This window comes from Trematomus bernacchii, unplaced genomic scaffold (assembly GCF_902827165.1).
Source record: "Trematomus bernacchii unplaced genomic scaffold, fTreBer1.1, whole genome shotgun sequence".
Lineage (NCBI taxonomy): Eukaryota > Metazoa > Chordata > Actinopteri > Perciformes > Nototheniidae > Trematomus > Trematomus bernacchii.
The window spans coordinates 115457-180000 of NW_022987387.1; the positions used below are offsets into that span (position 1 = coordinate 115457).

Below are 64544 nucleotides of genomic sequence, written 5' to 3' on the forward strand. Positions count from 1 at the left end.
CAGCGTAACTTCAAATGAAGGGCAGCACTGATGGAGGTTTTCTAAACTGTTCGAGTCTGTTCACAGTCTCTTTCCCATGAACAAGTCTTTAAAAGTCATGTGAAGGTTATATCTTCAGAGGATAGAAACAATAGAACTTACGTAGGCCACCGAAGCAACCAAGGCTCCTCCACACAGCAGGCTGTACAATATATTCTCTGCGGAGCCCCCGGGCATGGAGGACATCTGACGCCGCTGCACAACTGAAAAGGGTTAAAAAAGTCAACGTTAGACCTTTCTCAAAAATGTCCTCAATTATGTGATAACGTGTTTGATTTCTCCAAATGGAGCCTGGAGCATTGGTATGTGTTCCCACTTTCACCTCCCTCCAGGATCCCAGAGGGACCGGTTTTATGAAAGGAATCGTGACCATGGAGCATTTCAGACAAGGATCCACCTTGCATCCCCATTTCACATCTGCCGCTCTGCCGCTCTGCAGCTCTGGAGGCTTTAAAGACCCCACACGGAGGAGTAATGTGCTGCAGGCCCAGCAGCATCGGGCTGTGTACAGAGGATCGGGGAGAAGCAGCCTAAGGCGCTCTGCTGGCTCATGGCTCTGATTGGATTTAGCACAATAGATTAAGATACAAATATGCATGTCAGGGCTTGCTTGAAGCCTCAAAGGTGATACTCTGTACACACCCTTGGAAAGAAGACAGAAAGTTGTTTCGTATGTCTATCTGTTGTTAAGCATACAGCAAGGAGCTTTACAATTCTGCACACAGTAAGATTAGGCACATTTGGTGCTGAACCATTGTTTTATTTAGTTTGCCATTATCTTGACTGTGGGAATATTTAACAATATTAAAAAGGAAAGGGAAAATCCAACGCTGTTCACAATGAAACATTTTGACCCCAGTCAGCATTACTTTCTGATACTGCTGACAGCCGCTTTTCTTAAACCCTTCGTCACCATGCCAACCCTCACAGCTGACCCTGCCATGCTAACGCACACCACCGGCTGAATTGAAGTGAAATCAATGTGGAGCACTTTAATAAAATGCTAGTTTTCTTGAGGGAAGACCCCTAAACACCCAACCAAATGTGAGCATGTTAAGGTTTTATATATTTTGATCATTATCTAAATTCAAACACAAATCTACAGTCCAAAAGCACCCATAATAATTTCATACATAAAAAGGGGACAAATGAATAGCTTCAAATTGTTTAAAAATGTCCTCCATGAGGCAACCATAGTCATATTATAATAAGCCGTTCTTGTGGAGGTTAAGGCCGATGGAGCTTTGTCCTGTCCACTGTTGAGGGTATTCATATGCTCAGGAACTAATCCACTATCCAGGGCTCTGACAAGACTTTATATACACTGGCTAATCGGCTCAAGAGCTGGGGGTTAAGGTGGGAGCGTTCATGAGCAGTGGAGGGGACGCAGGTCAACGACTCACTGGATTAGACCATGACACCATCCTCTGGTTAAGTGGGACCACTGGAGTGGAGAGGGGCTTCATGGGTCTCTTTACGGAGTGGACAGTGGACATCTCTTTCATGTAATGTCTTGAGAGGCCACCAGTCGTGCCTGGCAGTAAGACAACAGGTCAGCCTGTGTGGGCAGGCTTGCATGCTAGCATCTTTTTTTAGACATTTAGGACACAGAAACCTGAAGGAGTTGCCTGAAGCAGTCAGAGGCCAGTCAGTGGACATTAGAGAGGAAGGCCAAGCTCTTCAACAACATGTTTTTATTAAAGTGCAATTACTGCTACCTGACCATTCAGAAGCAACGTCAGCTGCAAGCAAAATGCCGTTATGGTGAAGCACTGAGTGACTGTTTTGTGCTTAAGTCTCATTTTGGTATCTTTAGTTACCTTAACTTAAGAGGTTCTCTTTGACAAACACATGCCCTAGCCTGAAAAAACCTGTGGAGGTTAGCTGGAATGAGGACTTGGATACAGTGTGTGAGAGAAACATGAGTCAGCTGGCAGACAGAATAGTGTGTTCTGCAGCTCTGCAGGCTGCATTAGCTCACAGCACACTGCCCAAACCTTCATTCTCCTCCATGCTTATGTAAGGTCATCACAGACACACTGCAGAGGCGTGCCTCTGCACTCTTTACATTGCAACTCCGTCACACCACGTGACTGACTGACAGCCATGTTCCACCACACAGTATAATATCTCCACGCTGCCTGCTGAAGGTCACACTCATGTATACATGCAGTGGCCTTCATCAATCTGGCAATATGTAAGGAACCTTCATTGACCTTTGCCTCACAAAGAACCTGCGTGGCTCGTTTTTTTAAGCATTAATGTTTCGGCTCAAGTGACATAGCAGTATAAAACAGAACAGGTATTACACAAGCTGTGAATGCATCCGACAGTGTGCAGCTCTGTTTAACGCTCAGCAGGGGGCACACAGCAAGTGTTCAGTGTCATTGTAATGCCTACAGCTTAAAGTACAACCATACCTCAACGAGAAACCCGCCGAACAGACCACATAATTATGAATAAGAGACTCTAATGCACAGATGTGTTGGAGGCCAGCTCCTGTCACAGTCCCGCTGACCTTCACATCTCAGGCAGCCATTGGCATTCCTGCGCTCGGGGATGCAGCTATGCAGTGTAATTCGCACGAGGACACGGTGTACTATTCCTGTGAATTCAGTCACAGGCTGCCTCAGACAAAGAGACCGCCTCCCGTTACACCACAGAGTGTCAGAACCACATTGTGTGAAAGGGAATCATTTTAAAAATGCTTTATTTTCTCTTCTGCTAATGAAACTCACCATCTCGGGGCAACCTGTAGGCTGCTTTCCGCGCCAGAGGCCCACACCTCTGCCAAGCTGCTCTGCAGGAAAACATCGCTGCTCTCCGGTTTGTCTCCGGTGTGTGTCCGGGCTGCTCTCACTGAGGCTGGCTGCTCGGCTCGGATCGGCGAAACGTGTGCTGTGGGGGGGCGGAGGACAGACTGCTCTCTGTTGCGTGTTGCCGGTGTATGAAGGGTGCTCACTGCCAGAGAGCGAGAGCAAGCGAAAGGACATGTATGAGAGGTCGTTAAGACCCCGGAAGAGAAGGCAGTACTAATCATCTGGCTTTAGTAATCAAGCCCAAGCCCCCAGGAAGTGTGTAGGTACCAGGGGTGTTTCTCAGGCCGTTTCTCAATGTCGAGTATACCTGCTGCAGAGCCACTATTTCAAGTATACTACGTCATTGAGTGGCGCAGAATGCTGGGCATTTAACATGCATTTAAACAGTCCTTCGGCGCCACTCGATGACGTAGTATACTTGAAATAGTGGCTCTGCAGGGATATGCTACATATTAACTTTCTATTTTATGCATTTCAGTTCTTCATTAACATTCCTTAATTAACACTTCACTTTCCTGACACAGTCCACTAACATACATTCACTGTCGATTGTTATTTTTTAATATTCTTTGCGGAATTTGGCCGTGTAAAATGTCCTCTTGGGTTGCCGTACAGCCAATGTGTGACGTCATTGGTAAGCGTAACGGACCCCAGGCTGATCTGGTAGGCCGTGCACATCTGGTACCTATCATTCGGTCCTTAAAGTTGTAAAATGCACTAAAAGCCGAATCTAGATTTATTTTCTCTCTCCATTCATTCTAGTGAGCCGAGAGTGGGAGCTTGGGGGGCGGGGCTTAAGGGGCGCATGCTCTGTGAGCGCACATACGGGTTCTTCTGCTCTGGCAGCCAGGCATGACGGGTAATCTGTGACGTTTCGCCCTCTCAAAAGTTGGGCCATTTTGTCCTCATGCGCCAATGAGCAGCTCTCATAGGAAAGAACGAGACCCCGCCTCCCACGCTGTATCCAGTTCTTATTATACATCCATGGTAGTAATAGGCGCTTTCACTCCGGAGTACTTTTCCCCCCCGAACTAGGCCGATAGGGGGGGGGGGGGGAGATTTGGTTTCACACCAAAAAGGATCTGGAACTAGTCCCTAGTTCGAGCGAACCTTTTCACCCTCAGATAGTCCCTGCTAGAGAGGTAGTACTTTCCTGAGGAGGAAAAGGTTCGTGGGTGTGTCGGCCACACTATCAATTTCTGATTGGGTGGGCGAATTGCAAAACCACGTCCCGTAAAACTCCGAAAAGTTTTGTGAAGCCGCCATTTTATTTGCTCGCATTAGCCATAGCATTAGCCCAGCGCACCAACGGAGAGAGTCTAATTTATAGCAACACAAAAGAAAACATGGGAGTGGTGGAGTGATGAGGAGGTGTCGGCGCTTCTGGCGATTTACTCGACACGACCCAGCAGCTTCATTTGTCAGAAGCATTTTGACGGGTGATTAATCGCCGCAGCGAGCGTCACCTGCCACTCTGATCCACTGACCCCCCCTTCACACACACACACAGGGCCGTCCCTCCCTACAGGCAGATCACGCAGACTGCGTGGGGCCTCACCTCGCGGAGGGGGCCTCATCTTGCGCAATTAGTGTGGCGCGGCACGGTTTCGCCGCGGCGAGGCTCCACTAGCGTTTTCAGGGAATGATCGTATAGGGCGTACACGCGGAGCCGCAAGCGTTTCGTCCTCAGACCTACCCACTTTGGGAGCCGTTATCAACGTGTATCGGATTCGGGCTCCGAATCCGCGTTTCCGTGTCGGCCTCGTGTGGACGAACCTTCTATACGATAGAGAACGTTAGCGGATTCAACTGATATCGTCTCCGTGTGGGCGGGGCCTTATTCCGGTGAGAACGCGATCTACTAGGACAGGGACTAAAGAGTTCGGGGGGAACAAGTACCGGGGACAAGTAACGGCTAAGTACTTGGTGTGAAAGCGGCTAATGCCACCAGTGGAGGAAGGTGCAGTAAACTGAAGTAGCCGATGCAATGTATGATAACTGTGCAAATTGTCCAACACATGCAAGTGAGCATCCAGCAGTTTATTTGTGCTTTGGACCTACAAGTCTATGCTTTGGACCCATACTATACATTTCTATCATAAAACTTCGGGGTGATTTCAGACAACTTTTAACTCCACTTTAACTATAACTTTTGTTTCTTTGCAGATTCACTAATCTCAAATGTAAACTGTTACCCTGAATTACAATATGCATAATATCATAAAATAAAATGTTTTAAGACTAGAATATGCCCCACCATCACCAGCTGCAGTATGAAGTCAGGAACACATTAATGCATCATTAATCTAACAATATAACCAGTGTGTTTAGTTGGTAGGCTACTTTGACTTAAAGTAGGTTTTGATAGTATGCATTTGTACAATTTTGAATGGAGGGCTTTAGCTGGTTACAGTGTATTTGTACTGTAGTATTACTTATTTTACTTAAGGAAAACTGAATACTACTTGTTCTACTCATGAATGTGACAGAAACTCAAGATGTTTAAAGAGAGGAGATCAAAACATGGAAAACATTTTTATGTGATATGATAGTTGGATACGCAATAGCCTTACAAAGTATATCAAGTTTCACACTTGCAATATCCACTTTTTCCCATTATAGATTATTGGATTATTTAATTAATACATAAGCATTTAAAATTAAATAATAATATTTATTCAGAATGTAATTAAATCAAATGTTCCTAATTTTCTTATTAGAGCCTAACCACTCTAGAGCCACTGTACACTTCCTCTGCTGCCTCTCCTCTGAGCAGTGAGCACTGATCACCCCTCATACACCATGGTGACTTTCATCGTGGTTTCACTTCAGGAACGCACGGAAGGTCGCAGACAGCACGTGAAATTATGCTGTTGCTGCTTGGAATTCTTCACATTTCACTCAGTCTGAAAACTGTTGTCCATGTTGTAGCTACTGCAGGTTTATTTTGACATCTTATCCCAGAAAACCCTGCGTGTCGTCGACATTCACACACTCACATATACACACATACTGTACACACATTAGGCAAGCCTTTACTATATACAGGGCCTTCACAAGACCTTCACTCTTTTGGTCTGTCCCTGTCATTTCAAAGGTTTACCAAATTCATGGTTACCAAAGAGCCACTCAAGGAATTTGGGCTTATTCAGCATTCAATCACCATGAAGAAAGGCTTTGGTTCTGAAGCCTAAAAAACCCAGAACCTGTCTGTTCCCCCTAACACTGACTTTGGCCCCCCTGAAAATGAAAAATAAATAAATAAATAGTTTATGATTAAACGATTTCTTGGCTGACGGAATAGGCGTAACTAACGCTATTTGTCATTCTAGTCGGACCCATTAGAGCGTAAAAACTGTAACTAGTATCTGAAATAAATATGTGTAATGAAACAAATACCAATAACTGTATTGCATTGTTTTCTTATGCGCAATTATTTCATACTGTCTTTGTCTTTTTCGTCCTGCATTTATTGTGCCCCCCTCAGAAAATAACTGGCCCCAGCCTGGCCCCCCCAGTCAAATTGGTCTAGAACCGCCACTGCCCATGGAGGCGAGGGTCTTCATGTGTTGGACATACCACAGCCCTCCCACATGGCGTTCTGAGTTACTGATGTTTATTGGTGGAAGCATAGGTGGCATTAACGCTGGGGACATGTTCCCAACAACTTTTAAAAGAGCACATTTTGTCGTGACTACTTTTTAAAAGTATAACTCGTTATAAGTGTTTTGAACAATTGTTACAAATGTAATAAACAAGAACACCGGTTTCTTCTGCACGAGAGAACACGTTGGGAACAGTTCGTAAGTCCACACTTGATGGATGTATTCCTGGGGACCCAAGATGTGCAATTTGGACATGTCAGTAAACTTTAAATAGGAAATGTAAAAACAAACATTGCCCCCTCTTTGCAGCAGCAGGAAGCAGGCACTTTCAAATGAACTCATTTAAACTCAATATAATTCCTCCTTACTCTACTGACTCTAAAGTTGAGTTTGCAGGTGTGTGGGTCGGCATGGAGAACAGGTGTGTGGGTCGGCATGGAGAACAGGTGTGTGGGTCGGCATGGAGAACAGGTGTGTGGATCGGCATGGAGAACAGGTGTGTGTCTCCTAAAAAAAGAGCAGATTATTGGCTTCCTCAATCATTTCCCCGCACCACACATACTGTATGGTGGTTCCTACGACAATAGTCTGTAGCCTGACAAATAGTAGGGGAACTAGTATACAAAAAAAGGCTGGGTCGCAAAACAGATGTATTTTTATATGAAAAAAGTGTCCACAGCACTTTTCAAAGTGGGTGGAAGTGCAGTAAACTGTTAGCAATTTAACTAGGGCCGGAAAACGAGGGGTATTCATGTTATTTGCTGGAAATATACTGACAGTGAGTGATCCCCCTGATTCATCAGATTAATTTAAAGGGGACCTATCATGCAAAATGCACTTTTGTACGTCTTTTATACATGAATATGTGTCCCCGGTGTTCCAGGGAACTCACCAAGTGTCAGAAAACACAACCCTCTCTATTTTCCTCCATACCCAAATCTCTAAAAAAGGGGCTGCAAAAAACTGATAAAAACTGATCCAGATTTGAACACGTTACTGACGTCAGGACGGTGGCGCTACGGCTATTGGGCCAACTCCACCAATCAGGAGGAGACCGCCACGGCCATTGCCGTTCGAAAGTGCTGGAGACGCTGTAGTACATATGCCAGGCCAGTAGATGGTGCTGTTCTCACTGAATCTGCCCCTGCACAAACAGAGCTATAAATTGTCAAATTGAGCAAAATGAGGCATGGCTAAAATGCATGACCTGTTTGGTATTTTGAAAAAAAAGAAGTATAAATATGCCTACACTATATTATTCAAATATAGCATGATAGGTCCACTTTAAACAAGCGAACAAATGTACGGTACCGCACTGTATGCACATTTAAATGTATATATATTTAACCTTGTTCTATATTTACATGTACATTCACCTCCTCAGAGTTTAATGCACGTCATTTGTATTCATACTGATACAGATACATGTTTATTCTTATTCTCCTTGTATTCTTCTTATCCCCGTATATATCGCATGTGTGCTATCTGTTTCTCTCTAACACCTGGATGTGCCTACTGGGATCAATAAAGGCCCATCTGGTCTTAGATGTGCTCTCACTAAAGTGTATACACTGATGTTTGGAACACACATATACTGCTTATCTCTGTTTGGCACATGAAATAAAGAAGTATCAATACATAAATAAACTATACTGATCAACCACCACAGCAACAGCCAATACATTTCACATGATACGTTTTTATTTGACACAAAGTGAGAGTGAAGAATCAGGGAGAGTGGGAATACAAAGACGTGGACGATCAGCTGCATCCTAAAGACAGAGAGCAGAGCATCGGGTTTTAGGGTTAGATTTGACATCTTCACAGAATGTTGCAGAATACCAAAACAGCTATATTGGCAATATAGATATCCAATTACAAAAATCATGTTATACTGTATATATTTCATTCTAGTATGATCAAAACAAACAAACACTCACATACCATTGTGGGGGGGTTATTCCAGGCCATTCCTCACTCTGTACTCATGTAGATCTGCACTGTTCTGCTTAAAGAGCTGGGGGGGGGGACGGGGGGGACAGTAACAACAAGCCATTTATTAGTATTAGCTAATGTTTTGATTGGATACTTCTTCATATTCTAATACATCATCTCTACTTCTTCAATAACTGAGTGTGTATCCTCAATGGCTTCAGATGATATGAATCACTTTGTTAGCTTCTTATTGCCACCTGAGGCCTGTACTACGAAGCCGGATTTTCGCTTAGCCGGCTGACTTCAGGGAAAACTTGGGCTTTCCGGTCCTACGACGCTGGTTCTCTTTTTAGCGGGCTAGATCTCCATGGTAACTTATGCTGAGCGGCTAACCTCCTCGGGAGGAGGTTAGGTTGCAGGCTAAGAGATCAACTCAGTGAAAGCACCGCCTGCTGACCAATCAGAGCTCCGTGTGCGGAGTTTAAAGCTATCAAGTCATATTACAGGATAGAGGAAATACAGAAAAACTGCCGTTGCAGGAAAGACGGCCGGCAAAAATCAACTGACTGTGTGAACGTGAAAATTAATAGAATATCCCCTCCCATCTCAGAGCAATCTGACTATTATAACATTAGCGTTAAGAAAGCTTACTTAAATATCTGCCACAACATAAGTAACCGGATCAGAGTAACATTAAGTACAGTCCGCGGCACTGTGAGTGCAGACGTCGATGTGTCACATTATCATTCATATCATATCACATCATAATGTATCATATATTTCCTTATCTGAGTCAGCTTCTTGAGCCGTATCTGGCCGTGCAACACTCACAGTGTCACATACTGTATGCAGAAGTATTATTTTAAGCAACACATTAAGTTGACGAAACACTCGAGTCAAATTCTCCTAATTAAAGTCAGATCCACTCGTGTCTTGGACAGGGCAGTGATATCATAAACCTGTTAATGTACGCATTCAAACACTTTTTCTGTTACCAGCTGTATTCACCTTGCAGGTGCAGCTATGTGGCTTTTATCCTGGATAAAGTGTTTAAGTCATGGATGTTTAAAGTTTAACTTCTTCATATTTGACTAATATTAAAGTTCACTTTTCATTCAGGAAGTATGACGCTGCGCTGTCAGTACGCTTGTCCATGTTTGTGATTGGTTGATTGCTCCAAATACCACCCCTTTCATGTGAACGCGCACCTAACTAGATAGGACACGGCTGGCTTAAGCGATCCACTTGATAACCAGCGTGCGAGCGCGTATGTTTTGGATTGGGCCAACCGGCTAACTCAAACATATCCAGGTTAGGAAAATCCGGCTTCTTAGTACAGGCCTCTGGAATCAAATCAAATAACATCAATACCAACATAAGGGGGATACTGGGAACCCGAGAACCCCACAGACCAAATGCCACTTGAAAAGGCTTTGCCTCATGAAGATAATTGTATAGAATACATAAATGAATAGATACATTGAAAAATCAAACATTGAAAATAAAGAAATAATAAACATTAAAAAAATCGTCCCACTGTCTGCTGCCCTTTCCTGGGCAAAGCAAACAGAGGAAATACTTTGAGATCCAGTAAATGCTGAATGGTGCTCAAATGTTTCCCTCAGCTACAGGATTCAGAAAACTATTTGGCTGAAAGACAAACCTATCTTGGCCGATGACATGCATTGCGTGCTTGGTGTATGAACAGAGTTTGGTATTCATACAATAAGACGGAGATAAGCTCATAAGGGTCAAACAAACGGTGTGAGTTTACTGTAGCACTATGCCAACTAATGATGGTCTTTATAAAAGTGTATCTGTAAACTGGTGTGGTTCTTTACCAGGCCCCAAATGAAAGCAGCTGATCCAAAGGCAAGGCCCACTCTGATCCAGTTAGGGTTAGTCATGTCTGCTTTGGAGCCTTGGAAAAAAGACCTGGATCCAACTGCAAAACACATGAAAATAACAAGAAGAACGGGGCCGTTAATCATTTCAAATGAACATGGACCGGCACTGGCAGTCAGCACTTCAAAGTGTTATAAAGTGACATAATTGTGAGAAGAAGGAAGTCTTGCAGACGTATAAGAGATGACTTTACAACATTAATGAAACCATGCCCTTCAACTGGCCATATTCCATTTGAATCACATTGAAAAACAGCAACTTGTTAGATGTATGTTACGGTCTGCTTTAGTGGAGGCACACTGTGGACTGTCCAGTTATTGGATCATGTCGAACTGGAGAATGGCCACTACGCACACCTAATGTTGTGATAGAGGTGATAGAAATATATTTCTGCTCAAAAGTTAGCAATGATTGAGAGTCAGACCTAAACATTTCAGATGTGTGTATCTCACACTGCACTGTCACTTTAATTCATGTATCTTTGCTTCTAAATGAGTGTTTTTAAATGTCAATTCTTAATGCTCTTAATGTCTTTCATTTTTGTAAAGCACTTTGAATTGCCTTGTGTTGAAATGTGCTATATAAATAAACTTGCCTTGCCTTGCCTAATGTTGGAATGAAGTCTTCTTTCAGATGTGTTTATTGCGTTAATATTAATAATAAGAAGAAGCGGGTTAGCATTACATTGCACAAGCCTCTTAAAGAAATGTGTCGTGAGAACACATTTCATTCTTACTGTTACACTATATAAACATTTAAAGAAAATATTAGCAAATAGTTGTAAACAAATTCACTGTAGGGAATAGTAGAGCGCCTGTGTGACTACAGTGTTACATGAATGCTAAGCTAAGGTCAGGCTTCATAACAAATACAGCGTTAACGTTATACAAAACAAGACAAAACCCGGCTCTTTCAAAATCATAACCTTTTTTTTATTACCGCGATGTGACAATCTTACCTTTGCTAACAAGAGCAGCTCTAGATAATAACTGGGTGAAAGTCATTTTAGCTTAACAACAGTTCCCTTCAACCGATCTGTGATCCTGACACTCTGCGGTTGATTACATTTCCTGGAAGGATGAGTGGAATGGATGATTCAAGATCACCGATAAATCGATCTAACCTTCTTATGTTTGCTGTCACTTAAAATAGTTGGTGTTTTAAACTAAAATCACTGTTTTAGCGCAATTCGCTTAAAAAAAATAAAAAGGGATATGGAATTTGGTTGGCAACTGTCGACAAAACCATAGACTGGACATAGGAGCGTAATGATGCACTCTACATTTAACATAATAATATATGTAGGCCTACTATTTTGGAACATAACCAGATACATTTGTTATGTGTGTATTTATTCGTATAAATATTATTTATTCACATTACGTGTTGACCCTGCTCGCTTGGTGCTCCTCACGCAGACTCAGACAGCAGCCCTGCGGTGACCCGGAGGAGAAGCACATCGGCCATTTTGCTCGGAAGGGGGCCTGGGCTTCAACACGTGAGAAAGAGGAGCCTGAACAGTCCAGGATCTCTGACTCCAAGAGGATATTATTCATGTGTGAACCGACAGATGCATAGGAAGCCACCACAATGCCCACAATCACCCTGCCGCCGAAGGAGAATGCTCTCTTCAAGAGAATATTGGTAGGCTAATGCCTGAGTTAGCGTTAGCTCGCTGGCTAATGCTAGTTTACCAAGTAGCCGTCAGTTATAGCAGTAGCTAGGAAGCCGCTAGTCAATAACAAAACTGTTCCGAACACCAAACGTACTTTCACTGTCTCTGTTATTAACACTTAGAAGTAACATTGCAAGGAAGAAAGCAGCCGTGTAGGGTCCTAGCTATGCGTTAGCCTTCCAACACACCAAAGTATATGAATGGAAGCTCCACACATGACAGCTTTAGAAGTGAGGGACAGTGGAGTGAGCTGTGCAGTTACAGGCTGCTCTGCACTGTGCATAAAGTGTTTATGTGGCCAAAATAGTTCAGTTTAGTTCAGATTTCACCGCAAGCCAACTTTCACTTAGCAATGAAACTGTTCACCTAGCCTTTTTACCAGATTACATTTAAGCACAAGTCTATAACCCAATGATTTGATGCCACATTTAAATTGGGCATATCTTTTGAACACACACAAGACTGAAATAGTTAAGTGGTAATCACAATATTGAGTCGTTGACGGTATACATGACGTTTACATTAAAGTTATAGTACTAGTAATTAATTAGTAGAATATAGCATCAATTAACTAATATTTATTTGGGAGTGTGTTCTTTACTTTGTCAGTCAGGAAAGTGAGGGTCAGCTTGTCTTATGACATTTCATACACAGCCTCCATCTTCAGTTCTATTTCCTCTTCTTCTTTGCTTTAATGGCGAGTGTTCTCTTTCCTCAGTTTTACACTATCATGCTAAATGCACTGCCAGGAAGGCTGTGTCCACTCTAGGGTTAGGTATTGGTCCCTGGAACACAGTGTCAGCACTTGGCATATTATTACATTTAGCATATTATTACATTTAGCACCTGAACTGGCTGTCTGGGATCAGGCAGGCTGTTGTCCTCACATGTGAAGTCTGCTTTGTCTGTTGTTGCAGAGATGCTACGAACACAAGCAGTACAGAAACGGCCTGAAGTTTTGCAAACAGATCCTGGGGAACCCAAAGTTTGCTGAACATGGAGGTAAGACACCAGCTGCGTCATTCAACAGGACTTGTTAATGTGCTGTACTCAGTCCTTTCAGGTGGATAAACTATGCAACAGAAGTACTGCTTCTAAACTACTTCAAACATATATCTTGGGTGTTTCCCAGCTGTAATGTATTGTGTTACAGGAGCAGCAGTGTGTTCAGGCATTACAATATTATAAACATTTAATAAAGTATAGACAATAATAAATCAAATCAAAAAATAAGCAGCAAATATAAACATATCAGTAAACAGTAAAAAGACATTCATTACAAATAAAACACTATACAATATTCTGGATAAATTAAAATGATCTATAAAAGACCAAAAAAACTGCAGTAACAGAAATATAGATTTATACTCCAGAGCAGAGACATATATATACATGAGATAGTTTATACATTGCAGAAGTACAAGGTGGCTGTTGTGTGAATTGTTGTTGGTTAGAGAGCGGGAGAAACTATAACTGTAGGGCAGCGACTTCTCTGCCATCCAGAGGTGAGGTGTTGTCAACTGTTATGGCAGGAATGACTTCCTGTATCTGTCCTGGAGCTGGAGCCTGGTCTGTTGGATACCATGCCATGTTTAACATGTTGGTTATTAATGGTACAGGGAGGAATTGCAATAACCGTCATGTCTATGTATTTGATGTCAGCAGTGCTTTATTCTTTAGAACTCAAACTTCTTCTATTAACCTAGCAAGCAAACTAAAGCCATCATTTTAAATAATAAGAAATAAAGAGCAATGTTCACCCTCTTTACAACTGTTGTTGCTGAATGTGTTTCCCCCCCCCCCGCTCTGTGCTGCAGAAACGCAGGCCATGAAGGGTTTAACCCTCAACTGTCTGGGCAAGAAGGAGGATGCGTACGAGCTGGTGAGACGAGGCCTGCGCAACGACCTGAAGAGCCACGTCTGTATCCTTCCTGCAGCAACACAGCTGCCCCCAATTCAGCTTAATTTATATTTGTTTGTTACAAGTAAACACCTGGATAGTGCACTTGCTGTTTTTCTTTGCTTCCTGAACTTGCTCTTCCTCCAGGCTGGCACGTGTACGGCTTGCTGCAGCGCTCAGATAAAAAGTACGACGAGGCCATTAAATGTTACCGCAACGCTCTGAAGTGGGACAAGGACAACCTGCAGATCCTGAGAGACCTCTCTCTGCTGCAGATCCAGATGAGAGACCTGGAGGGCTACAGGGTGAGGGTCGCCAGTGAGAGGGGATGTGTGTGAAAACGGTAGCTTCCAGATGAGAAGTTGGGGGAGGGGTTAGGCAGGGGCAGACGATTACCCATCCTCCTGTACAGGGGGTACAGTTATTTGGTGAAGAAAAGACAGAGGAGCAGTGAACTCACTGGTGGACAGTATAATGAGATGCATTTTGATGCATGTTGGTACTGACATGTGCTGCTTGTCTCCTCTGCAGGAGACCCGGTACCAGCTGCTGCAACTGCGTCCGGCCCAGCGCGCCTCCTGGATCGGGTACGCTGTAGCTTATCACCTGTTGGAGGACTTTGAGATGGCCGCCAAGATTGTTGAGGAGTTCCGCAAAACACAGCAGGTAGGCCAAAGCTATAGACCGCTCAACAGAACTGTACACATTTCATCACAAACTGATATAGAAGAACCGTACACATTAGCCTTTTATACTGCGTCAAAGCCGCAGGATCTGGGTGTGACTTTTGTTTTCAGAGGGGCTGAGACAGGACAAGCCTTACGTTTGCTAAGCAACCATTACCAGCTAACCATATGATACGAATATCTTCAGGGTGTTATTTACATTATTAAAGCGGAGCTTATTAATGATGTGTGATATTCTAGCAGAGGTGCTCAGAAAATGAATATAAGTTCAAACACTGTCTGATCTGAAAGTCAGGGTAACGACAGACCAGCACTGAAATAAACAACTTCTCCTTCGTATTTGCCGTATACTAATATTTACAGAAGTAATCATATCTCTCGGCTGTGATTGGTGGTTCCTTGTCACATGATAAGCTGTGTGCGCTTCTGTGCGAAATGAGCACGCAAAAAACATGTGTCCAGCCCCTCACCTAAAGCAAGGAGGAAATAACAGATGTTTTATAAAACTCCAGTCATCATCACAACGTTCTTCAAAAGGGTTCAAATAGTTAAGGTAAAGAAATAGGTGTTCAATAACTTGTAATAAATAATAAGCTGCCATTGGTTGTGTTGTTGAGTTGCTACCATAAAAATGAACTGACTATGCATCACAGAATCTATCTTCATCTATGCTTGAAGAAATATTAGTTCAAGCCAGCCAAGATTTGTTGCAGGCAGAAAATGCTGAGTAAGGGTTTTACATCCTCTGCTGAACACTTTACTGAGTCAGCACTCCAGCCCCTGATGATTAACAAAGTGCAAACCTGTGTGTGTGTCTGTTTGCTTGTTTGTGTATTTGTGTGTGCAGACGTCTCCGGATAAGGTGGACTACGAGTACAGTGAACTGCTCCTGTATCAGAACCAGGTTCTGAGGGAGGCGGGTCTGAACAAGGAGGCTCTGGATCACCTGAACAGCTTTGAGAAACAGATCTGTGACAAACTGGCTGTGGAGGAGACCAGAGGTGGGTCCATATGTCCCCCCCAACACAAACACTGTTCCTCAGAATGTGTTACCGTAACACTATTTACATTTGCTAATGGGCACTCTTTATATTTTATTTCCATTTCGTAATTTAGACTGACTTCCTTCTATAATACAACCATCTATACATTGTAAGCTTTGTGCATGTGTGTGTAGGAGAGCTGCTGCTGAAGCTGGAGAGGCCGGAGGAGGCTCTGGAGGTCTACAGGAGGCTGCAGGAGAGGAACCCGGAGAACTGGGCCTACTACCAGGGCCTGGAGAAGGCCTTAAAGCCAGGTGAACACTGCATGATGGATTCATGGAGTTATACTGAGGCTATTTATAAGACTGTCAATCAGCTGTGCATCCTAGAATGAATTTGTAAAGGCTTTTGGCCAAGGGTTGACTGGCAACAGAAATGCCTCTGAGTAAGAGGAGTAGTAAAAAGAGTAAGGGTTCATCAAATGGTCCATCAGCCTGTATCATGAGGTTCCTTCAGACTGAAAGTATCATAGTGATTCAGTGTGGCCTGCAGTATAAGTGGGGGATAATATGTTTACTGTTGATGATCATTTGTTCTTGTGTGCATGTGTGTGTGTCCAGAAGGTGTAGAGGATCGGCATAAGATTTATGAAGACTCCTGGGTGAAGTTCCCCAAAGGCCTGGTTCCCCGAAGACTGCCTCTTAATTTCCTGACAGGTAAACACCGTGCAGCCTGCAGCAGCAGGGATGGAGGACTAATCAGATCACTGATGATTTCATACAAATGGGTTATATTAACAGGGTTAGAAACAGCATGGCCTCTAACAAAGAAAGGCTTTCACTGGGGGGAAATGTTGCCATTATTTTGTATGTAAAGCAGAAAGGGGAGCGCCCTCACAGTGCAATGCTAACACATCAGGACAGTTTGAACTTTAAGTTCATCCACATCATTATTTTTGTCTAAAGGCAAACGGGGCTGCTGTTAACGTCGGTGTGTACAACGGTGCCCCGCGCACACACTGGAGAACTGCGCAAAATCATCTCGCATGCTCCACTAGCACCAGCCCCCCCCCCCCGTCGACGTTCGCGACACAGAGGGCTTCATCACATCACTTTGCGTGGGCCCACCTGTTGGAGTACCAAACACTGTCTCCTGGTACTCATCTGAGTAACTCACTAAGAAAGTTATGGGCACCCCTGGTTCTATAGGTTTTGGTGCATGTAAATGGGCTGCAAAGGCTCAAATCCCAAAGTTTCTCTCCCACACCCCTCCCCCACTCCTTTGTCTTGTACTTCAGGCCAGCTAACCAATCAGAGCAGACTGGGCTCTGGTTTGAGACAGAGCTTTTTGAACATCAAAGCATGGAGACATGTCACAGTCGAGCCACTGAACATGATCTCTTCAACAGGTCAATAGTAACAAGCTACAAATCTCACTCTTCTTTCCCTCCACTGTGTGTGCTGCTGGCCAGGGGACAAGTTCCGTGAGTGTCTGGACAGCTACCTGAGGATGAACTTCAGTAAAGGCTGCCCCCCCGTCTTCACCACCCTGAAATCCCTCTACACCGACAGAGCAAAGGTAAGCACACTGAGCTGAGAACATTGGAGTCCTTCTCGTTCCTAGTCTCAAATGAAACGGCTAAACTTGCTTTCTCCTCATGCAGGTGACACTCATTGAAGAATTAGTAGTTGGCTATGAAAGCTGCTTAAAAACCTGCAGAATATTCAGTGAAAACGGTGAGCTGTGCTTGCTTTTGCTTATTTCCCCTCAATGTATTCTTGGATTAGAATTGATAAAATAAGAAGTACTTTATTGATCCCAATGTGGGAAATGTTTGTAATTGATATGTGACTTCATGTGAATCACATATCAAGGCAGAGCTGTGATGATGTGTAACATGTGTGCAGACGAGGGGAAGGAGGAGCCCCCCACCACTCTGTTGTGGGTGCAGTATTTCCTGGCGCAGCACTTTGACTTCATAGATCGGCACGGCACGGCCCTGGAGTACATCAACGCGGCCATTGACAGCACCCCCACCCTCATCGAGCTCTTCCTCATCAAGGCCAAGATCTACAAGGTTTGCAGTAAACTCCCACTCAGTGCAGTATGAGTTTTTGACTTTGATGGTCTTTTATTTTGTATGAACATAGAACATATCAGGGCTTGGACAGCAAAACACTATCAGTGAAAATGAGAAACACAAACCAAAATAGCAGTGCAGTGTTCCAAAGTCAGGCCAAAGGAAAGAAAGACATTGTTAAGATCCGAGATATTTATAACAATCCCATTTCCCCAGTATTTATCCCCCTTCTCCTTTTGGAGAGCCAAAGTCATTTCTCCACAGAGCGGATAGAAATGATTATGTTAATAAGGAGAGCAATAGAGGTGGAGACAGCATTTTGTAATAGTTTGTTTTACTTGTGGCCATAATAACCTTCAAAAGGTATTTATAAAATATGAAAGCCTTTAGGGATATGACCAAGGTAGAGAAATGTGAAAGACAATTCAGATTTCAGGTGGAGGTCTTTAAGCTCTCTGTGTCGCTGCAGCACGCGGGCAACATAAAGGAGGCGGCGCGCTGGATGGACGAGGCCCAGGCCCTGGACACCGCCGACCGCTTCATCAACTCGAAGTGTGCTAAGTACATGCTGAAGGCTGGCCTGGTCAAGGAGGCCGAGGAAATGTGCTCCAAATTCACCAGGGTGAGAATGTGTCCTCCTTTGTAGTCCAATCACTTTATATCAGGGGTGTCCAAACTTTTTCCAAGAGGGCCGGATTTGATCATGTGAAAATGCCCGGGGGCCAATAGTCCCTTCTGATATTATACAGTGTTGTATAACAATTATCATTGTCACAATTATCTTCATTTTTCAAATGGCAATATAACTAAATATAAGCCACTCAGGCAGGCGTGAAGAACTCTAAAAACACGGCCTTTCATTCTGGAGAGTCAGATAACATTGAACAGATTATATGGAATACCTTAAAGGTGGGGTAGGTAAGTTTGAGAAACCAGCTCGAGTGCGCTAGAATTTGAAAATACACAACCGGAGAAAATCTGCCACTTCCTTACAGAGCCCCTCCTCCAACACACACGAACGCGCACATGACCAATGAGGGCACAAGATAAGTTTGTGCACAGATGGAAGGCTGACAGGCAGGTAGGCCATCCAGTTATTTTAGCCGGGCCGGCTCAAATGATTGGTCGTGCTTTTTACAGTCCTACGGCTTCCACAGATGACATTTTTTTATGGATTTTTTGTCAAAGCACTTCAGATATTCATTGCTATCGGGATGTTAAGAGCATTCCATGGAATATAACACAAAGTGTATCTCGAGCCGGTTTCTCAAACTTACCTACCCCACCTTTAACTTTGAAGCAGATTTGACCTATTTTTTATAAAATGGGGTGCCAGCCAGATTCAGGTCTGACAAATAGTCATCTGAAATATTCAACAGAAATTGTTCAGTCAAACCATACACAAATTAATTAATTCGGGAAACATCTCCTCCATCACCGAAATGCAATACAAAATAAGTCACACATCAGTTTCCATTTTGGTCCGATCTATTTCATGGGGAAAAACAACACATGTAAGATCAGTGTGTGCAATGTGTGGTGAACAGAGTCAATATATACAGTTCAATCCGCTTTAGCAAAGAGTCCAGTTAGTTACAACCCCAACATGAGTTCAATCCAATTCATTGGCCAACAAACAAAGGCAACTCAAAGAGTCAGCTCTGGTTTTAGGATCCACCCAAACCAAAAGCAGCATCAGAAAAGGCCAATTGCAGCATGTGAACGGCCCCAGAGTGGTGCTGCCGCCATGCGGTGAAAGGATGAATTACAATTTAAAGATTTATTCAGTTCGACAGTGCTACCTGGCAAACTATAATAAATAATACATTATAAGAGCGAAGCTGCGGGCCGTCTTAAATCAATTGTCCCGCAGGCCGGACTTTGGACATGGTTTATATAGAATTTCAGTGGACAGGATCCCTTCCTTTGTTATCACCAAATAGTGATATACAAAAATGGACTTACAACCAGGGGCGGACTGGCCATCGGGACGTTCGGGACGAATCCCGATGGGCCGGTACTGAAGTGGGCCGGTCGGACGATGTGGGCCGGTCGGATAAGTCACTAGCACCCCCCCCCCCCCGTAGACAATTTCCTCGCGGTATATACTTGCGGCACCGAGGTGAGCCGCTCGGATAAGTCACTAGCACCTCCCCCATTAGTATTTTACCGAGGTGGGCCAGCGGTACCGAAGTGGGCCGGTCGAGAGTCCCGGGCTGATTTGTAGTCCCAGTCCGCCCCTGCTTACAACAATGACACGTATGTTATCTTTAGGAATGTAAACCTATACATGATGACTGGTACTGAACCAATTACTGTATGGTGATATATACCGTAACCATGGTGAACTGAAATGCCTACAGAGCCACGTAGAGGTTGGTAGAACCTGTACAGTGCAGCAGGCACTGCTGGAATCATCATACTGGTGTGGATTATAAATATCAAGATAAATATTGGTACTCGCGATATAGCCTTAAAATACCCCCCCCCCTCTCACTGACGTGTGTGTGTTTTCAGGAGGGGGCGTCTGCCGTGGAGAACCTGAACGAGATGCAGTGCATGTGGTTCCAGACAGAGTGTGCGCTGGCCTACAAGGCCATGAACAAGTTTGGAGAGGCCCTGAAGAAGTGCCATGAGATCGAGAGGGTACGCTCCCACAGCTGTCATTTACTGTAGGAGCCACACTTGTAATAGTTTGTTTCTTGTAACTGTCAAATGGGTGTGGCTAATGGTATTTAGGGCGCCTGGTGTATGTGGAGGTTGGTAGTATGACATGTGGTGAGCTCTGAGGTCTTTTGTTGAGCTTATGGTTCTTTTTGGTTATTGTCTGTTTATTTGATTCATTAAATATTCTTAAGTGTTAACTTCAGTAGGGACTTCTATTATTTATACGCGTCAAAGCGATAAGCAAAGATGAACCTCTGAGCGGCCGTATTCATTGGGAATATAGCCGTCACATTTATCTTGATATAGATTTGCAGTGTGTTATCCAGACTTCCACTTTACTCTTCCTCTGCACCCCTCTCTTCCTCCCTCTGTCAGCATTTTGTGGAGATCACAGATGACCAGTTTGACTTCCACACCTACTGCATGAGGAAGATGACGCTGCGCTCCTACGTGGACCTGCTGAAGCTGGAGGACGTGCTGCGGCAGCACCCGTTCTACTACAAGGCCGCTCGCAGCGCCATCCAGATCTACCTGCTGCTGCACGACCGCCCGCTGAGCGACGACAGCAAGGAGAGCCAGGCGCACACCGGTCAGACCCGCTGTCACAGTTCTCCTTAACATGATCCCAACATGTCTGGATCAGTCTTATATTGTCCAAGGGATAAACAACCATGATGTAAATAATGTATTTATATGTTAGGGAACTGCAACGGAGCAGGGTACTACATATAAGGTAGAATGGAGCTGTCCTTTTATTGACTTATTCTCATGAAACACACCAACCAGAGTAAGTGCTATATTGTTCTGGTAATGCCATAGCACTCAGGATCAGTGTGTTGTGCAGTCAGTATGAGACCGTGAAGTGGCAGCAGCTTCAGGTTGTTCAAAGATTCATTCTCAGGAAAAGGGAAGCAATGGCGCTCCAATAATCACTATTAGGACAAGAGGTGGACATTTCTTATAGTGTCTTTTGATGTCATAAAAGGTTACATGATCCTATTCCTGACCTTTTTAAAAACTGCCGAGTAAACCTGTTTATTTGAATTAGCATTTGGTAAACAATACCATCTTGGTGACAGCACTCTCTTAAAAGTGTCACTACTACAAACAAGTAAAGATATCCTGTCGCCTCCTGCAGAAAATCTGAACGACAAGGAGCTGAAGAAACTGCGCAACAAACAGAGGAGAGCGCAGAAGAAGGCCCAGCTGGAGGAGGAGAAGAAGATCGCAGAGAAGGAGAAGCAGCTGAAGAACCAGAAGAAGAAGAAGGAGGATGATGATGAGGAGATAGGAGGGCCCAAAGAGGAGCTCGTACCTGACAAACTGGCCAAGGTGGGTCCTGCTCCCAGCATGCTCTATGAATACTGCCTTTCTGCTAATAATAGTAGGTTAGGTCAAGGTACAGTGGAACAGTACATGTTCTATGTATTTGATCAATCAATCTACATATTATAATCTGAAGTATTATTCAATTCCATTCAAATACAATGCAAAAGACCTGTTCTGTATATATCTGAGACCTGTGATATATTGATGAAAAAGAGTAATAGGGGACGCTTAATGTGTTTGACCAGGTGGAGAATCCTCTGGAGGAGGCAGTGAAGTTCCTGATCCCTCTGAAGAACCTGGTGCGGAACCAGATCGAGACTCACCTGCTGGCCTTTGAGATCTACTTCAGGAAAGGTCCCTGCACTCACCACGCCTCACACTCATTCATGCACTCCCAGCAGGTAACCATACCAACGATTCTCAACATTATCTGTCTTCTTTCCTGCAGAGAAGTACCTGTTGATGCTTCAGTCCATCAAGAGGGCTGTGGCCATAGAGCCGTCCAACCCATGGCTGCACCAGTGTCTGGTGCGCTTCTTCAGAGGAGGCAAGTACCCACTGAGCTCAATATGTGTTCTACCCAGAGGTGGGAATTAACTAAGTACATTTACTCAAGTACCGTATTCAATTACAATAGAATTGGGAGGGATGAAACCCTCTTTAATGGTCACACATGCAGAGCACACACAGTGAAATGTGGCCTGTGCTAAAAGCACAGGCCACCCATCCTAGCACCAGGAGTCTAGTACTAGGAGCAGTGGGCAGCTATTGTACAGCGCCCGGGGAGTGAGGGGGGAAGGGGGGTGTCCGGTGCCTTGCTCAAGGGCACCACGGCAGGGCAGGAGGTGAACTGGGACCTCTCCAAGTAGCAGTCCACACTCCACATTTTAGGTCTGGTCGGGGACTTGAACCGCTCCCAGTCCAAGCCCCTACTGACTGAGCCACTGCCGGACAATGTTGAGATACTTGTACTTTACTTGAGTATTTCCATAGTATACTACTTTGTACTTCTACTCCACTACAATTCAGAGGTAAATCATGTACTTTTACTCCACTACATGTATTTAATACCTTTAGTTATTTTACAGATTTGGATTGATTATGTGAAATATAATCAACTCTTAAATCAGACTTTAGTTCCACCTGGAGTAAATTCACAAGCTACCCTGCAGTATACAAAGTCATTTAGTGTTCTTCTACGCACAAATTCTTTATTCTTATTATTCCGCTGGGTTATTTTGCGCCTCTTCTGCTCCCACATTCCACATCGCAGAAACTCCATTCAAACATCAAAACGTTCAGCTCGATCGGGAATCGATGGCTATTACTTTTATCATTCATAACTTTCATAATTCCAGAGATGCATCCCATAATACATCCCATTTTTAACCATTGAAGTCAATGGAGAAACTCTTCAGACTTGAACAATCTTCATGCAACTTCAACTGCTAACTGTTCCTTCATACTTTCACTCAGAAACCTCATTCCAACTTTAAAATGTTACACATCTTTCTGACATTATTCGTGTAACACAACTTTTAAATCTGATTCTTACTTTTAGAGATATTAAACATTGTTCAGACCTTGGTAAAGAGGCTTTCTTCAGATTTTAACATTAGTGTGTATTGCGCAGCTCGTTAAGGCAGAGTGTGTGATGTCACAGCTAGAGTGGAGGACAGCTTGAAATTCGCCTTCATATTTCTTTTTAAAATTGCCATAATTCCCAAACCCTACGCTCCTGAGACATCATTTTTGAAAAACGTAGGAAAACCTCTCCTAGGTTGGAAAAACAAAATGCCTCTTGAGGGCATGAAGTGACAAAAACGTTCAACATGTCTCCATTAGCTGCGTTCACACCAAGTACTTTGCCGTATTTAGTGCCGGCACTCAGTGCTCCGGCACTAATTACCCCAGGGCATTTAGTACAGATCACGTTCACACCGGAGTACTTTTCCCTGAGGGAAGATTACGCAAATGAGCCGCTGACATCACTTCGTCTTCTTCTGCTTTGGGTTTACTGGCAGGCCGCAAACAACTTCACGGCGTATACTGCCACCCGGAGTCCCCGGCCAGAAGTCCCCGGAGTTGGGGACTGGCTTCAGTAGAAGCTGCTGGGACTCTACTGAAGCCAGTCCCCGGAGTTGGGGACTGGCTTCAGTAGAAGCTGCTGGGACTCCCAGCAGCTTCTACTGAAGCCTAAAATCGCCAGAACGCCGACACCTCCTCATCTCCACCGCTCCCATGTTTTATTTTGTATTGCCATAAGTTAGTCTCTCTGCGTTTGTGCGCTGGGCGAATGCTAATGCTAATAATGCTAATGCCAGGATAATAAAATGGCGGCTCTTCAAAACATTTCAGAGTTGTACGGGGCGTGGTTTGCAATTCGCAAACACTTTTTTCCCCCAGGAAAGTACCATCTCTCAGCAGGCACTAAAAATGGGGGTAAAAGTTCCCGGCACTCAGTTCTCTTTTTGGTGTGAACGCGACATAAGGGGTACTAACGGAACTAAACGCGAAAAGTATGGTGAAAAGTACTCCGGTGTGAACGCGGCTATTAAGGCCCATTGTAAAATTCAATCTTTCCTCACAGCAGCAGCGGCACACCTTTTAGTTAATCTGCCAAAAAGGCCACATTATTGACCCGAAAGTACACAAAAAGCAGACTCAGACTCTCGTCAGGGTCCTGAGACGCTTCACGCGTTGAAATTTCACCGATATCTGCTACGGTTATTCAACAAAACGTTCACATGTAAGAGGTTTATCTCTCATTCAGAACAATGGGAAGGCTCTCCTCTCACTGATTACTGCACATCACCATGGTAACCTTTGATCTCTGGACACACACAGGCGTTTGATAACGTCGTCACCTCAAACACAAAAACCTGTGTGATGATGTCATAACTCCAACTGACATGCTCAGAACGCCACCAAACATCACATGATGGTTAACACTGGCCCTGAACAGCTCTATGTCAAATCTGATGTTACATAATGTGGTGTTACCATGGCAACGCATCCCTTGCCATAAAACACGATGTCGCTGTAACTCCAATGGACACGGTCCGATCGTCCCCCAATCTTCACTTGTATATCACCGGTCCATGGCTCAACAGCCAAATCTGAGATCTCACCATATGCCGTTTCCATGGAAACGCATCCCTCGCAGAAGAAACACGATGTTGTCGTAACTCCTATGCAAATGGTCAAAACAGCACCAGACTTCAGATAATGGTTAATTAGACCCTCCAGAAAAACGCGATTATGCGATCGCATAATTTACCGCATAATCAGCAAAATGGCGCAGATTTTTAAAAGGGCGCATATTTATTAAAAGGTCGCATAATCCCCGCATTTTTCCACACAAAATTGAGGGGAAAAAAAGTTAACGTGAAGTAGTGATGTCATCAGCTCGCGCAGGTAAACAACACCGTAGAGTGAATGTGTGGAACTCACACGAGAGAGAAAACAAGATCAGCGCCATATAGATTATTATATACTATTATACTATTATTATTATATACTAGTATACGGCTCTGACCAAGATGAACAAATCGAATCCATCTCATTTGCCTACGAACAGTTCTGCTAAAGACCGGGCAAAGGCAGTAACGCCGATGTCCTTGCACGAAAGTGGGGGGAAAACTATTCGGCAACCCCCGTGCAACTGTAGTGTTGGAGCATAAAGAGAAAATCCGACGGTGACGCCCACTGTGATTAATTCAAACATTCGAAAATGCTTTCTGCTGGCTGGCGGACAGAAGTAAAATGCCAAACAACTCACGTTCACCGAGGCCATCAACCTCCAAAAACCTTCGAGTGGCTAACAAGAAACGAAGGTGAGTAGCCTACAAGATTGAAGCTGGTCAGATAACGACACGAGTAATGAAAACGTGTTGTGTGTGGTGTGTGTGTGTTGTGTGTGGTGATGGTGTGTTGTGTGTGGTGTGTGTGTGTGTGTGTGGTGTGTGTGTGTTGTGTGTGTGTGTGTGTGTGTGTGTGTGTGTGTGTGTGTGGTGTGTGGTGTGTGTGTGTGTGTGTGTGTGTGTGTGTGATGTGTGTGTGTGTGTGTGTGTGTGTGTGTGTGTGTTGGTTGTGGTGTGTGTGTGTGTGTGTGTGTGTGTGTGTGTGTGTGTGTGTGTGTGTGTGTGGTTTGTGTGTGTGTGTGTGTGTGTGTGTGTGTGTGTGTGTGTGTGTGTGTGTGTGTGTGGTGTGTGTGTGTGTGTGTGTGTGTGTGTGTGTGTGTGTGTGTATAAATAACACTTTGTGATGTAGCTTGCTTCTAGTATGCTTGTTTATCATAGGAACTCTTTAAAAGGGCTCACTTTCATTCAGTAGTAGCCTAGTAACAGGGTGTGGGAGAAGAATCACCTTTTTTCCGCCTCCCGCATATTTAAAAACCCCGCATTTTAGCCCGCATAATCAAGGATTTTAGCCCGCGTTTTTCTGGAGGGTCTAGTTAATGGTCCAGCCTTCAACATGTCTATGTGCCATTAGTGAGTTTTCCTCAAAAGTTGTTGCCATGGCAATGCATCCCTCGCCGTAAAACACGATATTCCTATAACTCCTATGAAAATGGTCAAAAAGTGCTCAAACTTCACATGTGTGCTAACAGTCCAGCCGTGTAGACATCTACGTGACAGTTTTGAGATTTCTTCAAATGGCGTTGCCATGGCAACATAATGCTCGCTATGAAACACAGTTTTCTCATAACTTCAGTGAAAATGCTCCTAATGGCCCAAACCTTCACAGGTTTGGTAACGATGCAGCCATCAACACATCTAAGCGTATTATGGAGTGTCATCAAATACCGTTGCCATGGCGACAGATCATTCGCCATCAAGTTAGTTCAAAAGTTTGCAGTTCAAATATTCTGCTGCTTTTCCAAGCCTTTTTACTTTCTTTTCTTCTCTTATCACACATTCAAGCCCCCAGTGTTCATGGATCATTTCAATCTAAATTACATTTCAGCATAGCAGTTCAGCGTCATCTTTTCAGCATAAAACATTCCCACTAGCAATTTCTTCAGGAATTGCATTCTCTAGTTAAAACTAGCTGCACCTTTACCAGCTTTGATAACACTTTAATGATCAATCATTATAAAACATATCATACATATTATTCTGAAATGGACCAATCTGCACAATGACTACTTTTATTTTTGGTACTTTAACTATATTTTGATGATAATACTTTTCTACTTTTCCTTGAGTAACATTTTCAATGCCGGACCTTTAGTTGTAAAAGAGTATTCCTACGCACTTGTACTACTTCTACTACTACTACTACTTTTACTCAAGTACAAGATCTGAGTACTTCTCCCACCTCTGGTTCTACACAAACTGTTCATCCAACTGTGATTTACTGTGTGTGTAGTTGGAGAGAGTGCCGACTTGGCGGAGGCGGTGAGGACGGTGCTGAAGCAGGAGATCTCACGGCTGTTTGGGGACAGCGACCCTCAGAGCTTCAACAAGAAGTTCCTGAGCCAACACTCCAGCTCCATCCCCCACAGACTGGCTGGTATGCTGCGTGCACACACACACACCACACAACACAACACACACACACACAGATGTACACTTATGCGTGCGTAGTAATATTGCCATTGTGATTTTATAAAAACGTGACTTTATTTTGGCGTTTGTCCTCAGCTGCTAAGATGATGGTGTACCTGGAGCCCTCCTGCCATCAGGCAGCCTGTGAGATAGCTACGGCCCTGGAAGAGTCGCTGACTGGGAGAAGCATCCAGGTCTGACCTCACACACACCTGTCTGTTCAACATGCACACACTGATTAAGATAACTAACTGTTTGTGTGGTTGCAGGTCAGTACTGAGGTGCTGGAGGCTCTTTGTGATGGACAGCTGGGGGGGGGGTCAGCAGAAAGCTGCGGAGGCGTACCGCCCCGCCTGCCATAAGCTCTTCCCCTACAGCCTGGCCTTCATGCCCCCCGGTTACCAAGACAACAACCCCACCATCAGTGCCAACGGCGACCTGTCCTCAGGAGAGCACGACGACATGGGCAACGAAATGTGAGCCACGACTACAAGAGACGACGAAGAGGAGGAGGAGGAGGAGGAAAAGGAGCGCACACCCCCAGACGCCTTAGACCCCACCCCACCCCCCCTTCCCTGGGCTCTGGCTGCTGTGCGTTGCCCCCACAATGCACTGATCTGGATGGACTGACCACAGGAAGAGCTGGCACATGGAGGAAGGCTGTCCATAGAACTGTTTCACACACACACACCACACCACACCACACCACACACACACACACACACACACACACACACACACACACACACACACACACACACACACACACACACACAGGCCCTGTCCATAGACAATCCGGGACAGGGAGGCACAGAGGATTGTGGGACAGTGGACGTCTCAGATGGCTGTTAACACAGTCCAGGTTTTCTATAACTCCTGTGTTTTCACGCCATGTCCTTCTTGTAGGTGCATCTGCTTCTCACGTTTTTAAAAGTAATTTATATATTACAAACTGACAAATGGATTAATAAAACAATGTTTGCAAAACCACATGGTGCTGTTGTGAGTGCTGATGTTTAGAATGACTTCTGCTGGGGGGGCGGCTGTAGGGACCTGCAGCAGGAGGTGAAGCGGAGGATGAGAAGCTAAACTAGGTAATTCCCCATTTTGACGTTTTACATTTTGCTTTAGTCTGTTTTGTCATGCTACCTCAGAATATACTGTTAGAGCCAAAGCATCACAATATCACAGCACACAAGACAATCATATATATTTGTAAGTACATTTAGTCCTGTGGCTGGATTATGAGAAATATTCCTGTCCTATTTCCTAAAGACACATAATAAATGCAAAGTGTATCAAGTTCACAAATAGAATCAGGGTTCTGTTTGAGCTGGGTATTTTCCATAGGTATTTTCACACGAGAAGGGGATCTGTGGTCCCAAAATATGTTGCAGGGTTCTGTCAATCCAAAATTGGTTTCTTTTTGGGCATGTCCAAAAAATGGGGAAGTGAGCTGCTCCACCATTCCCTCAGCTTCTCCAACAAGCATTCTCAACCAATGCTAGATATTTTCATTTTAGTAAGGAAAAAGCTAACAAGACTCTTCTAATGAAATTGGCGCCAGTATCTGGAACGTGGAGAAAGTTATTTCACATAGGTTTCGCCAGGTGTGATTGAGTGTTTATCCAATGTTTGAATCTCGAGTCCATAGTATTTGGTTTGAATCCAGAATAGTATGCAATCCATCTAGCTTTGTCAACTGTTTCTCCACATGAAATTGTATCATAACTTCAGGTAAAGGGGTTTAGCTATTCCCGGTAGATTGTCATAGCTTTGTGATCTCCATCATTGCTTTCATTGGGACACCTTTGCACTCTCCTTATTTTCCCTTCCACTTTGCTTCATACCCATCATCACACCAAACAGTTGTTAGCTGGGCAGCCAGGTAATAATCCCTGAGATTAGGGAGAGCCATTTCGCCTCCTTCTTTACTGATAGTTAATGTACTATATTTAATCCTTGTCTTTTTCCATTCCAAATAAAATGAGAAAAAATTGTTTGCCCAATCCTGAAATTGGGTATGTGGAACTTTCACCGGCAATGACATAAAAAGGTAAAATATACATTTTTATAGTCTCAATGCGGTAAGTGAAATTCAGTAGTAGTGTCGACCAGGCACAGATCCATTGTTTATTTTAATATAAATCATTGGGACAATATGTTAACCAATTCCCTAGTACTTGATTGCTTTTTGAGACCAATCAATAGGGAGTCTTAGTTTGAGATTGGGGGGGGGGCAACTAAATGTTAAAATGTGTGTTATTTGAATATTGAGCTTGTAGCCTGAATATGTGCCAAAAACATCAAGTAGATCTAAAGGCTGACCTCTGGGTCACGTCACCAGCGTATAGCGCCACCTGGTGTTCTCTATCATCTATCATCTTTCCTTGTATATTACAGTCTTCTCTTATGGCCTGAGCCAGAGGCTCTATACAAAGAGCAAAGACAGTTAGAGAAAGAGGGCAGCCCTGGCCCCTGGATCTTTCCAAATGTATGAGGTCAGACAGACGTCCATTTACTTTCATTCTGGCTGTCGGGGCACAATATAAAAGCTTTAATACGATTGATTGAATTTTCAGTAAAGCCAAATTGTTCCAAAACCAGATCATTCCAGCTCACACAGTCCAAAGCTTTTTCAGTGTCAAGACTGGCTAACACTGCATCTGTTTCCCTGATGCTCTGTATTATGTGCACAGAGCATCGAACATGATCTTGTGTTTGGACAAACCAGGTCTGATCTGTGTCTGTCAGATCAGGAATATAAGAGCCTTTTGGAAATAATGGACACATTAAGTTTATAGTCCTGATTTAGGATTGAGATCGGCCTATATGAGCTACATAACATTTGATGTTTGCCCTCTTTAGGGATAACAGAGATAACTGCTTCATTCCATGATGGTGGGATCGATGTATCCAGAAGTGTCCAGTTGAAAGAATTTAGAAGTCTAAATATGTTATACCACTCAGCTGGCAGGCTTCACTTCCTGGAGTCTTATCATCTTTCATAATGCTGCTACTCGTTTGTTCTACCTTGGATGTGCACTTGTTTTTAAGATATGTAAGTCCACTCAGACGTGCCCTGACTGATGGGAGAATAAAACACCAAGCAAAGCTCCAAACTACATGCCCTTTGAAATCAATGTATATTCTGTGGTGTCAGAATTTACAGTAGTGACATTTAGTTTTTGTTTAAGTAAATGTATAAATATACAGTTTACTGACTGCAGACAGTAATTATGGAATGGATTATTATTCTTTTGACAGTGAAAGAGTGTTGAGTGAAGAAAGAACAAAGCAGATACCATTCTTCATGATTTATTGAAACATATGCAGTTGTGACAAACATAAAATCAAGTATTACATATTCTTTAATCAGTGGGGGTATTAGGCCGGTGGGGGGGGGGTTGGTTAGAAATAAATACATGTGGGCCTGGATAGACGGGAGGAGAAGGTGCATTCATTTTATTTGACAAATGATCCTCCACAGTGACTTAGTGCTTTGAAACAAATAAACTTCAGTTGTATCTGAACATTAACCTCTTCGTTAACTTTAGCCAAGTCAAAAGGAATACACCACTGGAAATCTCTTCTAGCCTCTTCGGCTGTTTTGCTCCACCTGCTCCACGCTCTGCTCCCTGTGAGCCTGCAGCTCTCCTCACATTCTCAGTGGCTGTTCCTTTGAGGGCCAGCCTAGGGGGCCTGGGTGGTCCCAAGCCCCACTGCGTTAGCGTAGGCCGACAGCAGGCTGACCACCTGCCGGGTCTCCAGGGTGAGCCGGGCCTCCGTCAGCCAGTCCTCCACCACGCGGCGGGCCTCTCCTCTCAGCTGGTTCACCAGCTTGGCGGCCAGCTCCAGGTCTCCGTGCTCTAAGCAGAAGCTGGCGTACGACAGGATCTTGAATGGATCCAGGTCGTCACTGCTCAGCTGGGCGGGGGGGGCTTCCTGTTTATCCTCGAACAGCAGTGCAGCCTGGAGGTAGGACAGGAAGTACTGGTACAGGGAGTTGTGAGTTTCATCGACTAGAGCGACGCGGCGGGCCAGCGAGCGCAGCGCGTTGAAGCGAGCGCGCAGAGACGCCTCGCTGTACACGCCGCGCTGCAGCGACTCCTCGGGCAGCGCCGAGGCCAGCGCCAGGGCGAAGTCGTTTTCATGGCAGCTGTCCCGCACGGCCTGGGCGGCGCCCTCCAGAGGCTGCGTGGGCACGTCCGCCTCTGCCGTCTTCAGCGTGAAGTTCAGAGCCTCCACAGAGAGCCACAGGTGGTGCGCCTTACGGGCCTCCTCCTCCGCCAGCACGTGGCCTGCAGGCAGAACACAGGGCAGCATTAACACAAAGCAGGTGCTGCTGCAACACAGGAAGTCTCCTAAAGAACCACACACTCAAGCACCGTATGTTGTCCTTTATGTAAGTACTAATAAAGACATATCTGTCCTTGCTGTGTCAAGAAATCATTTCTTACCTTACAAAATGTAAGTTCAAATAATTCCAGTACCTATTTTTAGACTTTTAAGCAGATTTTCCTGATCATTGGAATAATATAGAAATCCCAATTATGTTATAATTATGACTTGAAATGTGCTGTACAAACAGTTTTGCATTAATGTCCAGATAACGTACACACATTAACAAACCTTGATTACAAGTACCTTTACGTTTATTAGTGTCCACACCAACACTAAAGATTATTGAAACTTAAATGCTTTATTTCTTCCGGTCATTGTTTTAATGTTCAATTCATGTAAATGGGCTTCTCAATTTCAACTTTAAATGACTATAGCATCAACCATTATATGTTCCCAGTGTGTTAACACAATGGGAAGGTTGGGGATTTGATCCCAGCCCCTGCTGTCCATGTGTCCTAGTGCAACACCCCATGGTTGTGTGTGTGTGTGTGTGTGTGGTTGTGTGTGTGTGTGTGTGTGTGTGTGTGTGTGTGTGTGTGTGTGTGTGTGTGTGTGTGTGTGGTGTGTGTGGTGTGTGTGTGTGTGTGTGTGTGTGTGTGTGTTGTGTGTGTGTGTGTGTGTGTGTGTGTGTGTGTGTGTGTGTGTGGTGTGTGTGTGTGTGTGTGTGTGTGTGTGTGTGTGTGTGTGTGTGTGTATCTTACTGTCGATGGCCTCCTCCACCCCCTTCAGCCGGGCGTAGGCTGTGTTCATATCCAGAGTGAAGTTGTCCAGCTGCTCCTGGCTCAGCTGCCTGTAGCTGGTCTCCTGCTCCAGCAGCTTCCTGGTCAGCACCTGAACGCATCACACAGTCACACCAGCTGTACCACGTGGACGACTAAAGCTGCTATTTCAATTGAAAACTGACTGAAATTAATCAAACAAATGAAGAACAATATAATACTAACCCCAATCATCAAATATAAATATGGCTGTTAAATGACATCATCAAGCCACACCCCCTCTTTTACATATGGGTGAAGTTATACGAATGATTTGATGTAATGTGTGCTCACCTGCTCAGCATCGACCCTCAGCTCAGTCTCCTGCACCTTCAGGACGTCCTGGACGTGGTCGGTGTGAGCCGCTGCCTGCCGCCGCAGCTGAGTCCTCATCTCCGCCTCCATCACCTCCCTCATTTCAGACAGCTACACACACACACACACACACACACAGGGCCGTCAGAGCCAGAAGCCCTTCTCTGCTGGCCTAAATACTATCAGGATCACTGACAAACCTTTAATATCGTTTTTTCATTAACATGTTTTACATTATTTCCTATAGTCTATTATCTTCAGTTCATAGCTTTTCTCTGTTGCGCTGTGTCTAGTAATGGTGGTTAATGTTGCTGGGTAGAATAAATGTGCCGTGCGTACCTTCCTCTCCTGCTCCAGCCGGGCCTCCTCCTTGACGTGCTGCAGGGCGGTGCTCACGGCCTTCTCCAGAGCCTTCTGGTCCTCCAGCCTCTGCTGCTCCAGCGAGGCGTCGATGTGGATCTGCTCCCTGACCCTCTGCTCCGCCAGCTCTCGGTTCAGCTGGTCGATGCGCCGGTGAGCGTGGGCGATCAGCGCGTTCAGGTCATCCTCCGACAGCTTACCAGCTCAAACACAAAGACAACTCCTTTTGAAAATATGTCTACTGCATCTAAATAAATCCATTCAGGTGTTTATCTGGATCAGTAAAGCACAAGTGTCCTTTATACAAACAGTGTAAGACATGCAGGGTACTGCTGGTGGGTGTGTGTGCTCTTACTGAGCCCCTTCCAGTTGGCCTGGATCTCTGGAGTGAGGCTGGTCACCTCCCTCTGGAACTGTAGTTTGGCTTCATTAACCAGCTCACTGTACTGGGAGACAATCTTAGCTTCTGACTCTGATGACTGCACCTGCACACACACACACACACACACACACCTCTGATTATGACTGTCTTAAAGAATGAACCAGTCATGTGGCGACCAGTCGTTTCTTTCAGGATGGATGGAATAGTTTGATCCTCTGACTCTTCATTGTAGCACACAGACAGTGGTAGAACTGAACCCCAATCTGTCAGGAAGAAGGTGGAAAATTGCCTTTCCCAAAATGTAGAATCATCACTTGATAGTCTATTCATCACATCATGTACACAAATAATGTCCTTACCTTAGTTACCACTTTGTCCAAGTCCACCACCATGTTGTGGAGGTTCTCCTCTGCTGCTAGAACCAGGGGGCGCACAGCAGCCACCTTCAGCCCCTTAGAGCTGTCAATCACCGCCTTCAGACTGTGCAGGGCTTCACTGCGGGGGAGACAGGGGGGGGAAGAGTTTCAGAAAACTGGTGCAAAATATGAAGGTGAGGAAGGGTGATGCTCAGCAACCCTTCCCCGGATGCATCAGTGTTCACATGACTCGGCTCCAGACGGCCAGTGTGGGTGTGCAGCTGAAAACTGTCCCACGTCTCATGGCTGTAATGACCATCAAGGCCCCGCTGGCCCCTGGGTTGTTGAATATTTATTCAAGAACAACAACAAACGATAACTACAATAGGACCAACCAAACGGTCAACAGAAAAAATATATCAGAACCCTCTTTGTCTTTCCACACAAGCCCATCACACGGACTACTTTATCTCACACCACACCCATGTGATATTTGCCTGAAGTGACCAATTACGACGATGGGAAGTAAACAAATAATGATAATAATAGAAATAATAAGCAATGAATATAATGCACCTAAAGGGACGTTCCAAAATTGAAGCGGCCTATAGATGATTATTTAAAAAAAGCTAAATGAAGCGAATGGGGGGCTGTTGGGGGGGGGGTCAGACTCAGAAGCCTCTGATGATGAAGGCTTGCTTCTTCCACCAACTGAGAGAGCTTCGGATGAATCCTCTACCCCCCCCCCCCCACATGTATAATTATATCACTTCATCGATATAGTACAATATATATCAGCATAGGGTAGATTGTGTATGGCAATATATGAAAAGCAGGTACTTCATCACATTGAAGCCCACCCCCTATAGCCAGGGAGGTCCTCTAACCCTTCTGTTTTGCATCTTTCATCTGAAGATGTACATAAAGAGTTCATTTAGGCCTTAGGCGCGTTCACACCGCAGTACTTTTCCCACAAAGGTTCATCAGAACTTAGTTCATGAGAACTCTTTAGTTCTCATGAACTAAGTACAGATCGTGTTCACACCGGAATAAGTTCCCTGAGGGAAGATTACGCAAATGAAGCCGCTGACGTCACTTCTTCTTCTTCTGCTTTGGGTTTACTGGCAGGCCGCAAACAACTTCACGCCGTATACTGCCACCTGAAGTCCCCGGAGTTGGGCACTGGCTTCAGTAGAAGCTGCTGGGACTCCCAGCAGCTTCTACTGAAGCCTTCAGAGTAAATCGCCAGAACGCCGACACCTCCTCATCTCCACCGCTCCCATGTTTTCTTTTGTGTTGCCATAAGTTAGTCTCTCTGCGTTTGTGCGCTGGGCTAATGCTAATAATGCTAATGCTAATAATGCTAATGCTAATAATGCTAATGCAAGGATAATAAAATGGCGGCTTCACAAAACGTTTTGGGAGTTTTACGGGGCGTGGTTTGCAATCCGCCCAGCCAATCAGAAATAGGAACCTTTTTCTCCCACGAAAGTACCTGCTCTCTAGCAGGGACGGGAAAGGGGGTAAAAAGGTTCTCATGAACTAATTTTAGTTCCGGCTCTTTTTGGTGTGAACGCAACATTTCGGAACTATATCGGAACTAAAGTGGGAAAAGTACTGCGGTGTGAACGCGGCTCTTGTAACCGAGTCACCAGCACTGTTCAGAGTTTGATTCTTTATGGTTTTTGCACTTATTGTAAGTCGCTTTGGACAAAAGCGTCAGCTAAATGAAATGTAATGTGTGTGTATTGAGGTACATGTCTTACTTGGCATTGGACAAGGCCGTTTCAGCAGCAGTCACAGCGCTGGTCCTCTCAGCTAGAGAAGCTTCCAGATCCTTCCACTGGGCGGACTTCTCCTCGGGAGGAACCTGGATTTATGAAGAACGTTAATCACTCCACAGAACCATTCTGTTGCCCAGCTAAAAACAGCTATTAAGCTACATATTGGTTTCTGGTTTGTTATTTTTAAATCCATGGTGAATTGATATGAAAAGAATTATTCAAATGTACTCAGCTATGCATAGCTGTGAGGTTCTTTTATATTAAAAAAGCGCAGTTTTCATCAATTTAGAAAAAGATCCTATATGAAGCACTGACTGATAAACAGCTCATATCGTTCCAAGCTAGAGTAGGCGTGATATTACTTCAGCGTTGTCAACATGGATCGGCATTATTATTATCTAGGCCCTTTTTGTATCTTGTTTTATGTATATATGTCACACTGTGGGACTGCGAGAAACGGTATTTCAAGATTTCTGTATGTATAACACATGTAGACATTTTGACAATAAAGCTGACTTTGACTTGACTTTGATTCTCTTATACGTCCATCATGCAGAGCTATGCTAATGCAGAGCTATGCTAATGCAGAGCTATGCTAATGCAGAGCTATGCTAATGCAGAGCTATGCTAATGCAGAAATGGGTGTGGTTAAATCTAAACTGGGTTGGAAAATGCCTGCCAGTGTTACTGTGATCAGACCACAGTCAGTACCTCTGCCTCCATGGCCTCCTTCAGTCTGAGTGTGTGCTGAGCGATGGCCTGCAGCGCGGCCTCCTGAGCTCCAATAGCCTGCAGGGCGGCTTTAGCAGAGCTGGCCAGGGAGTCGTCCAGACTGGCTGATACAGCTGCAAAATAAATAAACACACACACCATGAGAGGGACACAGAGAGGAGACAGTAGCATGGAGTGTACAGGAGGAGTTAAAGATGTTTTTCATTACTAAATAATGTGTGTGCGTGTGCGTGTGCGTGTGTGTGTGCGTGCGTGTGCGTGTGCGTGTGCTCCAGCCTACATGTGAGGACTTCCTGTTCCTCCTGGTCTTGTTGGGCCAGTCTAGCGGTCACCTCCTCCACGGGGCGCTCCTTCAGGGCCTCTGACGCCCCGGGCTCTGTCTCAGGCTCCTCCATCGCTGACACTGCAGTATCCTTATGGTCGTGGCACTCTGTGCACTCCTCTAGAGAACATGCACAAACAGACACAATGTCATCTTACTTTGTCATTTCCAACCTTGAAGTCTCCAACTTTGTGCGTTCACAAAAGACACGAAATATGAAAAAGTGTTTCGTCTGCCATCTTGTCTGCAGACTTGTCAAAGCATTCATTCATGGTTTTTACTAACCGGTATCAGTATGTTTTTATTTCGGCATCATTTTGAAACGTGTATTACAATGAAATCACGTTCAAATATGTTCATTTTGTTACAGTTGGTATCTACCATAGTATCTACAAGGAGATAAGCCCCGCCCCCTTTGTCAGCGCGTCTTGTTTTAATGACGCGAGTAAACACAACCGAGAGCCGTGATTATTCGCATCGCTCTAAAATTGTGACGGTTGGGGTTCAGAGTGATATAACCGTCAGCTGGTTAGCAGCCACATGCATGTATCTGCTGTACACATAGATGTACATTTCAAATGCTTTTCTGATTATGCTTTAAGATATCAAGGTTACAGAGGTCAAGAGGTTACCTTTGAATACTGCTGCCTCCGAGTCACAGGGAGCAGGGACCGAGGACACCTCACTGATGGCTGAGATGATGTGAGTGGCCTCTACTGAAGCCTCTGGATGGGAGGGAAACACACAACAGCAGTTAGTGTGTGTGTATAATGAATATGAATGTCACGTGACATTTACCAGGAATAGGTATGACATACTGTTAACTGTTATTTTAGTAGTAATCAATACATATGCTACCGTTGTTGCCATATCAGAACATTAATTTGAGTAAAATGAAATGTTTAAGGACTTGTTAGTGGAACAGAAACTGTGAACAGACCTGAACATCACAGAAAACATTCATCAGAGCTGCCTTCATTTGAAATGAAGTTGTTGCTGCCACAGTTCCAGTTGTTAGTGGGCCGTGGAAGTTTTATGTTCTGAGCAGGCGCAGTACGATTATTTTCAAGTCAATAAAATCATTTCAATTAATATTGGGAGTCAAGTCGTAGTTTGTTTACTATGTGGCCAACATGAAGTTTATATAATGTGTTATGCAATCATAGTACAAGCTGTATTTAGTTTGTTGGCTGTAAATCTTGTAATTGATGAGTGGGACTGGCTTTGGTGGCTATGCTAACATCATGCATGTGGACCCTGTGGAAATGTGCATCAGGAGACATAACTTCAGAATCAGAATATCTCCATCCGTCCCACAGAGGGGACGTTTGCATTTGTTGCAGCAGAAAAGAGCCAAAGACAGCTTCATATTAACTACGAAGCATGGATACAAAAAGTACACAATTGACTAAATATACATTTGTAACAGTTTTGAAGATGTTGTGCTACAGTCAGACGGTAGATACTACATTCCAAGGGCAACTGCTGTTAGCAAGCGGTAGGATAAACGGCAGTGGAGCACGAGCGTGTCCCATTACAGAGGCACTACTGATTTACAGGGCAACAATGATCCATGTCACTCCAAGGTGTTAAGAAGTCATTCTACGTCAAAATAAGAGCAACATGAGTGCAGCTTCCTTTCAAATATGGTTAAGTTGTTAACATACAGTTAACAGTCAGAATGGGGATATCATTATAGTGGAAAGCACTCTGCTGCCACCCCCCACAACACGTTGCACGGTACAAAGAGCCTGATGATGAGGGTCTGAACCCGATGGAGACCTACCCTCTATGCTGGGAGCAGGCTGAGCTGGGACGGCCCCCCCCTCAGCGGCTGGGCTCTCTGAAGACTTCTTCTCCGTCTTAGCTTTGGACCCCTTTGGCGGTTTATCCATCATAGAGGGATGCTGTGCAATCTCCGTCTAAAGAGCAGGAGAAGCAGTTCTTTAACCTGACAGTCTCTAAAGTGTTTGTGTCGCTCTACCTTTCTATATACAGGCTTTGAGCGCTGATCCTTTAGCAGGACATCTTTCATTTTGAGTCCTGCACGAAGACGTTTGTTTGAGATCAGCCCTGGAGTTCACTTTCCCTCCACTAAAAGACAACTATTAGAAATTGTAAATTGTAAATACCTTCATACATCAACAGGTATTTCCTCTTAGCATGACCTTTCCCTTTTGAATGAATAAATACACATGAGAAGCCCTACCACCGATATACAGTGTTCCCAGATGTAGCTTTTAAGATTTATTGAAAATAGTTTGCAAAAGTGCAACATAAAACATGGAGGCTGTGAAGGACTAGCAATAATGTCTCACGTCAACAACGACATTCTCAAAACACTCTGATCTCACCAAAAACAGATTTCAGATAGCGCTTAGGAGATGCTGAGAACCCATTCCCACCTGTTTCTGGAGGGGGCCACCGTATTGAGAAGCGGGTCCCAGAGCCAGACCCAGCAGCCGGTCTGAGTACGGAACATTGTTCTCCACGGCCGCTCGGAACTTGTGATCCCATTTGGCGTACAGTATTGTTCCTCCAATGCCCCCACCAACTGTCACCAGGCCAGCAGCTACCACCTTACCAGCTCCACTGCTGCAGAGAGACGAGAAGCTGGTGTCATGTCTTGACAAGAGTAGAAATTTAGCACAATGCATCTGTGTGTGTGTGTGTAGGTTGCCTGAATATAATAATCCTCACAGTTAAATATATTATATAGTTCCTTGAAAGGAGTAGCCCATGATAAGTATATATTTTAAAAAGTAAAATTAATTAAATTATAGTAAATAGTAAATGCTTGTTTTTGCATTTCAGAAAATGTTGTTCGTTTACCCTCAGACAGTAATATGGTACTCTCAGATCATGTTGCATTCCATTTCAATAACACAAATGTTTGAACCAATTCGTTATTATTGCCTTATTTTCTCTTCTGTAGGTTTACTAGTGTTCCTTAATAAAGCAAAGATATTTCACATCAGATTACTCAAGTCATTGATGGAATAAATTGGTAGAAAACTCAAACCATAATTTGCTGCAGGCCAACCTATGATGTGGATGTATAACCTGTGTGTGTGTGTGTGTGTGTGTGTGTGTGTGTGTGTTACCCGCTCTCTCCTGCTGTGTAGTGACGGCAGGGTTGCAGATTGGTCAGAGGGGTTCTCCCAAAGCTCTTCTGGAGAGAGGGGACAGAGAGGGGGACAGAGAGAGGGGCAGAGGTGGTTTACCTTCGACATCTGACATTACGTAGATTCATTCTGTACCTGTGTGATGTGTGTAAACGTGATGATGACATGCATTTGATATTTTTGAAGATAAATAACAGTATCAGAGGAGCTTTGCTTACTTTAGTAAATAAACTGAAATTAACTGAACTCTAGTTACTTCCTTATGAGCTGAATACAAAAGAGTAATAACGGGATGTTCCTGAGCAGGTCGTCCGTACTGATCGTAGCTCAGGTGATAACCCGGGGTCCCGCCCATTGACTGCATGGGATTATGTAATGTTAGTACACTGTATATGAATGTACATTCTAGGATCCCTCCAGCCTGACTGCATGGTGAGTGCAGTGAGGTGAACTGTGGAGCTGTGGATATGCTGCACTCCTCAGTAACTGAGCTGTCTCCATGCTGGCCGTATGTCATTAGCCATGTCACTAGAAGCTAACAGCTAGCACGGACGTTAGCAGGGTTCTGATCTGCTCTTTCGAATGACAAGCTACTGTTTAACACAGAGCCCTGTGAATTCTAAGCTCCAGCATCAGAAAGCATGCTGATGTTAACAATTCAACACTATTTCAAATTAAACCTACAGTGGCACCTTGGGCAGGTCTGTGGGTCACTGAATGACAACATGCTAATGCTAACATGTTAGCTCCCGGCTGGCTGTGAAGGCTGCTCTTACCCGCGCGCTGCTGTTAGCCCCTCTCAGACAAGCCCTCAGCATGGTCCAAAATCACTTTGCTTCTCAAGTGATAATATTTTAACCTGCACAGTAGCAGTACGTGTTTTCTCTTCGTCCTTCTTTTCGTTTCTACCCCTCTTCTTCTTTGTATGTTAGCTAGTTTGTGTGCGCCACACTGCCTCCCTGGTCAAAAGTAGAACTCCAAGCTTCCCCCCGCAGAGCAGACCCTCCTGTGGTGGTGCTGCAGCAACACCATCCCCCATGTATTTCATTTCCCAAAGAATTCATTTTTTTACGGAGACCTTTTACTGCAGAAATGCTTCTCTATGTAGTTTATCAGTTTATCAATAATCCTTAAATTAGCGATAGAAGAGTCCTTTAAGAAAGAGGTTGAAAAGCATCATATTTACATGTGAAAACCCCTCACCATAATGAAACTAGAGCTGCAGGTATGGTAGCTCTGCACCTCGGTTTACAGGGCTGTTATAACAAACACATGTAGCCCAGAGGCTCCGCTGCAGAGCCCCTCCACACTGATGCAACTCATCAGTCCCATCAATACAACCCTTCAAACTGCTCATAGAAGTCAATGCAACATTGTTCTTTTTTTTATTTGAAAAACCATAAAGGAACCAGAAAAAACCCAAAACATTTGCAATAAAAACAACTAGTACAAAAACAGATCACAACCCAATATAACTGAAGTAAAGCTCTTCGGTGTTTAAAATGTACATCCTTGGGAAAGTTATTGTCAATATGAATCATTAAAAATACTTTGGTTTGCCCCACGCATTTAAACAATTGAAAGAAACTTTTGAGTTGAGTCAGTATCTATGTATTCCTGCATTACTATCAGCAAGGATCAGTGCTACGTTTTCTTTTGTGAACACCAAATCCTAAACTATTTGAAGTGGCCAGAGTTAAACATGCAGCTGTAAAACCTTGCCATAAAAGAAGACTCCCTGAGCAGGCTAGGAATCTGTAAAAGGTCCAAACCTTTGGATTAAGAAGCACTGGAAAAAAAGGAAGCCTATTGAATATTTATGATTGTGAATAAAGACATTACACATGGGTCGTAAATATAAATTACAGTGTTGAACCTATGCCAACTGAGACACAGAGGGAGCAGATTGAACCTGGAACAGTCATTGTGGGGACATGGTGGGCTGCGAGAAGTGTCAGGGAAGAGATGGATGAACATTTGGGAGGTGTGTCAACATGTTTGATTTCATTTCCACAATGAACTACGCCAAGTCCGGCTGCACTGTGGTTTCAGTCTTCTGTATTTTAACTGGAGTACCCGAACAGTCGTCTTCACCCTGAGCAAGAGAGAAAAAAAGCAATCAATAAAACGGAAGGCTCATAAAGTACCAGGATTTGTTACCTGCACTTTTGGTTTGGTTTTAGAAACTTGGATAGACTGTATGCTGACAGAGGAAGCTGGACATGTGTCAGTAAACACTTGATTCAGATGACTGAAGATTCTGTTTGTATGGTCCAAACGGACAGGAAATGTGGAAACTGTGTATCATGTTAAGAGATATGTAACCAGGTTAAACATATTCCCATTAACTTCCCAACTTAACGGTGGCTGTTTTCTAAAGGATATCATTCATAGATTTATTGGAAACATACATGTCCATGTTGAATTGTGCATTTGCCTGTAAACACTTTTGCATTTTCAGCTGACCTGCTCTCTCCTTCTCTTCTAATTATTCTGATCTCATAGTGAATTCAAAGTGATCAATCTTACCTCCAGTGAACAGCTGTGTGTGGTAAGAGAGGCTGGGACATTCTGGAAGTCTGGGAAGTCCAGCTCAATGTCCATGACATCATCGATTCCCAGCTCCTCACTGGAGAGCAGAGGACAAACAACAACATGACCATCAGCAAACAGACAGAACACAGAGTCTACAGCAGGGAGGCACCATGGCAGCACGTCATTGGACCAAAGCACTTTACAATTCAATATCGGCATCCGCCAGAAGTAAACATTTCATTCAATATCACAGGCCAGGTGACATGTGCTGGGCAACCAGATGAGGTAGCCTATGAATCACTGCCTGCCGGACCACATAGGGGGGGCTCTATGTGTATAGCCTTTGCATTGTATTTGAATAATAAAACATGTTATTTAGAGGTGCCATTCAAAGCCCCCCCAAGGACACCCTTCAGAAAATATTCTTAAAAACATTACAAAAGGACAGTAACAGAGAACATGCAGGGAAACAGGGATAATGTAGCACTACAGTGAGTAGGCAGATCTGAACAGGTTGGTTTTGAGGAGGGACTTGAATGTGTATAAATATATATATATACATTTAAATATAGAATGTTCTATGTGGCCCTTAAGTTAAGATGTGTTCAAATCATCGTTAACAGCCTCGGAGCTTCAACTGTCTTATCCCTCAGCTGTGTATTGGGATGACCCTGATTGTCCATTCAGCTTGCCCCAACATTTATAAACACACACTATGGACATTTTTTATATATATATTTTTTAAAGTCTATATTTAACTTGCGATTATTCGCAAATTAAGTTGCACTTTTAAAAAAAATGCTATTTTAGAGGTACCTAAAGAGATATTTTTCTATTGAAATCATAGACTGTATATATACACTCAACATGGGAGTGGATACATATGATTGATTTAGACAAAATGTATCTTTTTATTATTGCAACAATCCCAAAAAGTCTAATTTAGGTTCATTTAAGGTAAAGGGACTGCTAGCTGTGGCAACAAATAAAGCCAAGTTCATTTACTCAAGTACTGTACTTCTTCCATCTTGAGCAGGATATAAAGTCATGAAAAATGTGATCCACATTTACCAGCTGTGATAAAAACTATATTATGTCTAATCATAATACACTACTTTTACAAGTGTGTGTTGAGCAGGACTTTGACTTGTTACAGTGCATTTACAATGTGGTACTGCTTCTTTGACTTGTGTGTGTGTGTGTGTGTGTGTGTGTGTGTGTGTGTGTGTGTGTGTGTGTGTGTGTGTGTGTGTGTGTGGTGTGTGTGTGTGTGTGTGTGTGTGTGTGTGTGTGTGTGTGTGTGTGTGTGTGTGTGTGTGTGTGTGTGGTGTGTGTGTGTGTGTGTGTGTGTGTGTGTGTGTGTGTGTGTGTGTGTGTGTGTGTGTGTGTGTGTGTGTGTGTGTTGTGGAGAGCACCATCTGGCGGGGATTTGAAGCTGAACTGTTCTTTCATTCTTGATACCGATATATATGTTTATTAGGATTCTCAAAGTTGATGCGTTAAGCCGTTGACATGCATCTCTGTTGAAATGTAATCTCTTCTTACATGTCATCAAGGACTTTGTCTTGACCCTCCTCTGTTGGGGGGTCCCAGGCGTGCAGTTTGACCTTCCACAGTTTGATCTGCTGGTCCCAGGAGCGACGGCTGTACTTCCTGAACTTATTTGGAGTCTTGGGGTGAACACCCGGCTGACGAATATGTCTAGAAACAGAAAAATAAAGATCAGAAATCACAATCACTTTTATTGCCAAGTAGGTTTGCACTTACAAGGAATTTGTGGTGGTGTATACATATTATTGTTTTATATCATTTGAGTCACTTTAAAACATGTATTATTGTTCAAAAACTGTCATTATGGTTGTAGTGCTGTGTGAGTGTGTGACCTACTTTGGAACTTCTTTGATGTACCGATCATAGGCCAGTGTATTCTTTCCATAGTTTATCTGTTTCTGTCGCCTTAGCAACACTGCCTCATCAGTTTCAATGTGTTCTCCCTCTTTTGAGTCACAGCTGGAACACAGACAGACAGGTGTTTTCACACATACAGACTCCAACAATGACAAAGGTGCAACAGAAGTGGACATACCTCCCCGATGAGCCAGAGGAGATCTTCCTCTCTCTTTGGGTGACCTCTGCACCCAGTATCCTCCTCCTGTAACTGAACAGTGCACACACAGTCAGTTAAAATCAAGACTCAGTGGAAAGTGTGCTGTGAACCACTGAGATAGAAGCAGAGTGTGGTTACCGCTGCATGTCTCTGTGTACGTCTCTCTTCATTTCATCATTCTCCACCTGGGTGCCCCAGTCAGCCTTTCTGCCGCAGCGAGACACCGGGCCTGTGCCCTCTGGAGTGGTGAAACTAGGGAGGAAGCACAAGGGGGGTGTACCAGCATTAACACACAGAGGGGAATGGAATTATTGTTGCCACAGTGCAAGTAAATGTAGTTTAAGCCACAAATAGCTATCCCTGGCCCAGAGGGCAAATGATGAGATAGAAACACAAGATGGATATGAAGAGAAGAGCATACTAGAAGGAGATAACCACGGGGTCATTTACCCCTTGTTGCCAAATACTACAGAAATAAAGCTAACAGTTTGGTTTAATGAGGATCATTCAGAGCTTCTAACCTTCAGGTCACCTTACTGAAATAAGCTGAAGTCTAACAAACTGTTCATATCTAGCCCTGACATTTCATCTGTACATTGGTACACACTCTGCAGTGCATTTTGCTATTCTGGTACATTTGCAAGTTGCAAATTGTGTCAAGTTGAATGTAGTGTGTTTTTATTGCAGCTGTATTCTCTTACCTAGCATTTCTGCTGTCGGAGTGCCCACCCTTTTCTCGACCAGCGTCCTCCTCTCTGTTGGCCCGCAGGCTTCCGTCGACCCCTCGTTTCCTGCAGTGAGACCACCGGGACGGACCAGAGCTCCTACACAATAGAGACAAGTAAAGATAGCATATTATTAACAAGTAAGTTTATGTTTAACGTCAATTTAGTAGCCCTTCGGTGCTAGCGTGTCTCTAATAATCGTTTCTATCTGTTCAGACACAGACACACACAGTGGATGAATGCCGACTCCACAGAAAACGGTCAGGAGATGCAACTCCGGAAATTGGGTCAGTCTTTGTTATTGGGCGGCGAATTAACGATTAATAGGCTCATCTATAACTTAAGAATGGTGGTAAGGTCAAGTGATTTAAAATCACAGGTGGGAGAAGTACTCAGATCTTGGACTTGAGTAAAAGTAGAAGTACCAGAGTGTAGGAATACTCTGTTACAGTAAAAGTTCTGCATTCAAAATGTTACTCAAGCAAAAGTAGAAAAGTATTAGCATCAACATATACTTAAAGGGGACCTATCATGCAAAATGCACTTTTGTACGTCTTTTATACATGAATATGTGTCCCCGGTGTTCCAGGGAATTCACCAAGTGTCAGAAAACACAACCCTCTCTATTTTCCTCCATACCCAAATCTCTAAAAAAGGGGCTGCAACGGATCTGATAAAAACGGATCCAGATTTGAACACTTTACTGACGTCAGCGCTACGGCTATTGGGCCAACTCTCCACCTATCAGGGGAATGTGGGGTTGGGCCACAGCCGGCCATTGCCGTTCGAAAGCGCTGGAGACGCTGTAGTACATATGCCAGGCCTGTAAGTGGCACTGTAGTCTGCCACAAAAGCAGCGAAGAAGACTTCCCGCCCATAGTTACCATGGTTACCCTTCTGTTTATTCTCCGCTGTGGATTTTTTTCCTCCCTCCCCGAGGCAAGCGTTTGCTCCCGCTGCTTTAATTCAATGCAATCCCTCCCCGTCGAGGCAAGCACTGTAATTCTCTCCGGTTAGTCCACCAGCAGATGACAAACACCCACCTCTCCGCCTCTTCCAAGGAACGAGGGGACCGTGCGGCAGAGTTTCAGTTTCAGTTTCTTTCGCTGGTCAAGATGTCCGTTAAAGTTTAAATCTTCCTAACAAAATTAGAAAAGTGCCGGTCAAAGGTCTTCTTTGTTATTTATTGAGCTTTAAAACAAATGAATAACGACTCTATAGGCCTATAATAATAATAAAACACGGAGGACGGAGATCTTTTTTTCTCCCCCTCTTGACTTGATCAGAGCATGGCTCCCCTCTCCTGCAGGGGGGCGTGGTCAGCTGCAGCTCACAGAATCAGCCCCGTAGACAGCAAACAGCACATAGAGCGAAATGAGGCATGGCTAAAATGCATGATCTGTTTGGTATTTTGAAAACAGAAACGTATAAATATACGTTATATAGGTATATGGCCCTACAATATATCATTTAAATATAGCATGATAGGTGTCCTTTAAAGTACAAAAAGTAAAAGTAGTCATTGAGCAGATTGTTCCATTTCAGAATAATATACATGATATGTTTTATAATGATTGATCATTGAAGTGTTCTCAAAGCTGGTAAAGGTGCAGCTAGTTTGAATGACTTTGTATACTGCTGGGTAGCTTGTGAATTTACTCCAGGCGGAACTAAAGTCTGATTTAAGTGTTTATTAAATTTCACCTCATTAATCAAAATCTGTGAAGTAACTAAAGGTATTAAATACATGTCAGGGCGTAAAAGTACAAAGTAGCAAAACGTTAAAATACTCAAGTAAAGTACAAGTACTTGGGTAAAAGGTACTTGTCTTATTTACACCACTGCTTAAAACTAGCTCTCGATTGTTTCCAAACACCACTGTTAAATCCTCTTTCAGATAAACCAATGGCGAGACCCATGGCCACCAGCAGTACAAGCAATAACTTAATCAGCTAGTAGAATGAAATAGAAGTAGTTAGTTGACAAGTCGTTCTCCCGCCACTGACTTCCTGTTAGCGATTGTTCTGGCCATCTGTTCATCCATCCATTATCTATCCCACAGTGTCTGGGTGGGGGTGCTGAGGCCTATCAATTCACATTCATGGCTGTTCACAACCGGGCACACCATTGCCGGTATATTCCGTGAACACTGGCGGCAAAACGCCCGTCATTCCCCAAAGCCCCAACTGTTCCTACCAGGAACGCTTCTGCTGTGGTGGATAACACTTCAGCCCTCTGCACAAACATCAGGTTATAACCAACCCCCGATACAGCTGCACTACAGTCCTGTTTAGCAGAGGTTAGCCTTTACCACCGTTTTCTCTTCCTCGGCACCCGCCGACAATAGAGCAGAGCCGCCACCGTCGTGTCACCCAGTGGCGAACACAGCACAACAATAAGTTAGCTAACTTCTTCAAGGCTAATGTAAAATCATTTCAAAGCGAGCATCAAGCTAACTAACGTTAGCGCAGGACACAAGTCAATTGAAACATGAACACAGCCTTACAGTGTGGCTTCATTTATGAGAATAATACATACTTGAAAAGGTAAATGTGTTTGTAGTCGGTTAGCTAGCAATACATTTACATAATCCCATTCTGAAAGAGTTCTAGCTAATGGTGTCTACAATCAAGTGAACGCAATGGAGGCTCGTGGTGGTTTAAGAAGGTGAAACTTGCCCATTCTCATGTTCGTTTTCGCGAGTTTCACGTCGTTTGCCTCTGGTCCAGTTCGACATATTCTTGATTATAAGTAGAGTAAAGTTATCCTTGTTGTCAGCTCAGCAGCAGGCAGTGTTGTGTCTACCCGCCAACACTGAAAGGCGCGCGGTCCCAAACAATCCAACAGGTCACGTGACAGGAAAGGGCGGATATACATGCAAATAATACGAAAATACTGGGCGCGAATTCAGATAAAACAGCAGAAGCAACTCTGCATCCGCCTTACACAGTTAAAAGTAAAGAACCAATAATATTCACCATACTAAACACTACATTATTATTTACAACAACAACAAAAAAATACTCAACATAGACAACAAAATCTGAGGGGAAATGGTACTTCAAACAGGGGAATCATGAAACAACAGCAGCACATATGGGATCTGGAGACAAGAGGGAGGAAAATGCCTTAAATTCAGGAAAGAGTGGGGATTAGGAGACGCAGATGTAGGAGAAAGGGGTTTTGATAAGATTTAGAATAGGGTAATTTGAATGTAACAGTAAACAATTGTGGGGAAAAATCTAACTGGACTGTGATGTGTAGGGAAGAAGAATCAGTGGAGCACGTAGATGCACAGCTGAGAGGAGAGTTGGTGGAGGACATGACATGAAGAGGTTAGGGGTGACTAACGGATAACCTTAGACCAGGGGTCTCCAACCTTTCTTCATCTGAGAGCTACTTTGAAAAAATGAAAGTGGCCAAGAGCTACTTGCATTACATCGCTTACATTTATTCACATAGCACTCATCAGTTGAATTAGTATGGGCTTAGATATGTCTCATAATTATTTGTGTGAACATAAAAATAATTTGTGTGTAAATATGTGATTTGTAAATGTAAAACACCATCCACAAATGCATTTAAAAGATTTGCAAACTCACAAATAAATTTGCAAATGTAAAACGGATCTGCAAATACGCAAAATATTTTTACAAATAAAAAAAAGATCTTTGAATATCTTTTTAACATTTACAACTTTCGATCAGGCATTTGTGAATCCATTTAGTATTTGTCGACCAAAAATGCGCTTGTGGATCTCAAATCTCTGCTCATGGATCGTCTTTTTACACACACGGAGTTTTGAGACAAACTCGTGTCGCTCGGTTATTTTCGGAAACCACGTGATGGCCTGCTGATGACGACATTTCCGCATGGTTTTCAAAGTAAGAGCATGATGGTTTGTTCAATGCGCTGTTTTTTAATGAACAGCGGAATGTTAGATGCATTCTTTATCACCATCATCATCATGTTATAGTGATACAGTTTTTAGTCAGAGCGGAGCACGACTCCTGACTTTTCCCTGTGTTTTAAAAAATTTCTTTTTTTTTAAATATCTGTTGTAATTTATTGTCTTTTATTGTGATTATAGAAATGTGTTTTTATGTGATTGTAGTTATTACATGTACAGCACTTTGGCCCGACCAAAAATCGCTTTTAAATGTGCTTTATAAATAAACCTTGATTTGATTTGACAGTTAGTTTGTGTTCGTTTATTGGTTCAACTTTCTTCATTGTTTTTTGTGTATTCAGTCAAGCGGGTCAAAGTTACAAAGCACTTCACATCTTATTAATCGGCCTAGTTTTACCTTACCAGTGCAGTGGTAAGGTAATCTGTAGAAAAGCACCGTATTTAGGTCAGCCTTCATAGTAAGGCTACATTAAATGTTATAATATTCATCGTGTCCTTTCTACTGTATATGCATATATTCCTGTCTATTGCTTTAATTTGTATTTAATGTTATTATGTTTATACTCGTTTCCACACATTTCACAATTTGGGATGAATTAAGTATGTATCTATCTATCTCTATCTCTATCTCTATCTCTATCTCTATCTCTATCTCTATCTCTCTCTCTCTCTCTCTCTCTCTCTCTCTCTCTCTCTCTCTCTCTCTCTCTGTCTGTCTGTCTGTCTGTCTGTCTGTCTGTCTGTCTGTCTGTCTGTCTGTCTGTCTGTCTGTCTGTCTGTCTGTCTAGGGACGGCACCAGGCGGTAGCTTGCAGTTGCTACAGCAACACCAACAATTGGCCTAGCAACTGCTTGAAAGTGATTGATGCATTTAACTTCAATAATTAAAAAAAAAAATCTTCCCAGGGGAGCATGCCCCTGAACCCCCTAAGGAGGCTGGTCCGCCCCCCACTTGTGAAAAATAGCACTTTACCCTTCCTATATGCCGTGAGCTGATTATCGAGCCTTCATAACAGTCGCGGGTGTAGGCTTCTGTATGTGCGTGTGGGGAGTGTTGCAGTAGAATATTTCACTAGCCCATAGCTACATTAATAGGAAACCTTACATGTTTGAGCAACCTCTATGAAGCGGCAAGCTACCCCACAGCACCCCCAACAGAAAATCTCTGGCACCGCCCATGTATCTATCTATCTATCTATCTATCTGTCTATCTGTCTATCTGTCTATCTGCAGGCAGGCAGGCAGGCAGGCAGGCAGGCAGGCAGGCAGGCAGGCAGGCAGGCAGGCAGGCAGGCAGGCAGGCAGGCAGGCAGGCAGGCAGGCAGGCAGGCAGGCAGGCAGGCAGGCAGGCAGGCAGGCAGGCAGGCAGGCAGGCAGGCAAGATAGATGGATATATAGATAGATAGATAGATAGATATAGATAGATAGATGGATATATATATAGATAGATAGATAGATAGAAAGATACTTCATTAATCCCAAATTCTGAAATGTGTGGAAACAAGTAAACATAATAACATTAAATACAAATGAAAGCAATAGACAGGAATATATGCATATACAGTAGAAAGGACACGATGAATATTATAACATTTAATGTAGCCTTACCACTGCACCGGTAAGCCGATTAATAAGATGTGAAGTGCTTTGTAACTTTGACCCGCTTGACTGAATACACAAAAAACAATGAAGAAAGTTGAACCAATAAACTAACACAAACTAACTGTATCACTATAACCAGGGCCGGCCCTAGACTTTTGGGGGCCCTAAGCGAGCTTTGGCTTGGGGGCCCCCCTCACTCTAGCGCGTTCTCACTACACACAACACGGAACCAACTTTTGTCTTATGATGTTAGCATAAGCACAGATATTGTATAAATAAGCATGTAAACACCGTGGACCTAATCTCCTCTAGGGGGGTCCGGGGGCATGCTCCCCCGGGAAGATTTTTTTTAAATATTGAAGTTAAAAGCATCAATCTGGTGCACTTTGAGAGCAAAATGAAGAGGTCTATGCATACATCTCTCAACACCCATATGAAACAGAACTGTAAACAGATTTTTCTTTATGGATATTTTACAAATCACTCCCCTTTTAAACTGTATTCTTGTTTTGTCATATAGTATTTCATAACTGTTTTTCATTTATTCTCTCTGGCTGTCCATCTCATAATGTTCACATAGAAACTAGCTGTCAATAGGAATATCATTCAGAAGAATTATAATTTCATGCAAAAATCTGTCACAAAAAGAGGTTGCACATTTAAATTCAGGTGTTGTTATGGCAACGTCAGTGGCCAAACAGCCACATTTACTGCTGCAAATACGTTCAAACATGCTGTCGACACGTAAAGCAGTGGCAACTATGCCACCATTTCAGCTGACTTTTTCTCAGAAATACTGTCACATAACATCCATATATTTCAGTGCTAGGTTGATGCTTAGCTAAGCTAACTATGAAACACTTTAACTGACAGGACTCAGGATCAACTGTGTACTGTAAGGTAGCTTCTAGCTTCATGTCGAACAGTAAGTCAACATTTTCCAGAGAGCTTTGAAATCACCAGGTAACGCAAAAAAACATAACATTTAGATTGTATGACAAAGTGTTTATTTAATATATCTGGCTAGCTATAGCTACTTGCTAACGGTTTAGCTTACCCCGCGATTCAAAGTAACGTCAACGTAGCTGTAATTTATGCTTTGCTTACATGTTCGCATAACTTGGAAGTTTACTGACATTTACATACCTTGTTTACCTGGCTCAAGTGGTGGCTCTGGGGTTGTTGTGTGAGCCACCACTTGAGAATTGTCGTCTTTTTTAAGAAAAAATGTTCTTATGTCCATCTTCAAAAACTCTGAGTCCGACAGACAGTTTATTTTAAAGGGGACCTATCATGCAAAATGCACTTTTGTACGTCTTTTATACATGAATATGTGTCCCCGGTGTTCCAGGGAACTCATCAAGTGTCAGAAAACACAACCCTCTCTATTTTCCTCCATACCCAAATCTCTAAAAAAGGGGCTGCAACGGATCTGATAAAAACTGATGCAGATTTGAACACTGTCCTGACGTCAGGACAGTGGCGCTACGGCTATTGGGCCAACTCCACCAATCAGGAGGAGACAGCCACGGCCATTGCCGTTCGAAAGCGCTGGAGACGCTGTAGTACATATGCCAGGCCAGTAGATGGTGCTGTTCTCACTGAATCTGCCCAGAGCTAGAAATGGTCAAATTGAGCAAAATGAGGCATGGCTAAAATGCATGATCTGTTTGGTATTTTGAAAAAAAAAAAGTATAAATATGCCTTATATAGGTATGGTCCTACACTATATTATTCAAATATAGCATGATAGGTCCACTTTAAACATTGTCACAGCTCACAGGATAGGTACCTGTCATCCAATAAGACAGATGTTTATTTCCATTCAACTCTCTGGTTGGTCTGGTGTCTTGCCTCTGTTGCATTCACTGAACACGGGAAATTACATTCCTGCCGTCCTCTCTAGTGTCATGATGAGGTTCAGGTAAAGCACGGTTAATGTATTATATTATTGACTCAATAATATAATACATGACTTTGAGAGTAGGCAATCTAGGCATATTAACAAATATGCTAGGGGGCCCTTAGTGGCTGCGGCCAGGTTGCTATAGCAACTCCAACAATTGGCCTAGCAACGGCTTAGCAACCCCATTGTTTTGTTATGAAAATGTATCTATATATATTATACACATTCTCGCGAGATCTATCAGGGGTCGTAAGTTAAAGCGCGAACTGTTACTTGGCTAATGTTGTTATAATTCTCAGTATGTGAACACAGATCGAAACTGGAAAGATTTCTCACAAGTCAGCGTAAACGACCGCGTCCGGATGGAACAGCCGGTCCATCCGGACAACCCTGTGTGTGTGTGTGTGTGTGTGTGTGTGTGTGTGTGTGTGTGTGTGTGTGTGTGTGTGTGTGTGTGTTTGTGTGTGTGTGTCTGTCTGTTTGCGGGGGGGTGATGAGGTTAAATGCCACAGCATGCCAGTTGAAACAGTGAACGATCGCTATTGTGTACTTGTACGCTTAGGGTGTAATGGTATTATACAAACATATTGTAGGAGCACAGAAGCAGTGTTCAAATTCTGCTTTTACAAACTTATTTTGGTTGTGCTTACCTTGCAAAGTAATGTTATAAGTGTCAAAGTAATGTTTTAATGTAAATATTAATGATAATATTGTAGCGTGTCCAAGTTAATAGTTATTTCAGTTATCAGATGTGCACAGTTTAGTACATTTGTAAAGTTATTTAGGCAATGTTGTTGGTGGGAGTTAGGGAGAGACCGCCCCTTCCAGGTGTGTGTGTGCGTTTTCCGGTGTGTGTGGAGGGAGTACGAGATGGTAGGAGTTGTGTTCGAGTGTGGGGAAAAGTCATAATGAGTGTTAATACTATTGATTGGTTCTGTAAGGCGTGGCTGTGGCTGTCAATACCAGAAAATAAAGAGAACGTTTTCGACATTGAAGGCTCGTGATCTGTGATCTTGAATAGCGGTGAACGCTACAATATGAACAGGCTCGTGCTTGGCACTGGTATTGTTTGTTTATTTATTTAGAAAATTAACTAGCAACGCCGTGCTGTCATATAGCAACTGCTAAGCTACTGCAGCAAAAAAATCCTGTAGCCGCCCATGGCCGCTTATGTCGCTTAATGGGTCGGGCCGGCTCTGACTATAACATGATGATGATGATGGTGATAAAGAATGCATCTAACGTTCCGCTGTTCATTAAAAAAAACAGCGCATTAAACAAACCATCATGGTCTTACTTTGAAAACCATGCGGAAATGTCGTCATCAGCAGGCCATCACGTGGTTTCCGAAAATAAAAATAAATAACCGAGTGACACGAGTAGATTTTAGCCGAGACCGGCGGCAAGTTTGTCTCAAAACTTTGTGTGTGTAAAAAGACGATCCACAAGCAGAGATGTGAGATCCACAAGCGCATTTTTGGTTGACAAATACAAAATGGATTCACAAATGCCTGATCGAAAGTTGTAAATGTTAAAGAGATATTCAAAGATCTTTTTTTTATTTGTAAAAATATTTTGCGTATTTGCAGATCCGTTTTACATTTGCAAATTTATTTGTGAGTTTGCACATCTTTTAAATGCATTTGTGGATGCTGTTTTACATTTACAAATCACATATTTACACACAAATTATTTTTATGTTCACACAAATAATTATGAGACATATCATCTAAGCCCATATAGACATTGCAGGAAGTAAATTGCTCCGTAAAATGTCAGTAGTGAAGAAGAAGAACATAAATAATCAGAAGATACTGGACTGGTTTGTTCTGCTGCCACCTGCTGGTGTAGAAACGTTCTGCGCTGTTTTCCCGGCCATTTCCCAGAGCCTCCCCTGTTTTCCATAACAACCGAGGACGCTTCCTCCTGATTGGCTGTTTCTACATCCTGTGTTGTCAGGCCTCGCTAGCAAATGCTATTTTAAACATACTTCCTTCGTGAGCAGTGGATTAACAAGCACCTATACGAAAATAAGTAAGTCAGTAATGGCATACTTGTCATTCGGCGTTTGTTTCAGAGAAGGAATTTGATAAACCGATACAAAAAGCCGTTAGCTGTGATAAATGGGTGTTGCTACTGTACAGCATAGTTGTGAGTGAGCATTAACCATGGTATTAACAGCAGCAGCCTTCAATAACAGACGGCTCGCCGGCGGACAGCTCTTCAGAACAGGCAGCATTCACCGGGGATGGACGTCTGGACGCCATTTCTAATGTTCAGTAAGAATGTTCCTCATGCTTTGTGTAACTGAACATGAGCTGGAGAGACACGTCTTCCTATCACAGGTGTTACTAGAGCTAAACGTTAAAAATGTTCTCAATGTTTGAGGAGAATGTAATTTTACTGGAAGAACAATAAACTAACCTGACGTTAGGGTGATATGAATTAAATCATCTTCACTGGGAAGAGAGACCCTCACTCCCCCTGCACTGACAGCTTCAGTGACCAAGAGTGTTCAGATCCATTACTTCCAACAATGTACCAACAAGTGCCAGTTTTGGATTTAATACAATATTTCCCTTGAAATAGCAGTAGGTGGAATATTTCAAAATGGTCCTTAAGTGCACAATAAGGTGAAAGGTACTGCTGATCATCATACTACATAACCATTACTTACATAATGACATTTGCTGTCATTTGTTTAGATAGATAGATAGATAGATACGTTATTGATCCCAAATTGGGAGATTATTTAGTTACAGTAGCAGCAGTGTGTTCAGGCATTAAAAAAAGTTAAAGTTGGAATAAAGGTATATACAAAATAAAAACAATAGTTAGACAGCTCTATGAAAGACCAGTATTTTACAGTAGCCGATAAATACATATGATAGAAAGTATTTAAGTAGAGATAGATATGAAAAAACAGATAGATATGACAAATATAAAATTAAAGAAGTGACAGTGACTGATTTCATTGATGTGTTAGTTTTAGAAAGTACATTTGGTGTTACACATTGCTTACATACGTCCAAAATATGAGGAATGTGTTCTGTTATGATTCAGTAAAGATGTCAGTGCTGTCTGTTCACAGTTTAGCTGCACTGTGTGGATGGAGCACAGCAACCCAGAGATACTGAGAGACCCTGGAGAGGCAGGGCTGACAGGTGAACACACACACACACACACACACGCACACACACGCACACACACGCACACACACGCACACACGCACACAATGAATAACTCATTGGTTCCAACATTTGTATTATTGAAATGGCATGCAACATGTTCTGAATATCTGCCTTTACAATAATTGAATTCATTTTACTTTTAAAAATAAGTACTTATCACGGGCTACTCCTATAAAGGAACTCTATAATAGATTTAACTGTGATGATGTGTTTGAAGTAAAAATATTAATATTATATTCAGGCATCCTGCTGTATAGGCCTGTCCGCCTCGCTTTGCCGCGCTGTTCGACTGTGGAATCTCAAGGAATCCTTTTAACCCACTCACTCGTCAAAAGGAAAATAATAGTATCACTGATGCCCAAATGTAAATACACGTCTAAATAAACAAAGTGTTTAACATCACCTTGGTGCTTCCCACTGCCTGCCTGTTAGAAAGTCAAATCTATAAATCCAATGGGATTTTGGGGGGAGATATAGAGATATGATTCAGTTCTGTTGACCTAAGAAATATTGGTCACAGCAGCTTGTTGGCTATCATCTCTACTTGACTGAGACTCACACAATTGTAACCTTGATGTCAATCATTTGGTTTGCATCCACACAGTAAATATCCTCGGTGCTGGACTTATAACCCCTGCCAAAATAATCAAATAGGCTACTGGTTCGAACACAAAGAAGTAGTAGGACCCATAAAAGAAATATTCCTGCAGTCAGATAAACAGTTAAATCATCACTTTACTAAACATGATGGTTCTTTAGGAACTGTGGGACTAACACAAGAAGCATCCTCAGTCTGTTTGCAAAGGTTCCTGACCCCCACGTTGTCTTGTTGCAGTGCAACATGGCCGTATGTTTGAACCAGACATTTACAGCAGCCCAGCCCCACGGACCTCAGAGAAATGTTCTGCATGCACATGTCTGCGATGGTGATGCTGTCAACTTGTTGCTCTCTTGGTTTGAAATGTTCTGATGTGTGTGTCTCTTCCTTTCAGACCAGGAGAATTCGGAGGCATTCTGCCTAGAAAAGGAGCAGGTTAGTACTTTTTTGACATGTACTATTTAAAAGATGATGTTTATTACCTTTCATTTTTATTGATATATTATAGTGTTTGTTTATTTGTTTATTATATGGTAATATACATTGTGGGAGGGACCCAGAGGGCAGTATGCCTCAGGCTGCTCATAGATTGGGTTTAACGTTCTTCAATGCAGCAGCTGTTTTCAGTGACGCTCTGATGGGTCATGTGACCTGCGCAGCACACCCTCACACACTGGCTCATGTAAGTCCTCTTTCTCGCTCGAGGCCAGGAAAAGGCTAGTCACTGTGACCTTTTGACCTGTGCTGGACTATGGTGATCTGATTTATATGAATGCACCTGCCAATTGCCTGGTCAAGTTAGATGCTGCGTATCAGTGCACTGAGATTTGTGACAAACTGTAAAGCATTAACTCATCACTGTACCCTGTATGCAAGGGCTGGTCTGCCTTCACTAACTGCACGGAGGCTCAGTCACTGGTACATTTTTATATATAAAGCCATGTTAGGGAAACTTCCATCCTACATCTGCTCCCTGATCTCACGGCGAATTGTAAGTGGCTACTGCCTGAGATCGCATGCTGTGGTTTTATTAAATGTGCCAACTGCTAGGACTGTCTTAGGGAAGATAGCATTTAGATGCGCAGCTCCACTGTCCTGGAATAGTCTGCAATTAAAATGGAAACTGAGCAATCTGGTACCACTATATGTTTTTAAAGCTCGGTTGGATGCTACACAATCAGAAGCTGTTGGTACCTGTGCATGTGGATAGTATGTAAATTGTAATCCCTGTAATGCTACTGTATGATGTCCTTTTTGTTGTTCTGTTTATGTTTTTAATGTTTCATGTGGAACCTACTTGAGCAGGTCTCCCTTGAAAAAGAGAGCAATGATCTCAATGGGCTACACCTGGTTAAATAAAGGTTTGAAATGAAATGAAAGGCTTGCTGTGTCACAAAGTCAATCACTATATCAGGTCAACTATTTCAATACAATTACAAACTACCAGACAGCTGTTCAGTTGACGTATCTTTATCCATGCTCACTACCCCCCAAACAACGACATCACTGAGAGCCTTTTGGTACAGCCTGCCTGCTGCATGCTTTTGTAAGGTAACACAGGGGGAGGAAATGGACTAAGGGTCACTTTGTTGGTGAAGTATTCCTTTAGGAACTAAACTATTTATCAATATTTGTTTTTGGAATTTGCCCTTTGTGTCTTTCAGACAAGATGCAGTCCCTGCATGGTGACCGAGGATGGAATCACTAATGGTACAGTGCATACATGTTATAGCTGCAGATTGAGCATGCATGCTGCTGGAAGAACAGCGGAACAGGATCCAGCAGAAAAAGACATATACTCGTTTTGAACTATATGCGAAAGTATAATGTTTGATCAGTTAGTCCACAATAAGTCAACACGTAACCAGGCTAAACTAACAGCAAATACAATACATGTTCAGCATACTGTGACCTCAGAACATGTTCACTCCTCTGCAGGTTCCTGGTCTCAGAGGTCCCTGACCCGCTCCCTGCAGCGAGCCGAGACCCTGCTCAGAACCTTTAACCCCGGCATCAAGTGGCTGTTCCAGGGCCGCCAGGATGAGGAGGACATGGAGAGACATTTTGTGGTCGCTCACAATCTGGTGTCCCGGTCCTCTGCTCGTCTCCTGCGTCTGCACCAAGCTGTGGTGACTGTGGCCCCCCAGTGGCAGTCGGTGGGCAGGGAGCAGACAGGGTCTCCCCGGGTAAGTTCCAGGGATTGTAGGGAAGCTGAATGTGTGATCACCTAAAATGATTATCTTTAGCACTTTATTTGCAATGATTACTTTCATAGCAGGAATGCAATCTGCACTTCTGTGTTTCTACAAAACCCAAGCTTTGAACTTGGGGCACCACCCAACAAAAGGGATGAATGGTAAACAATCATTGAATTCTGTCTCAACTCTAGAGGCTTGACTCTAACCCAGTAACCATGATGCTTCACTCGCACAAACCACCTAATCCATTTCTTTACAAATGGAAGGTTTATTTGGCGACTGAGGCATTAACACTCATACTTAATGTATGCACAAATACATGAATGAATGAATGGAGTTCATTATGAACCAGTGAGTACCTCAATAGACAATATAATGACTGAAAAGGTATTTCAAATGAAACAATGAATGAGATGAAAGCATGATCCGCTGCTGCCTTGGGTAGACAAAAGCACTGCTGGAAGACCTTACTTCAAAATGCATCATCACTCTCATGCATTGCATCTGTGAAACACATCTGTGGAAAACAAGCTTTTCCCCCAAAAGTTTGGACCATAATATAATATCTACGTTCCTTGAAAATATGTAAGACAGCAAGTGTTTAGACCAGACTTGGAAATGATTGTCATTATACAGGTACAATGAGATGAGTAGAGCTACTCCTTTTTAAGGTGCCATCAAAAATACAAAAAACCAACAAGAGACATAAAACATTCAGGAGGAGACAACATAGAAACAACAAGCATTCATACTTCAATATGCAGATACAGTTAAAGTGCAGGAATATATCTGTTTAAAGGTCCCATGATGTCATGCTTTTCCGGTTCTTACCCGTCCCCTTGTGTGTTATGTAGCTTGTTCTGCATGTAAACGGTCTGCAAAGTCACAAACCCTCAAAGTACACCCTGTAGCGAGTAAAACTCTAACACAGAAAAGACCTGTCTATGCTGCCCCAGAACGCCTCGTTGGACATTTCTCTTTTTCCATTGTTTTCTTCCTGGTCATAGTGACGTAACGACGACCAAATGGACCAATCCGTGGAGCTCCGCACACACACTCACACTCACACTCACACTCACACTCACACTCAGCCTTATCTTTTCTCAGCCGCGCTACTCCGCGGAGTTTCGCCGGCACACACACTCACTCAGCCTTATCTTTTCTCAGGCTGTGAGTGTGTGGCGAACTGTGTGGCGAACAGCCTGGCTGTGAGTGTGTGTGTGTGTGCTCAGGCTGAGTTCCGCGATGTCTCGCAGACCCCGCGCAGCAACCAGGAAATGACACCAGTAATCCAGCTCTCTCTGTCCGCTCCTCGAGCCTCAAAGGGTGGAGCAGCGAGCCCCGCAACGTCCCACCAACACGGCACCCAGACCCCACGCAGCATTCTCATCTATTTGTCCTTACTGGTGTCATTTTCTGGTTGCTAACGCCATTGTAACACATAAACACTGATGTTCCGCTGTAACGGTGGTGGACTCATCAGAACAGAGTGGGCGAGCTGACCAATCAGAGCACAGTGGGCTCATAGGGAGGGGGGGGGGGGGCAGAAGCTCCAACAAGCCGTGTAGGACAGAGAGTGAATACACATACTATACAGAGATGCTGTATGAGAAACCAATGTGAGTTTGGAACATTGAACAATGTAAATTCTAGTAGACCTCAACAATGGAATTATGATCAGTAGAAATGGCCATGTCATGGGACCTTTAAGTACAAATAAATATGTTTTAATGTGTATTAAAAAAAAGTATATATATATATATTGTGTCAGTGCAAGCTGGAGTTTAGTGCAATTATTGCTCTGGGGAAGAAACTGTCTTTAAGTTTGATAACTAGATACCATTTCCCCCCCCCCCCCCAGGTGTGTGTTAAAGGCCTCCCAGCAGACAGTGGGGTGCTCCTCCTGCCCTCCTCCCTCCTCCTGCAGGGACACCACTCAGCTCTGAGGAGGCTCCTGGAGCAGCGGGTCCTGCTGCTCTTCATTCACGAGTTCACCAGGAGGGCCCGCCTCACAGCAGCTTTCATCTCCAGAGTGCGCCACCTGCTGGAGGAACAGCTGAAGAACTCACACCTGACACTTAACCAGGTCAGGCTGAACTGCAGGGTTCTCTCCAAAGTGCATTGAGACTCAGCAGCTATTTTTGAATCCTTGCAGGACAAATCTGGAGGCTGGCTTCACTATGGCCACTTACCTCCAAAAAGAGTATTTTACTTTTGATCATTTAAGTACCTTTGTTAACCTGTTAAGGCTTTTTTTTCACAAACCTGTGTCTCAGGGCTTCTTAACATTTAACAACGTATTAATGTGTCATACACACTTAACGGGAAGAAACTCATCTAACTGACGATATGAACCATTCTTTGCTAAACAAAACACAAGGGTAATACCAAGCCTCTGAATTAGCATTAAGCGAAAAAATGATAACGCACTTAGCACAGAACTCACGGGAAAAATATTGTATTACTTATCGGATCTGCACAAACAAGATATCAAATGAAAGCTGAGATTCCACAGATTCTAGAGGTATAAGTATAATCACTGTGCGACCAGAACTCAGGGCAGAGACATCTTACCATCTTACCTTTGCTGTTGTCTGATCTAAAGTTTGTTCAATGGCATTAAAACGCATAAAAGCGCTGCTGAAGGTTAATCCAATGTCTCTGTGTCACTTTGAAATGATTACTGATAATCCATCATAAGATTTCATATAGAGTGTGTGAGAGCTACAACCCAGCTTCCGCTTTTGGGCATTCTGGCTACACATCACTCTCTTCACCAATGGTAATGTTTAGATGGATTTAGGAACTTCCCCTCGATTCTATTGGCTCTAACGGTTCAAAAGAGGTGTCAGAGAGATATGGCAAATCCACCCAAATGACCCCAGAAGTGGGTTTCTTTTTCTAAACCTCTCTAAAAAGGTCAAATTTCACTTGTTTTGCATCAATCTTGATACAGGGTACTTATTATATGTTATAGTTTGGATTCCTAAAGCTTTTAGTCTACTATCCCATCATCCAAGGGTAGTTTTCACTATAAGTCATGTTTTTCTTTTGGACAGAAACTATAATTTACGTTTTTTTACTATGTTCAATCTGAATTTACTTTAAAATAAAAAACATCTATATTGATTCTGACTTTTCTACATCCAACTCACAGGTTTATCATTGCTTTGAGAAAAAAGATTATTAATTTACCCCATTTAGAAGTGAAGATATGGTCATTTGTTCTGGGAATGTCATTTTCGAGCCTGAGACCTGAAAAACAGGCTCAGGGCTTAAGAGGTTAATAATACAGTACCATTGTACAGTACTTTAACTTAAGTGAGATTTTGAATTTAGGATTCTTAACTTTTAATGGAGTATTTTCAAATGTAATATATTGGTACTTTCATTGAAGTAAAGCATCTGAAGACTTCTGCCACTAATCACAAACAAAAACGTTCTCCTCTCCCCCCAGAGTTCTTCAGTCAGGGGGGGACTCTGCTCGCTGAGTCAGGAGCTGAGGGTCCACCTCAGCCACTGGTCCTGTCTGTTCTCCAGAGTCCAGCATGACCCCCCCCTGAGAGCGGCTCTGAGCCCGCAGTCCGAGCTGATGCTGCAGGTCAGAGGCAGTCTGGAGCTGCTGGGGGTGCAGGCGCTGCTTCTGGTGGAGCAGTATGTGTACGCCCTGCTGTGTGCTGTGGCCCACACTGAGGGGCACTGTGTCCCCAGAGAGCTCCTGCAGGACATTTTGGCTGGCACGGAGCTGTATAACCAGGCGGTGGGAGAGCAGAGAGCGCAGCACAGCGCCACCCAGCTGAGGACTGCAGTGTTACAGCAGGCTCATTACCCCCCCCTGGACTCCAGTCAGCCCAGCAGCAGAGGGCCTCACCCTGCTGCCTTCTCCCTCAAAGAGCTGATGAGGATTTTAGCAGTGCATCAGGCAGATGTGGCAGCCCAGCAGCTGCACTGCATGGCCTCTGAACAGACCCGCGAGGCCTTGGCATGTTGTCAGAACTCATCCAGTCAGGGGGCCGGGCCCCGCTGCAGGACCCCTGAACTGAGACCTGAGTGGACCTGGGAGCGGCTACAGCAAACCTACCTCACCCCCTCTCCTCTCTTCTCCACCAATCACCCCCCCCTCCTGCAGTCATCATCTCGTCACAGATGCCATCAGACTCCTCCTGTTTACATCCCTGACCTTCATGTAGACAGAACACTCTCTGAAAACCCCCATCCTGTTCAAGCCAAGCCCCCCCCTGTCCACCACAGGCCCGGGTGCTTTGACAAAGGCCACACAGACACCCCCCCGACCAGTGTGAATGCTTTTAGGTTAGCCCAACCACATGTAGAAAAACAGACCAGCTTAGAAAAACAATGGCCGACCATCTCCCTCCCTCCAGCCCCCATCCAGCCCCCCTCCCTGTCAGGGCTCTGCCAACAGGACCAGTCCTCAGTGGAGCTTCTGTTTCAGGTGCTCCTCTCCTCCAATGAGCTGCTGGCTCCACTAGTTTCACATGCAGCTGCACCTGGAGCTGATCAGCTACTCTCTCACACAGCAGCAGAGGTGTTCTCAGCCAATGGGAAGGCTCCAGTCAGAAATACAGCTGATTCAGCAGATTGGAATATTGTGAGTACAGAACTGAACAAAGACCAACGTGTGGATGGTCTGCAGGAATGGGCTGAACTGGAAATACCCCCCCGGCGAGAAGCTGCTGTCAGGTAATGTCAGGAATAACAGCCACTGTACGGTGTGTTTTACTAGTAAAACACACCGTGATACACAGTTTTCTTAGTAGGTGTACACAAAATGTAACTCATCCAAATGTTTGTAACTTTTGCCCATAAAATATATTATATATATAAGTTTGAGAAACCGGCTTGAGATCGCTAGAATTTGAAAATACACAACCGGAAAAAATCTGCCACTTCCTTACAGAGCCCCTCCTCCAACACACACGAACGTGCACATGACCAATGAGGGCACGAGATAAGTTTGTGCACAGATGGAAGGCTGACAGGCAGGTAGGCCATCCAGTTATTTTAGCCGGGCCGGCTAAAATGATTGGTCGTGCTTTTTACAGTACTACAGCTTCCACAGATGACATTTTTTTATGGATTTGTTGTCAAAGCACTGAAGATATTCATTGCTATCGGGATGTTAAGAGCATTCCATGGAATATAACAAAAAGTGTATCTCGAGCCGGTTTCTCAAACTTACCTGCCCTACCTTTAAGCAGATCCCTTATAACATATCATGTTTGATAGCTCAACCAGCCTCCAGCTCCCAAAACTATACTCCCCCTGTCTCCCCCTTTCAGCAATTCATCTATCAAAAAAGGCACTAGTAATTATACCAAAGTGTTTGACAATGTTAATGACGTTTGCCTAAATGTGAGCAGGAAAACATTGTGTAACAATTCAGGGTTTCCAGCAGTAATGTGGCCTAAAATGTGATATGTTTTGTTGGTATAGCAGCAGTGCATGTGTGATAAATGTGTGTTTGTTTTGGAAGGGATGGAGCCCCAGAGAAGGAGGAGCCTGTGGGTGCAGAGTGTGCCACAGATGGAGCACGCTGGCCTCAGTCGGTACAGTGGCTGGACGTGGGTCAGTCTGTGTTGTTTGCCGATGTGTGTGGGCAGTACCGCAGCCTGCTGTGGGCGCTGTGCAGCAAGGCCCTGAGGCTGCAGCTGCATGTGCCACCTGCAGGGGGCACTGCAGGGAGCATCAACCTCCAACACACACTCACAGGGTTCCACATCCTGCACAGCATGAGGCACGCTTCACACGCAGGTAACAAGATAATGTCCGGTGTGCTAACACAGCGTGACCAACAAGCATTACTCGAGAGGTGAACACAATGCAAAAATGAGTCCTACCGGTACTATTTTCCTCACAAGTTTATAGTCTCAATCACTAGTTCCAAGTCTTCTTCAATAAAGCATGATGTTCATAACGTAAAATAAATGATCAGGGAACGCTTTGGGGGGGGGGGCTACCTTGTGATTAGAGAGAGAGGTGCAGGGTTGACTACCCCAGTTAGTTATGTTGTAAGAGAGATGATCCAGTCCTCTGTTCAAT

General features: G+C 43.7%; 6 protein-coding genes across 15 annotated transcripts in view; 2 read left to right on the top strand and 4 right to left on the bottom strand.

Moving 5' to 3' along the window:
* The window catches only part of si:ch211-235e9.8 (uncharacterized protein LOC100002196 homolog), a 14296-nt gene extending 11250 nt beyond the window's left edge, over positions 1–3046 (bottom strand). For 5 of the 6 annotated variants that reach the window (XM_034133786.1, XM_034133807.1, XM_034133798.1 and 2 more), the window contains exons 1-2: positions 2778–3046; positions 142–242 (exon numbers count right to left, since the gene is read on the bottom strand). In XM_034133786.1, coding sequence (XP_033989677.1) covers positions 142–242; positions 2778–2853 — 177 coding nt within the window. In that variant the 5' untranslated portion in view covers positions 2854–3046. The remainder of the gene's footprint in view (positions 1–141; positions 243–2777) is intronic. The other variant, XM_034133813.1, reaches the window with a different exon arrangement.
* Positions 3047–8142: 5096 nt separating this feature from the next.
* Positions 8143–11487, bottom strand: ndufc1 (NADH:ubiquinone oxidoreductase subunit C1). Of its 2 annotated transcripts, none has more exons than XM_034133827.1 (4): positions 11262–11487; positions 10240–10343; positions 8408–8480; positions 8143–8235 (listed from the first exon to the last, which is right to left on the bottom strand). In XM_034133827.1, exons 1-3 carry the CDS (start codon positions 11305–11307, stop codon positions 8421–8423), a joined length of 210 nt encoding a protein of 69 aa, XP_033989718.1. In that variant the 5' UTR covers positions 11308–11487; the 3' UTR covers positions 8143–8235; positions 8408–8420. The 2 variants fall into 2 exon arrangements, with proteins under 2 accessions (XP_033989718.1, XP_033989726.1); XM_034133835.1 differs by having other exon boundaries at positions 8404–8480.
* A 219-nt stretch (positions 11488–11706) lies between these two features.
* Positions 11707–28165, top strand: LOC117485271 (N-alpha-acetyltransferase 15, NatA auxiliary subunit-like). Its single transcript, XM_034133841.1, is given in 21 exon segments — positions 11707–11947; positions 12896–12980; positions 13796–13900; positions 14026–14183; positions 14410–14544; positions 15412–15565; positions 15742–15861; positions 16168–16263; positions 17019–17125; positions 17211–17283; positions 17455–17624; positions 18097–18249; positions 20145–20273; positions 20670–20883; positions 21433–21626; positions 21869–21977; positions 22072–22170; positions 26997–27140; positions 27272–27369; positions 27445–27486; positions 27488–28165. Coding segments are annotated over 21 exon segments (2607 nt in total). The 5' UTR covers positions 11707–11893; the 3' UTR covers positions 27656–28165.
* A 2312-nt stretch (positions 28166–30477) lies between these two features.
* On the bottom strand, positions 30478–40650 carry immt (inner membrane protein, mitochondrial (mitofilin)). Its single transcript, XM_034133844.1, has 14 exons — positions 40490–40650; positions 39693–39760; positions 38994–39183; positions 38375–38510; positions 37221–37313; positions 36547–36708; positions 36246–36379; positions 35517–35620; positions 33754–33889; positions 33368–33497; positions 32992–33215; positions 32632–32763; positions 32281–32410; positions 30478–31476 (listed from the first exon to the last, which is right to left on the bottom strand). The coding sequence occupies exons 1-14, from the start codon at positions 40529–40531 to the stop codon at positions 30869–30871; spliced, it is 2289 nt and encodes a 762-aa protein (XP_033989735.1). The 5' UTR covers positions 40532–40650; the 3' UTR covers positions 30478–30868.
* A 431-nt stretch (positions 40651–41081) lies between these two features.
* Positions 41082–47927, bottom strand: slbp (stem-loop binding protein). Of its 2 annotated transcripts, none has more exons than XM_034133855.1 (8): positions 47759–47927; positions 45057–45179; positions 44494–44607; positions 44335–44400; positions 44136–44258; positions 43794–43949; positions 42243–42342; positions 41082–41808 (listed from the first exon to the last, which is right to left on the bottom strand). In XM_034133855.1, the coding sequence occupies exons 1-8, from the start codon at positions 47815–47817 to the stop codon at positions 41734–41736; spliced, it is 816 nt and encodes a 271-aa protein (XP_033989746.1). In that variant the 5' UTR covers positions 47818–47927; the 3' UTR covers positions 41082–41733. The 2 variants fall into 2 exon arrangements, with proteins under 2 accessions (XP_033989746.1, XP_033989738.1); XM_034133847.1 differs by having other exon boundaries at positions 44335–44406.
* Positions 47928–54454: 6527 nt separating this feature from the next.
* ccdc142 (coiled-coil domain containing 142) overlaps positions 54455–64544 on the top strand; it is a 22612-nt gene continuing 12522 nt past the window's right edge. Inside the window, exons 1-9 of one of the 3 annotated variants that reach the window (XM_034133842.1) lie at positions 54455–54531; positions 54685–54776; positions 55589–55661; positions 56681–56721; positions 57951–57996; positions 58225–58472; positions 60346–60570; positions 61942–63185; positions 63979–64256. In XM_034133842.1, the coding sequence (XP_033989733.1) occupies positions 55607–55661; positions 56681–56721; positions 57951–57996; positions 58225–58472; positions 60346–60570; positions 61942–63185; positions 63979–64256 (2137 nt within the window). In that variant the 5' untranslated portion in view covers positions 54455–54531; positions 54685–54776; positions 55589–55606. Of the gene's footprint in view, positions 54777–55588; positions 55662–56680; positions 56722–57950; positions 57997–58224; positions 58473–60345; positions 60571–61941; positions 63186–63978; positions 64257–64544 lie in introns of all 3 variants that reach the window. The other 2 variants (XM_034133843.1, XR_004556215.1) reach the window with 2 other exon arrangements.

Excerpts from the sequence above, each read along its gene's own strand:
- ndufc1 (XM_034133827.1), bottom strand. The coding sequence starts at position 11,307 with ATGACTTTCACCCAGTTATTATCTAGAGCTGCTCTTGTTAGCAAAG. Across the intron at positions 10,344-11,261 it reads AGCTGCTCTTGTTAGCAAAG|TTGGATCCAGGTCTTTTTTC; the intron begins GTAAGATTGTCA and ends TGTGTTTTGCAG. Across the intron at positions 8,481-10,239 it reads CTGCTTTCATTTGGGGCCTG|CTCTTTAAGCAGAACAGTGC; the intron begins GTAAAGAACCAC and ends CCCCCCCCCCAG.
- immt (XM_034133844.1), bottom strand. The coding sequence starts at position 40,531 with ATGCTGAGGGCTTGTCTGAGAGGGGCTAACAGCAGCGCGCGG. Across the intron at positions 33,890-35,516 it reads ACGGCCTTGTCCAATGCCAA|TGAAGCCCTGCACAGTCTGA; the intron begins GTAAGACATGTA and ends TCTCCCCCGCAG. Across the intron at positions 33,498-33,753 it reads TGGACAAAGTGGTAACTAAG|GTGCAGTCATCAGAGTCAGA; the intron begins GTAAGGACATTA and ends GTGTGTGTGCAG.
- slbp (XM_034133847.1), bottom strand. The coding sequence starts at position 47,817 with ATGTCGAACTGGACCAGAGGCAAACGACGTGAAACTCGCGAAAACGAA. Across the intron at positions 44,608-45,056 it reads TCCGACAGCAGAAATGCTAG|TTTCACCACTCCAGAGGGCA; the intron begins GTAAGAGAATAC and ends CTTCCTCCCTAG. Across the intron at positions 42,343-43,793 it reads GACAAAGTCCTTGATGACAT|TGAGGAGCTGGGAATCGATG; the intron begins GTAAGAAGAGAT and ends TCTGCTCTCCAG.